Consider the following 65000-nt stretch of genomic DNA (forward strand, 5'->3'; position numbering starts at 1 on the left):
TCTCCTCTCCTCTTTCTCTCCTCCTCCTCTTCTTTCTCTCTCCTCCCCTTCTCTTTCTCCCTCTCCTCCTCCTCCCTTTTGCAACTGTTGATAGAGGAAAGGGGAAAGTTCCTTTCCAGAGGTGTGCAAACACAACCTAGTTGGTGTTGCTTATTGACTTGGCGAATGAAGTCTTTGGGCTTAAACAACTCACTTTTTTGTGAATCCCTGGAGGTTGTGGGGTTTTCTTTGTTTCTTTTCCTTTTCCTTTTTCTTTTCCTTTTCCTTTTTTGGCGCTAACGCTAAATCCTAATAGATTAAAATGGGATTTGCAATGGATTCCCACTTCTAAATGCATAATAGAACAGCCTTTGCACCAGCAACAAAACTTGTAGATTTCTGTGAAAATGTTTTATCTTTACTTAAAAAAAACTTTTAAAAAAAAGAGACCTGCCCTTCTACATCCTCTCCCATTAGTTTTTGATAAATGATAAAAAATGAGCCAGTGTCTATCAAGGAAAAGTTTTCTCCTTTAAAAAAAAAAAAGAAATACTCTTAAAAAATTTACAATATGCAGAGTTGCTGGTTTCTGATATGAGAAAAAAATACTCATTTTAATAATTGTGCGATGGAAAACTGCTTAAGTACACATGCGATCAAAATACTTGGAGTTAAAAAGTTAGTCTATATAGATGGGTGATTGTAACTTTATTGCTATTAAGAGATTTAAAAACTGCATTTATGCTTCTGTGTACATGGGATTTTAAAACAAAAAAAAGGGCAAAATAATGAAGTTGATATTTTCTTTTCTGCTTTGTTTAATTTTGCTGTCTGCTCTCCTATATGTTGAGTTCCTAAGTGTACACAGTGTAGTGATATCTAGGTATAAAGTTGTCGCCCATCAATAAAAAAAAGTCACAAAGTTGGTTTAAAGCTTTTTAAAGTGTTCTTTGGGGAGGGATTCAGCTAAAGCAGAATGGTAGAATGGAGTGGAGGAAGCTGAAATGAAGCTGGCTATTTGTAAGCTAAATAGACCACAGAAATGCAGTTTAGTTGCCCTTCATTTAAGGCAAATATATTGCGAAAAGTAATTGGGACATACCATTTGGCTCAAAGGGTATGATAAAAATAAGAGAATGGAATTGAAGGAACACCCATTTTTTGTGGGTTTGTTGAGATGGCCTTCATAATTGAAGGGATGATCGCGAGCAAGCTAGATAGCCTGCTCGTAGATGTCGCAAACGCCGATTGTGGAAATAAGCCAGACCTTGGACCTCATTCGTTTGGGTGAAGATATCAGGATACGGGGTTCTTAAGATAAGTATAATGGGTCGACTACTTTGAGATTGCATGATTGGTGCAAGTGGTTATGGTAGGTATGCTGGGGGAGAATACCGTACTTAAGTAAGGATATTAAACTGGCATTTCCCTTTACAAAGTGACATGTTCTAAAAGTTTCCTTTCCTTCCCGTCTTCACTCCCTGCAAATGGTTTAAACCGCTTCTTAAATTCTAGACATCCCAATCAAGACTTGGGACAGTGAAGTGAACCCCAAGATAAAAATGAGAAGGAGCAACCTGCTGAATTGATTACAAATGCATTACAAGGGGAACCAAAGGCACGGTGGAGTAAGATTAGGAGGAAATGGAAGCAGGAAGGGCCGATGTATTTCCAAGGAAACGTCTTGTAGAGCAGGTTGCCATTTAAGGCCTGGGGATTTCAACTCCTAAATAATCCCGAGCCAACTATTCTGGCTGGGGAATTCTGGGAGTTGAAGTCTACAAGTCTTTTAAAGTGTCCAGGTTAGGCACCCCCTTTTCTAAGAACCTTAGGCTTTTGCCAAGGAGACTTGCTACCTAGTCTACACAGGGGTACATTTTTAACCATACCAAGTAGAACTCTAGCCACTAGGCTGAGTTTATCGTTTGGGGGAGAAGAATGGGAGAACAATTGTATCCGCAAATCCGGATGCTTTTTTCAAAAGCCAAGTGTCCTTCCATGTCTTACTGAGGATTATTTGAGTGACTGGAAGTCTACCCAGGCCCATGGATCTTTGGAGTTTCAGATTTCTTGCGCAATTGAATTGAGTTGGCTCTACTTTTTGGGAAATTTGAAACCCATCTGCCAGAACCTCTGTGAGTATGTAGCGTATCCTCCGGACCGGTTAGGAACTCCCTGCTGGGAGAAACTGTAAAATGGGAAGGGGAATAGAGAATTCAGAAATCAAGTCAGTGAGACGCTTCCTTTTCTCCACAGCCTGTGTTGAAAGAGATTGTACAGTTGCTGGACAGATAATGCAGCTGGAGAGCTGGCTGCAGGAACCCTTGGCAACGGGATCTGTTGCTTTAAGACTTTTAATGGCTTTTGAGCAGTTTAGAATAAAATAAGTGCCCTTTTAAAAGATTTGGTCATAACAGTTGCAAAAACAAGAATCACAGAGCCATAAACTGTAATATAAACCAGACTTTTCCCCTCTGAAAAAGCTTGGACAAATATACTTTTTGCCTGGTGCTATACAGCAGACGAAAGCATATGTGGGAAAAGAGAATTCCTCGTTCAAAAGCCCATCGGAGTTGGGTGGATCAAAGGAGATAACTAGTCTTAACTACTGGTCAATTCATTAGGGGAAGAGAAGTCTTTCCGTCTTGAACCTGTGACCAGAAAGAAGCTTGGGGCAGTAAACACTACTAAGTATTGTATGTTGTGTTATGTACTATGTTGGGGAGGAGTGTGAGCACCAGTCCTCTTCCGTTGGCATGGAGAACGCTCGGTTTGGCTTATCAAGGTGGCATCTCGCCACCTCAAGTGGCCCTTCCCATGAGTTGTCCTGGGAACATCAGAAGATACTTCCACACACCAATAAATCTTGTAGAGAAAGCCTCTTTTTACTATTAAAAGTGTTTGAGTGGGTTGTAGACCTGGAGTAACTAAAGAGACCTGTCTTTAGGTTGGGGGGCATCTTGCAAAGGCACCACATTATTCTGGCAATTAGCTTCCTACAATCCTTTGGCAAGACATAGCATCCCTTCAGAATGTTCCATATCCTGAGCGTGTATGCCGAATTGAAGAATGTCCAAGGAGAGATTCCCAGCTTTAACCCAGAATTTGGTGGGACACATACCCTGTTCTTGGAATCCATGCTTAAAAGCATCAGGAGGGGAAGATATGCAAAAGAACAAGTGCCAGACTCTTGAAGATGATCTGATCTTGCTAGATGAATGCAGATTTGTGCCAAAACAGAACATCTTGTTTGGACTCCTGGCACTGGACGTTCTGTGTCTTAAAACTCGGTTCCCAAACTGATGTGGCAATGCTGGAGCCCTTCCTTGTGCCAGAAGGAACCCTAGTGCCATGCCACATTCACCAACTCTACCAAAGTTTGGAATCCTGTGTGATAACCATAAATCCAATTTCAAGCGTGGCTTAGTGTGTGCTCTAAATCCAGCCAATTATCCAGCCTATCCCAGAAACAATTCCCTGGTTGACATGATAAATGTCCCCTCTTCCCTTGAATTTCTGGGAGTTGCCTAGAAAGTCTTGGGACAGGGAAAAGAGAGAAGTGGTCTTTCCAACCACTTTGGAAAGACTTCCAGGAAAAAAAAAATCCCTCCCTAACCATATCTGGAATGATATGTTCCAAAGAAGGAGAAGGAAGAAGAAAAACACCAAACTTAAGCCAGAAGACCACTGGCTGCATGTCTCCAGTTGCAAGTCACTCTTAACCACCTTGGCAGACAATCCCACAACATGATTTTAAACTGGTTTTATTGTTCTAAAACAAACCTCAGGGTATTCATTCATCTTCGTGTGGACATCATGGTAAGACGAGAACTGTATTAAGCTGCAGCCATAGTTTCATTTTGTAAAAGGGAATCCCACGCTTATTCTAAGACTTCAAATGAATCTTGGCAATTAGTTTTTCCCATTTTTTCCCACCTGAGGCAGTCCCTTTTATGGTGTGTCCGCCATAGCTCCTTCACCTTAGCTCAGATCCCATCAAAGCAAACTTCTAGCAGTTTTTTTCTGTTCGTCTTGCTAAAATTGTTTATTAAAAAAATTGAGATACCGGCAAAGCCCAGGTTAAATCATTGTCCTGAAGTTTTTTATGTTTCCTTTTTTTTTTATTCTCCAGAGAAACATGCACATTGAGAAACAGTAAGTCCGACGTGTTTCGTTTTGCAATAGCTGCTAATAGAAAAGTATGTTCTCAATTACCTCGTTGCAAGTTTATTTGCTATTTGTTTTTAATAAGCATCCCTGAAGCAGGCTGAAAAAAAGCCTTTATTCAAAGGAGATTCTTTTATGATGTGTTAGACTGGAAGGAAATTGCGAAAGAGGACAGATGTACACATTTACAACTGAAACATCCTGCCTGAAGTGAAAGCTGGACAATATATATATTTGCATGCTTGCCAATTAAAGGACCCTTAGTACTTTTCAACTACCACTAAGGGGCTACTCTCATTTAATCCTGATTTGTTGAAACTATCAGAACTGGGGGGATTTGGGGGGGGGAGCAGGATGGGGAGGAGAGACTTGTTTTAAAAAATTTACCTCAAGAATCATGCAATGATGCCAACAATACCAACTAAAAAAAATCAGAATTGGCTAATGCTGTTGAGCAATTCACTACACTGTTATCACCTAACCACAACATTGGTTTTTGCGCATAAGGGCTTCGTGGTTCTGCATTCTTTCTCATGGAACAAACAGTGTTGTCCAAAAAGTACATTTCGGTAACTCTCTGTGGATAACTTGATATTACAAATATTCTCGAACCAAGTTTCACTTGAAAATCTTTAGCTTAATTGATCCTTACATTCAAGCATTTGAATATAGGAACAGGCTTCCTTCCCTCCTCACTCAACTTCAATTTTAATTTAATTTTGAACACTATTCTCATCTTTATTTTTTAAATATCGGGTAAAATGTTCCTTTCAGGGATAGCCCTCTTCAGATGTAGCATCTACTAACTTCAGACTTTTAAACTTTATGAAGAATCATTGTAGTTAAAACTCCATGGGATCTGGCTTGAGGTTTATTCCAAAATGGTTATATCTCTGGCTACTTAGAAACATGAGAGATTTATGGAACCTTCAAAGCAAGTGCAATGTCCAAATGTCATTAAAAAACCCATTTGGCATAGGAAAATGACGTCAACGCTCTGCTTGTATAATCTCCTAAAACCCGATTCCTTAGTGAGAAGATGCTGGATTAAATGGAATATTGGTCAGTCCCTACAACACAGTCTTCTGCTCCTCATCCTTCAGAGCTCTCTCTCTTTTTCTTCTCCCCCCTGTAATCCATCCACACGCTAGCAATTAGCCCTACTTTGGACAGCACAAGCAGTTTGAAGGTCAGGAAGCTTTCCAAGCTAATTTTGAAATGCTAAGAACTGAACCCAGAACCTTCAGATGCCAAGAAGCATAGAAAGAGATCCAACTGTTGACCTATTCAATTTTGTACAATCAGCATTGACCACCAGCAATAGATGTAAATCTCAAGCAGTATGTTTTCTGGTCTCCTCCGCAGAGGCCAAAAGTAAAACTGACCGTATCAAGCAAAGATGCTCAGTCTTTAAGCGAAACAACTGCTATGAAGCAGCTGGATCCTTTCCTCCACATACTCAAATCAAGGCTGCCATCCAATTGAAGGAATCTTGATCACTCACATGTCTTTAGACATCTCTCTTAATTTGAATGGACTAATTCAAACCCATCACTTACAGGAAGCCCTTTGCTCCTATTTGAACTTGAACTAGAATGGCTGGGAAGCTCTTGTGGACAATAGTTTAACCGGAATGTTAAATTTTCCAATTTATTTCATGAACGGTTTGATGTGAGAACTTAACACATGGAACACTGGACGTAGAATGGGGAGGAACAGAGAGGTTTTTAAGGACAGTTGCATCTGCTTCCTCCTCTGACTTGGATGAGAACTCTCTCCATGAGAGTTTGGGTTTAGAGTTGAACTACTCTAAACCCAAACTCTCACGGAGAGAGTTCTCATCCAAGTCAGAGGAGGAAGCAGATGAGCCGGCCTTACTCCTACCGCTTCTGAGCCTTGCACCACAACTCTTAGAAGGCAATCCAGAGTCACCTTCCCAAATCAGGAAAACAAATATGGGAATTGTTTCATCATTGCCTCTTCCAGGTGATTGAAGAACTTCCCATCACGTCCTTCAGCTGCCTCTCTGGACCATTTAATGGACTTCAGTTGAATAGAGCTCTTTCCATTTTTCTCCACTATTCTTCTCCAGAGTGCACCTCACAGATAGAAGAAAAAAGGACTGCCTTGGGTGGAAGAAAGTTTTTCTCTCCCATCTTTAAATCTGGATTTGTGTGTTGGGGGACACACACACACACACAGAGAAACTTAGTGTAGTAGACTGAAAATAACCCCAAGGGACAGAGGAATAGCCACAACTTAGACAACGGCTGGCTAAGAGAAATCTTAGACTAAAGCAGGAATGCAATGTGAGAAAGCATCTCAGATATACCTCCATCATAAAAACAATATTCATGAATTTGGCGTTCAGGCCTGGTCTACCTCCAAGGGCTGATGCCCTGGAACTGTCTAGAACAGTGGTCTCCAACCTTGGCAACTTTAAGACTTGTGGACTTCAACTCGCCAGCTGGCTGAGGAACTCTGGGAGTTGAAGTCCACAAGTCTTAAAGTTGCCAAGGTTGGAGACCACTGGTCTAGAAAATCCATGGAAGACACTGAAGAAATCCATGAATGCAGGACAGCCCCACCCTCCAGAAAATCTCCCCCTCCCCACCTCCCATCTCTTTTCTTCTTCCTACTCGCCCAACAGCACCCTGTCAATTACCTGCCAGGCTTGTCAATTTCAAGACATTTGCTGTCTTGGCTTGCAACTTTTTTTGCGGGGAGGGGAGGGGAAAGAAAAGCTGATGGTGGCAGAAGTAAACAAATTAAGAAATAAAGATTGGATTTGTCTCATCTCCTGCTTGGTGTCTCCCCTTGTCTGTCTGTCTGTCTGTCTGTCTGTCTGTCTCTCTCTCTCTCTCTCTCATCCTCAGCAGACTTGGGAGGGAAGGGGAGCGCAAGGGTTAAAGAAACTTCTCTCGAGGCCATCTCGGCATCCTCGACCCCTTTGGCTCGCCTCGGGGGAAATCTGATGAAAAAAAAGGGGGGTGGGAAGAAGCAGAAAGAGGGTTATATAAAGGCGGAAGAGTCGGCGAACTCCTGCAGTCTTCGGCCGGGAGTTTGTCGCCCGTCGCCCCCTTCTTCTCCCCGGCTGAGCAGAGAGACGGACGCGCATTTCTTTCGAGCGGAATCCCGAGGATCCGATCCCCTTTCTTGGCAGAGGTGAGCGCCCCGTTTGATTCCTCTGGCCGGCTGTGGTTGAGTGGATCTCCAGCAAGATTTGCTTTTTCCTATCGTATAAACCATGCGAAAGATGAGCCTTGGGAGAATGCTGTTAGATTCTTTCTTTCTTTCTTTTTTCTTTCTTTCTTTCTTTCTTCTTCTTTCTTTCTTCTTCTTTTCTTTCTTTCTTTCTCTTCTTTCTTTCTTCTCTTTTCCTCTCCTCCTCTTTCCTTTTCCTTATTTCCTTATCTACTTCTTTTTCCCTCCCTCTCTCCTCATAGCCTCCTTTCTTTTCATTCCTTCCTTCACTTCTTCCCTCCCCATTTTCTCTCTCTCTCTCTCCCTCCTTTCCTTTTTTACTTACCTACTTCTTTTCCTTCCCTCCTCATATCCTTCTTTCTTTCCTCCCTTCCTTCCTTTACTCCCTCTCTTTTTTCTTTCATTCTTTCCTTCACTCCCTTACTTTTCCTTATTTCCTTACTTCTTTTCCTTCCCTCCCTCCCTCATATCCTTCTTTCTTTTTCTCCTTCCTTACTCCCTCCTTTCTTTTTTCTTTCGTTCTTTCCTTCACTCCTTTACTTTTCCTTATTTATTTACTTATTTTCCTTCCCTCCCTCCTCATCCTTCTTTTTCTTCCTTCTTCTCTCCCTCATTCTCTCTCTCCCTTTCTCTCTTTTCCTTTTCCTTATTTCCTTACTGATTTTCCTCCCTCCCTCATATCCTTCTTTCTTTTCCTTCCTTCCTTTACTCCCTTTCTTTTTTCTTTTCATTCTTTCCTTCACTCCTTTACTTTTCCTTATTTATTTACTTACTCTTTTCCTTCCCTCCCTCCTCATATCCTTCTTTCTTTCTTCCTTCTCCTTCACTCATTCTCTCTCTCCCTCTCTCTCTTTTCCTTTTCCTTATTTCCTTACTTATTTTCCTTCCCTCCCTCATATCCTTCTTTCTTTTTCCCTTCCTTCTCCTTCCCTCATTCTCTCTCCCTCTCTCTCTTTTCCTTATTTCCTTACTTACTTATTTTCCTTCCCTCCCTCATATCCTTATTTCTTTTTCCTTCCTCCCTCCCTCTCTTTTTTCTTTCTCGCAGGAGAGAAAGCAGACAAGGTAAGTTTGGGGTTAGAAACCACCTTACCAAATTCCACATTTTGGAATCATACCAAAGATTCAGGAGTGTGCAAGCCTTAAAGGAGGATGCACGACTTTCCTATCCCTGGGGCAGCTCTAAGAGCTGAACTGCAGCTTCCTTAATGAGGCCAAGTGAACTTTCAGTCCCTTTCAGCTTTGCTTCAAGTTTCTTTCATTTGGCTCGGCGGGTGCCAAGCCGAATGTGTTTGCTTGCTTTCAGATTAGCAGGGCACACACCCAGAAAATAGGGTGAAGTATCTTTTGTGGACCTACCTTGAGCCAGTGGAAAGAGTGTGGTGGTTTTATTCCCAAGTATCAAGTTATAACAGAACAAGGATCAGATCTTTGCCTGCTTTGAATGGATCCATTTTTACCCAGTGGGCTGTAGAGCATAATATAGAAATGCCACTTCATGATCATTTTAATTTCTCCCATCTCCTCCTTTAACTAGGGAAAACATTGCTTGCGTTGTCACTTCATTGCGTTGGCCTAATCCTAGACTAAGGTACTTATTATAGAAAGCCTATTCCATTCAATGGGATTCAAATATGCTCAGTAATTGCAATTTACATCAAATAGTGGTTGAAGTACTTGTGACGGGGTCCTTGGTGCTCTCTGAGCTTGGTGGTTTTCTTGCAGATGTTTCATTACCCAAAATATGGTAGGTAACATCATCCGTGAGCCACAAATATTATCCTTGATAAGTATTTTATGGTTATTTGAAGAAGGAAAATTTGAAGATTGCCCAAGAATGTAAATATTTTCATGGAAAACTGAAGCTACCAACCCCAAGTAGATTGCTCCGTGAGTTTGTATGGACAAGGACCTGATTTCCTTTGTGAAATCTTCTCTCTCCCTGATTCTCTAAGCGGTTCAATCAGTCAGTCATTAAAAGAATGTATATTTGGATGTATGCTGTTTACTTTTTCAAAACCTGAGAGCGATTTATCCAGCAATTTAGCCCAATGTTAGAAAAAAGGGTCAATGTTGTAAAGCCACTGAAGACAAATCAGGGCTAGTGTTTCATCTTTGTCAGCTGGTAGAGACTAACTCTCTCTTTACATAGAAGTTTAGAATCCCCCAAATTATATTCCTCTGTCTCTGTCACATGCACAACATTTTAAGGGCAGCGTAGACCCAAAATGCACATTGCTTTAATGATAATGGGTTGACCTGCTTAGATAAGATTAGAGAGAAAGAAAGTCTTGCAAATGAAACGCAGGTTCTTGCCCATCCAAATTCACTGCCTTCTACTGTGGGCAAATCTTCAGAAACAATTGCCAACTCAGTAGGAATTCTTTGGAAGGCCAACTTCAGGCCATGCCCTCGAGCACTTTCTCTTCCTCTGCTGGTGAGCCACAAGTAAGTAAGGAGCCCATCTTATGTTTCTTAGCATGTTCTCCTCTGCCTGTCCTAACCAAGAATGACGATCATGTCTGCTAATAAATCTCTCTGAAATATTTGTTACCCTCCATCCAACCCAACCTCCCCCCCAAAAATGTTGTTACCTACTTATTGCCATGGGGGAGGAGCGGGAGAAATAGAGAACGCCAAACCACGACATTTCCAAGCAAGATTTCCTTTGATTTCCGAATGGAAAAGAGCTTCAGCGCTGATTGGCCAACTCAAGGATTTCCCCTTTGTCCTGACCTCCTTGATTAGTTTTCCACTTCAGCTCCATGTCTGCCTTCGGGGGGCGTTTTTTTTTCCTGTGGACTTATGGATTGCTGATCAATCCCAGATGTTAAGGGAGCATCTGTAGCATGAGCTGGGTGGGTTTGTAAGGAGGCGAATATCTCTCCTTAAAGCAAATACAGCTGGACTCAATGGCAGCATGTTCCCTCAGAAGGAACTTACAGTCCATCTTTCTGAATTCCAAATCAAACAAACTTTTGTTGGAGTATTTGTTTCCCCCTAAGAGATCTTTAAATCTGCAAAACAATCTGTGCGATATCAAGAGATCTTTCTGGCCATAGTACTGTTGAACATGAGATTCTCACCTTGTTTTGGGTTAGGGTCGCTGTCCATTTGACATCTTTTTTTCTGGGTCTAATCCACATGGAGGAAAGAAAGGACCTTCTCTTCATTTCTGAACGTTCTTCCTTTCAGAAGAAAATGGGAAAAAAATCTGGAAGGGTGGCAGAATGATCAGCAAGGGCCCTCACCAAAACAAAACAGGGATTTTGGCAGAAGTCCCAACGGTTCCACCACAAAACCGCGTTCGACTAAAGCGCGCTCGACGAAACTGCGTAGCTGACGTCATCACAGCGCGACGAAAAAAAGCACGCTGTGAACGCTAAAGCTAAAATTAACCCCTAAACCTAACCCCCTAAACCTAACCCTAAACCTAACCCTAACCCTAAACCTAACCCTTAACCTAACCTAAACCTAAACTTAACCCTTAACCTAACGCTAACCCTAAACCTAACCCTTAACCTAACCCTAAACCTAACCCTAACCCTTAACCTAACCCTAAACCTAACCCTTAACCTAACCCTAACCCTAACCCTTACCTTAACTTGAATCGGCTTGCTTTCAAAGCGCTTTTTAAAGCGCCCTTTTATCTCGCGGTCGCTGTTGTCGCGCTGCTGATGACATCAGCGATGCGGTTTAATCGGGCGCACTTTAGTGGAGCGCGGTTTTGTCATGCCAGGGTCCCAACGATTCCATTCACCAATATTGGCCTTGTGTGGGACTCAGATTTGGGCACACTGAACCATCTAAATTTGCAACTTTAATAAGATTTGTATGCCGCCCACTCCCTAGGGACTCTGGGCAGCTCACAACAAAAGTAAAAACATAAATATATTATAAAAAAACAATTATTTAAAATAAGATATCATCCATTCAATCAAGTGGGGGGATATTAATCAACAGCCCCAGGCCTGCCGGATCAGCCAGGTCTTGGTTGCTTTACGGAAGGCCGGGAGAGTGGTAAGGGTCCGGATATCTGCGGGTAGCTCGTTCCACAAGGCTGGTGCAGCTACAGAGAAGGCCCTCCCTCAGGGAGCCACCAGCCGGCATTGTCCGGTCGACAGCACCCAGAGGAGGCCCAACTTGTGCGATCTTATTGGTCGTTGGGAGGTGAATGGCAGGAGCGGTCTCTCAGGTAGCCAGGTCCAATACCATGTAGGGCTTTAAAAGTAATGACTAGCACCTTGAAGCGGGTCCGGCGACCAAAATTGTCCCACACGGGAGTGGAATGACACCTAAGGGGATAAAACCGACAGTCTCGTGCACCCGAAGGGCTGCCAACAGACTGGAGTAGATTGAGTTGAGATTGACGGGTCAATAGCCTGATTTGGTACAGTCAAATCTCCTGAATTTTCTGGACAGTCATGAACTGTCTTGGCAAGAAAGAAAGAAGTGCAGCCAAGCTGGGGACGTCATTCTCCCGATGACTGGATTTTGAGACCGTCCTTCTCACTATGCCTGTAATGCTAGAGCCAACCCTGTCTATGATTCAGGGCATTTGACATGATGCAGCAAATAGGGACACATTGACTGTATGACTCCTGAACTGTGCTACGTATTTGGCAAAACAGAAACCCAGCTGGGGCTCGGCGACCCAGAAGCTTAAGAGCATCTCTGGAATCTCCAGCTTCTCTACAACAGACATTCCTGAAAATCTGAGAGCCAAGAGCACTCAGTGCCTGCTCTCTTTTATCATGAGATGCAAGGCGGTGCTCCAAATCCCAGCTTGAAGCTAGTTAGTGGTGTTATCTTGAGCTGCCGAGAGAGAGCAAGTGGTTCCTTCCATGCCAGGTTGAAATAACCTGGCAGGCAGATGTGTCTGCGTGCTTCTGAAAGCCCCACTCATGAAGTTCAGCAGCAGGAGATTTAGCTTCAATAAATCAAAAGTCCTTCCTGACAGAGAGAACTGTCCAACCATAGAATTCCCTAACGCAAGTCTAACTGTGGTCCAGGAGCAATCTTGCTAGATGAGACCTTTTGAGTTCTTCAAACCCTACGGCAGTCGCCTTCCTCTTTGGAGGTGCCGTGGTTTATAAAACTATTCCATCCCTCATTACCAATTCAGCAATGGACACCAGGATGAATATAAGTGTTGACCAGTCTTCAGGTTAAGACGTAGTGTAGCGTATCCCAATTTCAGCAACCTGTAGATGTGAGATTCAACTCTGGATGGCTGGAGAATTCTGGGAGTTAAAGTCCACACATCTTCAGGTTTTCAAGGTTCTTCAACTTCGACTTTGGTGGTTGGAGAATCTGAGAGTTGAAGTCCACATCTTCAGGTTTTCAAGGTTCTTCAACTTCGACTTTGGTGGTTGGAGAATTCTGAGAGTTGAAGTCCACACATCTTCAGGTTTTCAAGGTTCTTCAACTTCGACTTTGGTGGTTGGAGAGTTCTGAGAGTGAAGTCCACACATCTTCAGGTTTTCAAGGTTCTTCAACTTCGACTTTGGTGGTTGGAGAATTCTGGGAGTTGAAGTCCACACATCTTCAGGTTTTCAAGGTTCTTCAACTTCGACTTTGGTGGTTGGAGAATTCTGGGAGTTGAAGTCCACACATCTTCAGGTTTTCAAGGTTCTTCAACTTCGACTTTGGTGGTTGGAGAATTCTTGGAGTTGAAGTCCACACATCTTCAGGTTTTCAAGGTTCTTCAACTTCGACTTTGGTGGTTGGAGAATTCTGGGAGTTGAAGTCCACACATCTTCAGGTTTTCAAGGTTCTTCAGCTTCGACTTTGGTGGTTGGAGAATTCGGGAGTTGAAGTCCACACATCTTCGGGTTTTCAAGGTTCTTCAACTTCGACTTTGGTGGTTGGAGAGTTCTGGGAGTTGAAGTCCACACATCTTCAGGTTTTCAAGGTTCTTCAACTTCGACTTTGGTGGTTGGAGAATTCTGGGAGTTGAAGTCCACACATCGTCAGGTTTTCAAGGTTCTTCAGCTTCGACTTTGGTGGTTGCAGAATTCTGGGAGTTGAAGTCCACACATCTTCAGGTTTTCAAGGTTCTTCAACTTCGACTTGGTGGTTGGAGAGTTCTGGGAGTTGAAGTCCACACATCTTCAGGTTTCAAGGTTCTTCAACTTCGACTTGGTGGTTGGAGAATTCTGGGAGTTGAAGTCCAACATCTCAGGTTTTCAAGGTTCTTCAACTTCGACTTTGGTGGTTGGAGAGTTCTGGGAGTTGAAGTCCACACATCTTCAGGTTTTCAAGGTTCTTCAACTTCGACTTTGGTGGTTGGAGAATTCTGGGAGTTGAAGTCCACACATCTTCAGGTTTTCAAGGTTCTTCAACTTCGACTTGGTGGTTGGAGAATTCTGAGAGTTGAAGTCCACACATCTTCATGTTTTCAAGGTTCTTCGACATTGGTGGTTGGAGAATTCTGGGAGTTGAAGTCCACACATCTTCATGTTTTCAAGGTTCTTCGACTTTGGTGGTTGGAGAATTCTGGGAGTTGAAGTCCACACATCTTCAGGTTTTCAAGGTTCTTCAACTTCGACTTTGGTGGTTGGAGAATTCTGGGAGTTGAAGTCCACACATCTTCAGGTTTTCAAGGTTCTTCGACTTTGGTGGTTGGAGAATTCTGGGAGTTGAAGTCCACACATCTTCAGGTTTTCAAGGTTCTTCAACTTCGATTTTGGTGGTTGGAGAATTCTGGGAGTTGAAGTCCACATCTTCAGGTTTTCAAGGTTCTTCAACTTCGACTTTGGTGGTTGGAGAATTCTGGGAGTTGAAGTCCACACATCTTCAAGTTGCCAAGGTTGAGAAACACTGATCTAGGGGGATTGAGCATATCATAAGAAAGGAGTCAACGGGGGAGGAATTTGCCTGGATCGAAGGCAAAACGAATCCCATTCTTCTAACAATGAAAAAAGTCCACAGAGTGACCTCAGCTTGATCCCCTGATCCTTTGGACTTTTGGCAATGCCAAGGAATGTGGGCCTGGCGACGAAGCACCTTTGCTTGGCAAGGAATCCCCCCTTTCATTTAAATCATCTTGTGGCCAAAACATCTGGTTTTGACCACTTCAGTGACAGGTCGTGGATGAGAAGGAAGCTTGCAGTCGTCCTGGCTGAGCCTAGTGTTTACAAACTCCTCTTCCACTGATTTTATTAGTTGAGGAGCCCAAATGGCTTCCTTGCTCAACACGGCATTTGGTGCATTGTGTAAATTATGCACTTGGGAAACGGCTACTCACGGAGTCCTCACTCTTGGAGGGCGCATTGTCTCCTGGAGTGTTCCTGCTTTGACACGGAATGGTTTCCATTTCAAGGTTCCTTGAAATTGGTCCACCTGGCATCCCCAGGTGGAAGGAAGCACATTTCAACTCAATCAGAGACATTTCCTTCTCCTGAGAGGTTTAACCGAGTTTGATGCCAAAGAGGAGCTGATCCTGCCTTCTGGAAGGGAAAAGAATTAAAATTTGCCTTCCAATTTCCCAAAGGTTTTCTTCTCCAAAGAGTTTCAACTGTTTCTTCTTAGCAGATCCCCCACAGGCTTATCCGGCAGCAATTTCAGTGGCTGCCTTGTCAGGGTGCCAGGATTCCACTATTGTCACACTGACGCATTGGGGGAAATTAAGGCAATCTCCTCTATCCTTGCATTCATTCGCCAGGGGGGGACAGGATGATTGATGGGAAATAGCTCTCAACTGGGCAAGAGAGAGAGAGAGAAATAATTCTCTGCTGGGGTTTTGCTCCATCAGATACACAGCTGACCTGCACCAATGAATGGGGGGCTCTGGACCCTTTGGGCTTCTAAGAAGTCATTAAGGAGTTGCTTTCCAAAGGCACACGTACCTTACACACAGAGAGAGAGAAACAGAGAGAGGAGGAAAATAAAGAGAAGAGGGAGAGAGGGAGAGAGAAAGGAGAGACAGAAAGAGAGAGAATATATGTTTTGTGCCTGTATGCATATAGTGTTTGTGTGTGTATGTATAGTGTATGTGTATGATATGTATGATTTATACACTGCATATATAATGTGTGTGTATATGTGTGTTGTGTCTATGTGTCTATGTATTTGTATATGTATATGATATGTGTGTGTGTGTTTGTGTGTAGAGAGTCTATGTATAGAGTGTCTGTGTGCATACATATACATATACATACATATACATAATACATACATACATACATACATACTACATACATATATTTGTGTTTTTTATTTTTTTTTATTTGTGCTGATAAATAAAGGGAGACTAGTATAGATCTATTTCAAGCTATTTAGCTCTCATCAGCTAGCCATGCCCTTACTGGGATTTGAACCTGGGCTATATTACATTCTAGGCAGAAATCTTAGCCATTAGGCCACAGGCTCTTATCCGTTATCAGCGAAGCCAGGGTGAAAGGTATCTATTAGATTTTTACAACCTTGTGACGAGCCGATTGACAGATGATGGAAGCAGTTAGCTTCCTCCCATAATTGGGGCTTACCAGGGGTTGTAAAAAATCATATATATTTCCCTGGCTCAGCTGATAAAGGAGGAGAACCTTGTGGCTTAGTGGTTAACACATCTGCCTAATATGTAATACAGCCCAGGTTCTAATCCCAGTAAGGGTATGGCTAGCTGATGAGAGCTAAATAGCTTGAAATAGATCTATACTAGTCTCCCTTTATTTATTTATCAGCACAAATACAACATATAATATATTGTTTGTGTGTGTGTGTGTAGACCTATATATATGTGTGCGCAAATGCTCTAAAAGCAGGAGACCTCTGAGCAGATTAGGCCACAAGGCAGCCTTGTGGGTACCTGGCAGAAGAGCGTCTATTTATGAGCCCCCTAACTCTGAAAGTCAGGTTTGTTCCCCAAAGTGGGTCAGCCTGTCTACCAGCGGCTTGAGGTTAGCCTCAGCAAATTTGCCTCTTGCTGGGCGGGAGCTGAGTGGGTGGGAAAAGGTTGAAGAGATCAAGAGGAGGAGATTTTACAAGAACAAAAAAGAGAAAGAGAGAGATGGGGGGTTGGAAATAGAACTATTTCTTTTTAAAGATGAGGTTAAGGCCGCAGTTGCCCCCAGGATTCATCATTTGAGAAACCAGGCTGGATAGTTTGGGGGAAGATCAAATGTCAGCAGCCTAGATTTATCTGTGCTTTGTGTATTTTGGGAGACAATCAGGGGGAATCATGCTGAAAGTCGCCACACAGCGTGTGTAGAAGCCAGGAGGCCCCTGGGAGGGAACCAGTTTTAAGGAGGTTGACTCAGTGGGGCTTGAGGTGGTGGTGGTGGGGGGAGGAATATTCCACTTTCTTTTTTTTTTCTTTTTTAAAAACTCCTGCTGTTTTAAATACGCTGCTTAGGACGAAATGTTTCTTGCTAATGTTTGCTTTGAATGTACAAAAAAAATGCCAGCCTTGATCCTAGCCAGCCAGCTGGGAAAGGCTCACATTTAAAACAAAACTATCTTCATATTCAAAATATTCTCAGCCAGCAGAAAGGGTGGGTGGGTGGGTGGGAACACCATTTCATAGCTGCACAGTAGAAGTACGTTGAATTCTCTGCTCGGAAGACCAGGAAAGAAGAAGAGTCAACAACATTTGGGGTGTCTATCACAACATGATTTATTTAGCCAAACTTTAAGTGAAGTTTCTTATGAACAGGGGATGGGAAATGCCATCTTTCTCTACAGCAGGGGTCTCTAACCTTGGTCATGGTTGGCTGGGGAATTCTGCCATCTTGAAGTCCACAAGTCTTAAAGTGGCCAAGGTTGGACGCCCCTGCTGTAAAAGCATGATGGGCTGGAGAATTATGGGACTTGAGGTCCACACATTTAAAGTTGCCAAGGTTGAGATTCATGGCTCTAAAGGAAGTCCCTTCCACAAGATCATTCCTTGGTTGACCTTCTCTGTTGGTTTCTATCATCCTTGGTAGACCTTTCTCCGAGCTTGGAACACAAGACAGAGACTAACACCCTGTTGCAAAGTGTTCACAGCTGTTTTCTACTCACCTCACTCAACTTGATGGAAAATACAATCTATTTTCCCCCTCTTCCCAAGAATGCCATGAACTGCACATAAGTGCTAGGTGGGAGTTAGTCTGTGATGTTAATTGGAAAGTGGCCACTGAGATATGAGCGTCTGGTTCCAGGCCACATTTCCTGGCGTTTCCTGCATCTCTTGACTGATCATTGTCTTGATGTAGAAAATATTCCTCTACACCCACACTCCAAGTGACTAATTCTGCTTCCATTAAAAGAGGATGGAATTATTCCCAAGACCTCTTTCTCAGTAAGTCATAGCTAGCTGAGGAATTCTGGGAGTTGAAGTCCACAAGTCTTTAAATTAGACCCCCAGTTCTAAGCCTTTTGTTTGAATGAGTAGAGAAAAGGAAACAACTTGAAGGAACACCTTCATAGGTTGAAAAACTCATTGTGGGACTCAAAATAATCACATTTCCCCCCCATTTTGTATTTGTAGGTCTATAGATACTGCAGAAGTGTTCCCTTGGAAGAGGATTGTTTGCACGCCTCTTATTTCCACCACGCAGAAATGGCTAAGAATCCTATCATGCCTTGGCTCATACCATCCCTCCTCCTCTTCCTGACTCATGGCATCCACTGTTTTTCTTGCCCAATGCCACCCACTTGGAAAACATCCTTAGTCAATACCAAGATGGGCAACCGCACTCAAGGGCCAAGAGATCAATTTCCCAAACTGACCAAGATGAAATCCTGATGCTTCACAATAAATTGAGAGGGGAAGTCTACCCTTCAGCATCCAACATGGAATACATGGTGAGTTCAAAAGGCTGACTGTGCATAATCCATATAGCCAATCAGGGATATACGATTCTGTGCAGCATTTTGGTAAAATGATAGATGATAGTAGATAGATAGATAGATAGATAGATAGATAGATAGATAGATGATAGATAGATAGATAGATAGAGAGATAGAGAGATTGATAGATTGATAGATTGATAGATAGATAGATGATCGATGATAGATAGATCATAGATGATAGATGATAGATGAGATAGATCAATCATCTCTCTGATAGATGATAGATACTGTAGATGGATGGATGGATGGATGGATGGATGGCAGACAGACATGATAGATAGACAGGCATACAGATAAATGCAATTCTACATGATTAGAAACTTTCTCTGAGTAACTCTTTTGGCACTCCCACCCCAATTCAGCATCTGGGCCCTTCCATCTGTGAGAAGAAGAGAATTCTCAAGAAAAGAGCTTGTGAATCATGCCATGCCATTCCATCTGTCCACGTAGCCCTCTAGCCTTGTTCTCCTCTCTTTGAGGACACTTACTCATCCCAAATTCCAGAGCAAGAAATCTTCCTCTAAGCCTTTCTTAAAGCCAACCAGACTGTGGTTTCTTGAGTCGTTTCAGTGAGAAAGGAACCATCTGTTGGCCGGGTCAGTCCGAAAACAGCCCTTTCTACGCATGAATGCTCAATATGCTCCCAGGAACCCTAATAGCTACATTTTGCTCCTCATTGCATTCTGGGAGTTGAAGACTACCCATCTTAAAAGTTGCTGAAGTGAGAAACCTGGCTTCTGCAGTATACGTTTATAGTTTTCGTTTCTTTGTCCCTCGCTCAGTTAACCAGGGGACCAACTCGGTGGGATGATGTTGAGCCCTCTTTCTCATGCTCTCTTGTGAGATTGGGAATGGAAAAATGGCAAGCGTACGGAGAACATTTTACTATAAAAAGAGCTCCTTCCTTTACAAATAGCAACTTAAAAATCTAGAGACTGGAAGAGAGAGAGAGAGAGAGAGAGGAGAGATGGAGATAAAGAGAGAGGAGGAGGGGAGGAAAGAGAGGAAAGAGGGAAAGAAGGAGAAAGAAAGAACGAGAGAGGGAGAAAGAAGAGAGGGAAAGAGGAAGATGAAAGCAAGAGAAGAGAAAGAATGGAGAGGAGAGAGGGAGAATGGACATAGAGGAGAGAGAGGGGAGAGAGAAGAGAGGGGTAGAGAGAGATGAAAGCAAGAGGAGAGAGGGAGAGAGAGAGGAGAGAGAGAGAGAGGAGAGAGAGAGAGAGAGAGAGAGAGAGAGAGAATAAATAACTTCTAGCTTCAAAATATTCCCAGTCGTTTGCTATTTATCATTCTAGGTTTGTCAGCAAGAGCAGAATGCAGGAACCTTTTCTCAGAAATTTGTGTGTGTGTGTGTTGTTCCTGGCGACTTTTTTTTACTTAAGAAAAACAAAGATTTTCACATGTTTATGTGACCATGCGAAGGCTTTTGACAGAACATTCTTCTGACGTAGGCCCACTTCTCCAGGCGCCAATAAATATGAATTAAAGATGATTTCATGCAAAGCGAAATGTCCATTAAATGTGAGATTGCAACCAAACACTGCGGGTGTGTATGTCTATAAGGAAAGAACAGAAGTTTTCTCCGCCTGTACAAGATACCAGATCCATTCTAAATATAAGGAGGGATCCCACAGAGCTAAGATTGATTATACCCGCCTGCATTGATATATGGCTTGCTCTATGAGTCAAACTATTGGATCCAATTATTCTAGTAATTCAAAGTCTTACACAAGGAACTTTGGAGCTATCTGAGGATTGAACCAAAGAAGTGAAGTTGATATTCGATCTTTGGGATATAGGACCTTAAATGAACTTAGGTCAGTATTTTCAACCTTGGTAACTTGAAGTTGCATGGACTTCAACTCCCAGAATTCTTCACCTAGGCATATGTAGACTCTAAGTCCCAGAATTCCTTATGCAGCATACTTGGACTTCAATTTCCAGAATTGTCCATTCAGCAGCTAGCTGGGGAATTCTGGGAGTTGAAGTCCATGTATGCTGGATGAGGAATTCTGCTCCATGCATCTTCAAGTTGCAAGGGTGAGAATAGTCGCCTAAATTCATTCAAAGTCCTACAAGGTTGCCACTCCAGTCCACTCTAGAGATAGCCTTCCAGGGCCCAGTCCCGTAGACTTCAGTTTCTCCTCTAGGAATCCCTTTTATGATGATCCCTTTAATAAATAGCAATAGCAGTTAGACTTACATACCACTTCATAGGGCTTTCAGCCATCTCTAAGCAGTTTACAGAGTCAGCATATTGCCCCCAACAACAATCCGAGTCCTCATTTTACCCATCTCAGAAGGATGGAAGGCTGAGGTCAACCCTGAGCCAGTGAGATTTGAACAGCCGAACTGCAGAACTGCAGTCCGGAAGTAGCCTGCAGTGCTGCATTTAACCACTGCGCCACCTCGGCTCTAAGTGTGAAGGCCAAATAAATGTGTTTTTCTTGGCACTTGTGACTCTTCCAGCTCTGCTCTACAACCAAAAACTCTTCAGGTTAGTGTCTATTTACTTGACCCGCCGAGCTAGTCGGGTTAGTGTTTTGGCTGTGCTCGGTATCCTGACCTCATGGGTGCGGTTTTTCTTTTCCTTCTGCTGGTGATCCTACAGAACATAAAAAGAACCCCTAAAGGATTTAGCTGAAAAACCAGCTGTACGTGGGATCTCCTGTGGCTGGTTCACAATCTCCCACTTCATAAAAGTTGTCAGCACTTGGAGCAGCATATGAGCCTAATCCACAAACGGATAAATAAATAAGTGCGTTCATATCTATCATAGCAGAACTTAGAAATCCAGCCTTACAGCTTCAGAATGCAGAAACTTCTAAGTCTTTTCTGTTTCAAAGTGTTGTGTGTGTTTGTGTGTGTGTGTGGGGAGAGATTCTCCATTCCTTTGAAGGCTGTAAGCCCAAGGCTGCTCTTTGCAGACAAATTAGTTAGTTATAGCCCCATATTTCCCGTCTGAATTTCAGCTAATTTAAAGAATGTGCGAGAACATCTTTCGATGTCATGCTCTGGATAAGAAAAGCCATGTTCAGTTCAAAGCCTGCCAAAACCCCCCCCCCAAAAATCAAAGTTAACAACTTTAATCCAACAAGGCCTGTTTTAAATTTAACACCCCGCTAAACACAGAGTTGCACGTTTCATTACTAAATTTTATGTACATGTTGGAGCAATGTTTCTCAACCTTGGCAACTTTAAAAGGTGGAGACTTCAACTCCCAGAATTCTCCAGGGAACTCTTAAGGTGTGGAAACTTCAACTCCCCAAATCCCTCAGCCTGCATCGGCTGGCTGGAGAACGGGGAGTTGAAGTCCACACACCTGAGATGTTGGCTTTAGATATGCTAGAGCTGCTGATACATTTCTACAGAGGAATGATTGCGTCTGTCATCTGCACCTCTATACTCTCTGGAATGGTTCTGCAACCCAACAAGACACAGACTTCAAAGGATAATTAGAACTGCAGAAAAACCAATTATTACCAACCTGCCTTCCATTGAGGTCCATTTACACTGCACGAGTCAAAAAGAGGGCCGTGAAAATATTTACAAACCCCTCGCATCTGGGACATAAATTGTTTCAACTCCTACCCTCAAAACGATGCTATAGGGCACTGCCAAGACAACTAGACACAGAACAGTTTTCTTCCTGAATGCCATCCCTCTGCTAACAATAATTCCCTCAACACTGTCAAACTATTCACTAAGGCTGCATTACTATACTATTAGTCTTCTCATCATTCTTATCCCCCATTTCCTCACACTTATGACTGCAGGAGTTTGTTGCTTGTATCCTTATGATTTATATTGATATTGATTGTTTCCTGATTGCTTATTTGTACCCTGTGACTATCACTAAAGTGTTGTACCTTATGATTCTTGAGAGCATCTGAGCCAAGGACAAATTCTCTTGTGTGTCCAATCCACTTGGCCAACAAAGAATTCTCCTCTTCTATGTTGACCTACTAGTGTTTTTCCTCCTGTTGTCTTCTTTAGAAATGGGATGAAGAGCTGGAGAGATCTGCTGAATCTTGGGCTCACCAATGCATCTGGGACCATGGGCCGGTCAGTCTTCTCCCATCCATCGGCCAGAACTTGGCTGTTCACTGGGGAAGGTAAGAATGCAGACTCAAACCTTGAGATGGTATGTGTCTGTTTGACCAGTGGAATGTGTTTGACAGAATCCTGGTTGAACATTGCAGCCTACCGCTGTAATCATAAGAATTTATGCGTTCTTTGTGTCATGTGTTATAGTTCCTAATGGGAAGAATTGGCCGGCAACAGGTCTTAGTCAAATGTTTGGCTTGGTTTCAAGCCCTGTTTTCAGTCCATTTTTATGACTTCGACATTCACCTTGACCTTGAAACACAAACAGTGCATCTGGGTATGCACACTCACACATACACAAATGTATACGGAAACATATGTGTTTGTAGCTGGCTAGGCACCCTGGGCAAAGAGCTGGTTGATGGTTGTTCTGATCGAGGCTTCCCAAGGAAGCATAAATCACACGCTTAGTGCCAAAAACCCTCTTCTATTTAAACGGCTGTGAGTTATGGTCAAGAGCCGAGGTGGCGCAGTGGTTAGGGTGCAGTACTGCAGGCCACTTCAGCTGACTGTTATCTGCAGTTCAGCGGTTCTAATCTCACCAGCTCAAGGTTGACTCAGCCTTCCATCCTTCCGAGGTGAGTAAAATGAGGACCCAGACTGTTGTTGGGGGCGATATGCTGACTCTGTAAACCGCTTAGAGAGGGCTGAAAGCCCTATGAAGCGGTAGATAAGTCTAACTGCTATTCACAGCCCACAATGATTCACAGTCTGTGAAGAGTCTGACAGATGTCTGCTCGAGTTGCCAGCAGTCTTTCAGGGGAATGTTGATAAACACCCACCTTTATCTCCCTTGAAACGCTGCCAGAGACCTCATTGCCGATTAGTTTTGCAAGGCCAAATGTAGCACAGAGTCAAACAAGACTTCTCAGAGCTTGAACTGAATAGATGAAATAATTGCCTCCTGCAAAGGCTCACGTCCGCTCGCTTTTAATTATGTATTGTTGTGTGTTGTTGTCAAACTGTCTGTATCCCTCTTCCCTTGTTTGAGTTGTGAGCCGCCCTGAGTCCCCTTAGGGAAAAGGGCGGCATACAAATGAAATAAAACTCTAAATAAACTCTAAACTCCTCTTTTATGTTTTATGGGAGAAGCCAATTATCTCCAGGCCTTACTCCTGAGCCACCCCCTTTTTTCTTAACTGTTGCCTTCTGGCCGCTCGCGCATGCACACACAGGGAACAGGCTCATACTGTTCTTCTGCTCGCTGATGTCAGATTCCGGAGGCTCCGGAGGTAGCACGTAACTACCAGATGGTCTGATGCAGAGCCCTCGTCGGAGCCTTCCCCACACACTCCAGGACTGGCCCATGTTCCTCCCCAACCTCCCCATTGTCCGACTCTGCTGCCAGCTCTGCAGGCCGCCAGCGTGCCCCCAACAATGGTCTTCTTTGTTACACAAGAACACTCTTCCCATTTTGTTCCTTAGGTATCGTTCCCCAAGTTTTCACGTCCAGTCTTGGTACGACGAAGTAAAATATTACACCTACCCATATCCCCAGGAATGCAACCCTTGGTGTCCCGACCGATGTTCAGGACCCATGTGCACACATTACACACAGGTAAGGCCAACAGCAGCGGCTGGAATGGAGCCTTAGAACCTGATGGCTTGCCCTCCCACCAGCTTGCCACCCAGGTGGGCAGAGCTATGAAAATAGGCTGAAGCGCAAGACGAATCGAACCCGGGTGATTTCTTTCCACCAATTTGCTTCTCGTGTTTCTTTCCAGGTGGTCTGGGCAACCACCAACAAAATCGGCTGTGCCATTAACGTCTGCAAGAGGATGGACGTGTGGGGAGAAGTGTGGGAGAATGCGGTGTACCTGGTCTGCAACTATTCTCCCAAGTAAGGCTACAGGGAGGCGGGGTGGGCAGAAGAACAATCTCTGTGGCTTTGTGTTATTTGTGTTTAGCCAAATAATGAGGTAGATAAGATCACCTTTATTGTCACTTTTTTTTAACTGGGAGCACACTGGCACACATTGCAAGTGGAATTCTGTTGCCTGCTCTCAAAAAAAGTATATATCTACCCACAAACATACTTACTACACATTTACACGTGCTGTTGTGGCCTGCCAGCAGCCAGCAGAGCTGGCAGCAGATTCGGACAGTCAGGAGGTTGGGGAGGAACCTGGGCCAGATTAAAGTTTAGATCATGGGATGTGCCCAAAATGTTAGAACATCAGAACTAGTTGGATAAATTCGAACACGACAACACACAGCTCTAGGTTCTCTCTAGGTTCTAGAGCCGAGGTGGCGCAGTGGTTAGGGTGCAGTACTGCAGGCCACTTCAGCTGACTGCTATCTGCAGTTCGGCAGTTCAAATCTCACCGGCTCAAGGTTGACTCCTATTTTTTGACTCCTTGTGGGCATCTGGTTGATCCAAAACAGCATCTTTGATTGTCTAGATGCACTCTTGGGTGTGACCCTATAAACCTCTGGTGAACTTCTATGAGCCGAGGTGGCGCAGTGGTTAGGGTGCAGTACTGCAGGCCACTTCAGCTGACTGTTATCTGCAGTTCAGCGGTTCTAATCTCACCGGCTCAAGGTTGACTCAGCCTCCCATCCTTCCGAGGTGGGTGAAATGAGGACCCAGACTGTGGGGGCAATATGCTGACTCTGTAAACAGCTTAGAGAGGGCTGAAAGCCCTATGAAGCGGTCTATAAGTCTAACTGCTATTGCGATTGCTATTGGACTTAAAATTTTAGCCAGCTGATTTTAAGTTTTGTTTCACCGCTGGTATTTTGAAGGTTTGTATCAAAATAGTTGCCTTTCCTGGTTGAGAAGTTTGGACAACAGATGGGTCCCTGATTGGTCTGGGACAAAGTTCCTTTCCATCTTGAAAAGACAGATGATGTGTCGAGGGACTCCTGCCCGTTAACGATGAGAGTTTAGCGTGTGGCAAGCACTACCTGAAGCTAATGTTCCCAGATGCTGCCAAGGCTTCCCAGTCACACACAAGAGCTAGCAATAGCAATAGCAGTTAGACTTATCTACCGCTTCATAGGGCTTTCAGCCCTCTCTAAGCGGTTTACAGAGTCAGCATATCGCCCCCACAGTCTGGGTCCTCATTTCACCCACCTCGGAAGGATGGAAGGCTGAGTCAACCTTGAGCCGGTGAGATTAGAACCGCTGAACTGCAGATAACAGTCAGCTGAAGTGGCCTGCAGTACTGCACCCTAACCACTGCAACACCTCGGCTCTGTTATTTATTTATTCATCCCTCGGAAGATACCTGGGAGTCACTTTCAGCTGACTGTTCAGACATTGTTGACCGGGAAAGACCTTGGAGCATTCAGATGGGTTTCCTACCCATCCAAAGGGATTTGTGGGAAAGAAATCGGGGAGGCCTTGAATAATGGTTTTGTGGAACCTGGTTGGTGTTCTGACCGAGGCTTCCCAAGAGCAGGAAGCAAGCTCCTTGCCTTAAAAAAACCCTTTTATTAATTGACTGTGAATTCTGCTCCTTCACATCCAGCAAAGTCTTTCATGGGAGGATTTATGGTCACAGACCTTATCCGGCTTGGAGAGCTGCCAGGCCGATATCTGCAAAACCTGGCCAGGAGTCTCGGAAAGTCACGAACCAATTAAGTGAACTAATGGTCTCCTGCAAACTCCACTCCCCTTTCGCTCCTCTTTTATTTCCTCTGGGAGGGGCCATTCATCGTCACCTGTGGCCTTACTCCCAAGTTAACCTGTTCTTTAGCTGTTCCCTTTGTCTGGCAGCTCTGCGCATGCGCACATTGGGAACAGGCTCCAGCTGTTCCTCTGCCTCACTGACACTGAAGGCAGCTGGTAACTGTCAGAAGCTCTGGTCCCCTCTCTGCCTCCGACACGGAGCCCTCATCGGAGCCTCCTCCAGACTCCAGGACTGGCCCAGTTCTTCCCCAACCTCCTCACTCTCCGAATCTGTTGGGACACAACAGTTGATTCTGAGGCATAATGTTGGTGCTTTCATCTGCCGAAGTTCTCATCAGAATGCCCCTGACCTATACATTTAGGGAAGAATGTTCCCATATGAACTGTAATCTATCAAACCAAAGTCACAGTGTGAACATTATTTTTCCCCCATGGATCAGAGGTCTTGAGAACATGACAAGTCAGGCACCAGGTCTAAAACAGTCCCCAGGGATGATTTTACATGCTGTGAGCCTAACACAAGATGAAAGAAAGATAACGAGGAATGTTCTGTGTGAATTTTTCAGAGGCAACTGGATTGGAGAAGCCCCGTATAAAAATGGCAGATCCTGTTCTGAATGCCCACCTAGCTATGGAGGAGGGTGTAAGGCTAACCTCTGTTATAAAGGTATGTGATGTAATAGTGGCCAATGTTGACCTTGGCTTTGTTCAAAGTTGGCCTCTTCACCGATGGGATGGAGTATCCCATCCCTGGTAGACAAGCTCTGCTTTCTTTGAGTTGGGTTGCAACCTGGCATGGGGGCATCTTGTGTCGTGATGAGGCAACGCTCGTTGAGTCATTCTGAGCAAATGGTTGGGTTTTGTGGACATCCCTCGCTGTAGAGATGGACCACCTGAAGAAGGTTGCCAAGGAGAAAAGTGTTCCCGATCTTCATGGTCTGGTCTTTTGTCGAAGAGTTTGCATCTCCTCTGGCTTCTGTGGGACAGAAGAGGAAGCTCCTTCTCTGGAACTTTCCAGACTAGGATGTGGGCATCTAAATTGATTGCAGATTAATAGAAATATAGATCTCATAATAGGAATGTATATCTCATAGCAAACACCAGGAGAAGCATTTTCTGCTTCTTCCAGCAATCAAGGAAGCCCAATCTCAGTTCCTGAAATTCCCAAGAAATAATACAGCACACTGAAAGTAGGATAGAAAATAGGGTCTGGGTCCTCTTTTGCAGGGAAGAAAGTTGTTGAGATAGGAAAGGAACAATTTGCTCCAGTAAAAATTTGGGTGGCAAATTTGGGTGGCAGAAAGCCATTTCATCTCTTCATAGCTTCCCCATGTTAGCTTAATGTAAATCTCCTGCTCAAATGCTGGACTGGATAGGCCCACTATGCTAATTCTCCACAATTACTGTAGAGATTCTCCATCCTCTAGTTTGTGGTTGTCCCAAAGGTGCTTTTTCAGGAAGCAACTGGACTTCCTTGTTTTTTTTTTCCCTTTTGAAGACATTTTGCTTCTCATCCAAGAAGCTTCTCCAACTCCGACAGGATAGTGGGGGAATGGAAGGATTTATATTCCCTGCAGACTTCCATTCCATATAATTCCATTCCAAATAAATCCTTCCATCCCTTCTACTATCCTGTCAGAGCTGAAGAAGCTTCTTGGATGAGAAGTGAAACATCTTCAAAGAAAAACAAGAAAGTCCAGTTGCCTCCTGAAAAAGCACCTTTGGGATCTCCAAAATTACGTGCAATTTTTAGAGTCCTTCTTCCTGAAAACCCACACAGCACACCGCCCAATTCGTCTGAGGCATCCCTAAGTGTCTAAAAACCTCAAGATAGCAGTTGCAACCTTATGAGTATGGTGCCATCTTCACTTTTCTTTTTTTGACACACCTTCCTCCCTTTCCTGCCCCCATCGATGCCTCGGTTCCACACTTATTTATTTGGGGTGAGCAGGTTTCAACTATCAATGAAATTAGGGGGCAAAGTCACTGAATCTCCTTACATGAAAAATCAAGAGTGATTCTCAACTCCTACTCCCTAGCATAAATACCATCAACATAGAATGGAGTTTGCTCAGAAGCTGAAATACACCAAGTGAGTGGTGAGGAAGAGAGGAAGAGTGGGAAATAGAGGAGAGAAGAAAGCTAGGAAGAGAGGGATAGGAGAGACGGTAAGGGGGGAAGATGAGGAGGAGAAGGAGGAGTGGAATGAAGAGAGAGGAGAAGGAGAAAGGAAGGGGAAGTAGAGTAGGAAAGGATGATGGAGGGAAGAAAGGAGGTAGGAGAGAGGCAGAAGAAAGAGGTGTATGGAGAGCAGAAGAGCTAATAATGGGTTGTTATCTTTCTGGGCGGTGATGACAAGAGGAACTGATGTAATTACTACTTAATACAATAGGATATTGGCTATGTAATAGTATACACGTGATTATATGTTATGAAAATGGAAAATAAAAAAAATATATTTTAAAAGAAAAGAAAAAAGAAAAATCAAGAGTGATTCTCAACTCCTAGTCCCTGTGTTCTTTGCTAATGGTCTTTTTTTAATTAAAAGTTTTAATAAGTTTTACAATTCCCCTTCCCTCCCTCCCCCCCAATCCCACATCCCCTCCCCCCCAACCTCCCACAGCAAATACAGTGTATAAGCATTTAACAATCATACACTAAAATAAACTAACTAACTTTAGCATCGTACCTTCGCTTATACTTTAACTCCCCTTTTGTAAAGCTAACTTTAGATAACTTTTAACATTCCTTGTTCATTCATTCATAAGCTAACTGAAATTTCTTAGTCCCATATTTATTTTGAATATAATCAGTCCATCTTCTCCATTCCAGCTTGTATTTCTCATCTGAATGGTCCTTGAGATATGCTGATATTTTAGCCATCTCTGCTAAGTTTGTTACTTGTTCTTGAATAGTAGGCAATTCTTCCTTCTTCCAGTACTGCGCCACCAACAATCTTTTTGCTAATAGTCTTGAATAGTAGTAACACAAGACTCTTTTTCCCCTCTCCAACCAAAGAGAAAGTATCCGGAAAGTCTGAGGCCGATCGGGCTAACGAAGTGGAGTTACAAAAGGTTCCGAATCGAATACAGCCCAAAACTGTAAAACCTACCAAGGAAAAGAAACCCACTGAGTTGACCTACATGAGTAAGAAAGCATTTCTGTTTTCCAGTATTTGGGAGTTTACAGATGATTATTTGGAAATACTTGCTGATTGACTAAATAGGAGAAAAGGCAGCAAGCTTTGGATTATTTGGTTAAAAAAATTGGGCCGGGGATTTCTGTGGTTAAATGCATGTCTTAGATCAGTGGTGAAATTCAATTTTTTTTTTACTACTGGTTCTGTGGGCATGGCTTGGTGGAAGTGGCAGGGGAAGGATACTGCAAAATCCCCATTCCCACCCCACTCTGGGCCAATCAGAGGTGGTATTTGCCGGTTCTCCAAACTACTCTAAATTTCCGCTACCGGTTCTATAGAACCTGTCAAAACCTGCTAAATTTCACCTCTGCCTTAGATCAAGTATGTCTTAAATTTGACATGTTTAAGACTGGTGGACTTCAACTCCCAGAATTCCCCAGCCAATTCTGGGAGTTGAAGTCCACCCATCTTAAAGTTGCCGAGGGGATATACATGGGCTGGATAAATCATTAGGATAACTAGTGTAAACACACATGATGTAGAAGATGCCAGAAATTCATCTGGATAGATTTGATGGCAACAACTTCTACGGAAGGAAGGAAGACCTCATCCTATCTCCCAAGATCTGAATTTCTCTGTACAATGTTCTCATTACTATCATCTACATAAGCATCTCAAAAATTGGGGAATATCATTGGATAAATCATCCGTAACTTTATGTTCTCTGCGATTATTAATTATTTGTTGTGCCACGCTTTCTCCTTGGGTGATATGACAGGCTTGTACAGAATGTTACTTAAGAGCTGATCCTGTTGGTCTCATAGTTGTGTATCTTCTCATTATTCTAGCTCAAGTGATCAAGTGTGACACCAAAATGAGGGACACGTGTCGAGGAACCACGTGTAACAGGTGCTCCATATTTATTTTCTCTTTGTACCTTCTGACTTGTGGCGATGTTCAAACACATCATTCCCTCTGATGGCCTACAAACCCCCAAATCATGTAGGAACCAGTCCCATTCGAGTCTTTTCATGTGAGCTCCAACTCTTGAAGAAAAGGGGGAGCAATAGCAATAGCAGTAGACTTATATACCGCTTCATAGGGCTTTCAGCCCTCTCTAAGCGGTTTACAGAGAGTCAGCATATTGCCCCCAACAATCTGGGTCCTCATTTTACCCACCTCGGAAGGATGGAAGGCTGAGTCAACCCTGAGCCGGTGGGATTTGAACCGCTGAACTGCTGATCTAGCAGTAGCCTGCAGTGCTGCATTTAACCACTGAGCTTCAGTCCGTCTCCACCAAGGACTTAGAAATGATTCATTGTCCATTCTAGCTACCCATCCTTATGTCTACGGAGATTCGCAGTCATCCTGGTCATGGTTGTCCCAAAAGGCAACTGGACTTCCATTGTTTTGAAGACATTTTGCTTCTCATTGAACAGGGGTGTCAAACTCGATTTCATTGAGGGGCACATCAGGGTTGTGTTTGGCCTGGGGAAGGCGGGGGATATGTGGCCAGGGTGGGCACAACCAGCTTGATGTGTTGGGGGGAGGGACTGTGATGGCCCAAACCCTCTGCACAGTGAAAATGGGCTCCTGAGCTTTGTTTTCTGCTGCAACAGCCTCCTGCAGCCCTCTGCTAGCTCCATTTTGCTGGGAAAACCACCATGGTCACTGTTTCCAGGCCCGCGGGCCAGATCTAAGCACTCCGCAGGCAGGATCTGGCCCCCGAGCCTTGAGTTTGACACCCCTGCCCTAGAAGAAGCTTCTTCATTTCTGACTGAATGACGGAGAATGGAAGGAAGGTGACTACAAGGTGTATAAGTCCTTCCATTCTCCACCATTCCGTCAGAACTGAAGAAGCTTCGTGGGTGAGAAGCAGTGGTGGGTTTCAAAACTTGTTCGAACCTACTCTGTGGGTGGGGCCTCCTTTGTGGGAGTGGCTTGCTGCCCATGTGACCAGATATGAAGATGCCGATGACACTTGTCAGAACCACCTTAAATCACCTCCCACACAGCACTGGCATGCATAAGAATAGGATGTCAACTTGTTTTTTAAAAGGCACCTTTGGTTTGCGTTAAAACAACTTCAACACACGCAATGTTCTGATTGCACCACAAACGCAGTAGTCATCCTTACCTTTCACAGAGGCACTGAGTTTTATAAATATGAGCATGATAGTGTAGAATAATCATATCCAAGGACCAGTGGTGGGTTTCAAAAAAGTTTGGAACCTCTTCTGTAGGTGTGGCCTGCTTTCCGGGTCCACTGGTGGGACCTCTCCTAACCGGTTCGGTAGATTTGATGAACCGGTTCTACCGAATAGGTGTGAACTGGTAGGAACCCACCTCTGGTGAGAAGCGAAATGTCTTGGAAACAAAGGAAGTCCGGTTACCTTTGGAAAAAAAAGGCACATGTGGGATACCCATCCTTTCATTGGCATCAGTCTTTCAACATTCTCCTCTGACAAATGTTTGCCTCTCTCGTACGGATCGTCCATCCTTCCTCTGCGTAATGTTTTAAATTACAGCACAGTTTAATGAACTGAATCCAATTCAAATACCAGCTGAGAATGTTTATGGTAAAATCTACACCAGGAATATATCCTTCTCAGTCTGGCCTTTAAATGTGATGCTGAGGTCCATAAGAGCCGAGGTGGCGCAGTGGGTAGAGTGCAGTACTGCAGGCCACTTCAGCTGACTGCTACCTGCAGTTCGGCGGTTCAAATCTCACCGGCTCAAGATTGACTCAGCCTTCCATCCTTCCGAGGTGGGTGAAATGAGGACCCAGACTGTGGGGGCGATATGCTGACTCTGTAAACCGCTTAGAGAGGGCTGGAAGCCCTATGAAGCGGTATATAAGTCTAACTGCTATTGCTATTGCTATAACATTTGGTGAGCACGTGGTGGGAAATGTTTGCCCTTGATTAACTGTATGGCAGTTCCGAAGGCAAATTCCAAAATTCCTTAATGATTCCTTTTTTATTTTTATTTTTTTTGCTAGGTATTTGTGCCCAGCTGGTTGCTTGAACAGTAAGGCAAAAGTATTTGGATTCCCCAAATATGAAAGTGTAAGTTTTTTAAAAAGAACAACCCTCCCCCCCCCCCCCCCGCATACACACATATTTCAGGGTTATGGTTTTCAAAGTCAAAATCTTTGCTTTGGTGAGTCACCAATGACAAATAAACAAACATTTAGAGCTGTAACCTTTACAGCACTTCCAGTCCAACCTGCAAGCTATGGAAATTATAATTATCATCACAAAGCTATACCGTCAGTACATTACTATGATCTGTGTGGGTATCTCAAAAATTGGGAAATATCATTTGGATAAATCATCCATAGCTTCATGTCCTCTACATTTCATTATTTGTTGTGCCACGCTTTCTCCTTGAGTGGCATTGCAGGCTTTTGACACACTGGCTAAAAAACATAATGCACCTAAAATGTCCAAAAATGGGTACAGTTTCACTATCTTTACTTTAAAAAAAAACAACCAGCCTTGTACAATTTCATCAATGGTTTCTTCCTTTCTTTCAGGCATCCAGCATATGTCGAGCAGCTATTCATTCTGGAGCATTAGATAACAGAGGAGGCCTAGTAGATATTACTAGAAAAGGAAGATCAGATTTCTTCATCATGTCTATAAGAAATGGAGTTCAAACACTCAGGTAATCCCATTTTTTTGTGTGGAAAAATAATCTAGTTATGTCATGTTTCTAGCCGTGATTTGCTGCGTCTTTGGTTCTGCTCGCCAATGAATAAGAGTTGAAGTCTTGCTTAAGTGGCCGACACTGTTACTCCAAAAACAAGTCCCAAACCCTTCTGTTGCAAAGTCCGTGTAGTCAAATAGGAGTGAACAAAGGATACATTGTTATAACAGCAAAAGAAAAAAAGCTTCAGACTTAGGCTTCCAAGTGGCAGTTTCAACTATTTTTAAAAACTTTTTCCTTAAGTATCTTTAATATGATATAACAAGTAGAAGGAGAAGTTTATTAAAGTAAAAAAAAGTTTTAATTTAAGCCAAAAAAAGTTAAAGTAGTAAAAAGAAATAAAGGAAAAAAGATCAGTCCCTTCGCCTCAAGTGGAGAAACAGGAAACGTTGCAATCACTTCAATCCACAAAACATTGTTACAGGCAAGAGCAAAAAACTTTCTAAGGCAGTCTAATAGGGAATAAATACGCTGCTTTGTTCTTACTTAAGGGACTAATTTAGCTTTAAAAAAAGTTTCTTAGGGCAATCTTCTAAAAGAAAAGAAAAAAAAATCGCACCAGATGGAACACTTTCACTTCTCTTTCTGGAGCCATCTCCAACTATGTCAGCCTGGGGGCTGCCTGTTTGCCGCCGGTTGGAAGCACTTCCCTTGGGTCGATCAGGGACTTTGCGATGTCCCTGCGACCAGCAAGGTCTTGTCTTCCCAGTCACCGTCTCTTCGGGATGGTTTAGGTCATTCCGGACTGTCCAGGGGCAAAAGTCTCATCGGCAGATTCGGACTATCGAGTCCGCACGATGTAACGTTGCGACGTTGGCTCCTCCTCCTTCTCTGTTACGCCATCTCTTGTAGTGTTATCTAGAAACTTAATTTTGTAACGACCTCTTAAACATTGAATTCATACCAGTTTTTTTCCCCCCCTCTTTGCCAGCAAATACAAGCCTTCCAACGGTTTTGCTGTGTCAAAAGTCACAGGTAAGTTTTTTTTCTTCTTCATTGGGAAGTAAGAATGGGTGTCAATTCCTCCAGAATTCCCCTGGATTAAATCCTGTTCTAGTAGTTAGTTGATCATATGAGGAGACAAAAGTAAGAAGATAAATGGGGAGATACCGTAATGGAAGAAAGAGAGAAAAGGAGAGGAAAAGAAAACAGGGAGAAAATAGAAGGGTTAAGGTAATGAGGATTTACGGTCACAGACCTTATCCGGCTTGGAGAGCTGCCAGGCCGATATCTGCAAAACTTGGCCAGGAGTCTCAGAGAGTCACGAACCAATTAAGCAAACTAATGGCCTCCTGCAAACTCCACTCCCCTTTCTCTCCTCTTTTATTTCCTCTGGGGGGAAGCATTCATTGTCCACCTGTGGCTTTACTCCGAAGTCAACCCCTGTTCTTTAGCTGTTCCCTTTGTCTGGCAACTCTGTGCATGCGCACATTGGGAATAGGCTCCAGCTGTTCTTCTGCCTCACTGACGTCTGACTCTGAAGGCAGCTGATAACTGTCAGACGGCCCTGGCCCCCTCTCTGCCTCCGACACAGAGCCCTCGTCCGAGCCTTCCCCAGACTCCAGGACTGGCCCAGGTTCCTCCCCAACCTCCTCACTCTCTGAATCTGCTGCCATCTCTGCTGGCAGGCCACAACAGATAGTAGTCATAAAAGCAACACACCAGGCAGCCTAATGAACAATTTACTCTGAAGTCAAGCTGTTTCTTTGCGTTTGTCGTCTTTCTCTTCCACCGTTGAGATGTTTGTTTGGACAAGCGCAGCGAAATCCTCAAAGACAGCAAGAAACACCAAGAAAGAAATCTTCCAGAAAATATATATATATATGAATTGATCTTATTCCCCAAATGCAACAATTTCCCGCCCACTTATGGTGAGGATCCAGGCAAAACACAGCACAGCTTCGATCTCTTTTGGGGCCAGGCTTCTGTTTGTCCGAACAAAGGCATTAGAACAAAAAAAAAAAAACCGAGACATTTCAGAAGCCGCGCCATCAAGCTTGGCGTTGACTTAAATCCAGCCAAGAGGAACCCTGCAGCTTTCTACATGACAAATGAGGCTACTTCAAACAGCTGTTGACTTAAACACACACAGACACACACGCAGACAGACACACACACACTTTCCTGCAATTTTGGCAGGTCTCCAGGATGGAAGAAAAAGCAAAAGAAATCTCTTGAAATGTCTCTGCACTCAATATTTTTAGAGGATCCGCTGGTTAATGCCTTCCCTGAAAACTCCTTAACTCTTTCCCTGCCTTCTAAGCGCTAACCCGATTTCATTGAGGGTCACATCAGGGGTTGTGTTTGACCTCTGGTGTGTGGCCAGGGTGTGTGTAGCCAGCTCAACACCACTATGCCAAGCGCTAAGGAAGGACTTTCCTCAGACCCTCCCTCTCTCTCATTATAATCTCCTTCCTTCCTTTTTCTTTCTTTCTTTTTTCTCTGTTTCTCTCTCTCTCTCTTCTTTTTTTCTCTTTTTGTTTCTCTATGTTTTTCTCTGTCTTCTTTTTTCTTTCTTTATTTTTCTTCTTTCTCTTTCTGTTCCTCTGTCCTTTCTCTTTCTTTCTTTCTTTCTTTCCTTCTTTCTTTCTTTCTTTCTTTCCCTCTCTCTCTCTCTCTCTTTTTTTTCCTCCCCTCTTCATTCTCCTTTCTTCTTCCTTCCCATCTTTTTCTTTGTCTTTCCTCTTTAAGAGCCGAGGTGGCGCAGTGGTTAGGGTGCAGTACTGCAGGCCACTTCAGCTGACTGCTAGTTCTGCAGTTCGGCTGTTCAAATCTTACCGGCTCAAGGTTCCATCCTGAAAGCCCTATGAAGCGGTATATAAGTCTAACTGCTATTGCTATTGCTATTGCTATTTCCCTTTCTCCTTTCCTGTCCCTTCTTGCATGCTCAAATGGAGAAACAATTTCTCTATTTGTTTTGCTTTTAGTTTGTTTTGCTAGCTCTCTGCCAGCAAAAAAAAACAGAGCCTGGTGAGGCCATGCACGGTCCTCCCGATCTCAGTTTTCGCTGACAGAGGCACCGTGGGCCTGCCCTTTGCTGTTTCCAGGGTGGCCCCAGGGGCTAGATCTAAGCACCCAGCACGCTGCATCCGGCCCGTGGGTCTTGAGTTTGACACCCCTGGCCTAGTGTTACAGATGAATTGACTTAGTCCTCAAGTTATTTCTTGAATGCTTTGCCAAGGCAACACAAGTGTAAGCTCAGACATTAGCACACTTTAATGCATTTACCAACAAGGCACTAGTCAGTGGTGGGTTTCAAAACTTGTTCGAACCTACTCTGTGGGTGTGGCCGCCTTTGTGGGAGTGGCTTGCCGCCCATGTGACCGGATGGGAGTGGCTTGCCGCCCATGTGACCGGATATGAAGATGCCGACGACACTTGTCAGAACCACCTTAAATTACCTCCCACACAGCACTGGCATGCATAAGAATAGGATGTCAACTTGTTTTTTAAAAGGCATCTTTGGTTTGCGTTAAAACAACTTCAACACACGCAATGTTCTGATTGCACCACAAATGCAGTAGTCATCCTTACCTTTCACAGAGGCCCTGAGTTTTATAAATAGGAGCATGATAGCGTAGAATAATCATATCCAAGGACCAGTGGTGGGTTTCAAAAAATTCTGGAACCTCTTCTGTAGGTGTGGCCTGCTTTCCGGGTCCACTGGTGGAACCTCTTCTAACCGGTTCGGTAGATTTGACGAACCGGTTCTACCGAATAGGTGCGAACTGGTAGGAACCCACCTCTGGTACTAGTAAAGCAGATGTAAGAAAAGGCTGAGTAAAGATTAGCATTGTGCAAATGACAGCTCACTTTTATAAAGATCTCCCAACATGATTCCCATATTTGGATGAAGCCTGTTGAATATATTGAAGGAATCTATGTGAAATACTAGCCTACCAAATTCGTATTGAGATGATTGATTGATATAATGTATATTTATTTATTTATTTATTTATTTATTTATTTATTTATTTATTTATTTATTCTTTATTGTACTAATTTGGGACTTGTATATTCTTGCCCTTGGACCACCATTGCAAAGGAAACCCATACATCACCTCGTATGTATTCTTAATTCCACAGTGCAAACTTTGGATTGTTACACCACAGTGGAAGAACTGTGTCCATTCAAGAAGCCAACTACTCACTGCCCGAGGTAAGTGATGGACTCCAGTCATGGATAGATTTGAAGGGAATGGCTTGCTCAGAATTTCTGTTGGAAGAATTGCACTGACGCTACTACCGGTAGTAATAATTTCTGCTGGGAAACCAACCCATCTAACAGTTGCTGCTAGGGGCAACTGAGAAAAGGAAGGGATGGGGCATTTCAGATCCATGTGGGAGCACATCGTGCCTGCTGGGTAGAGCTTCCCACAGCTTGACTTCAGTAGATGCTGTTGGCCAACCAGAATCCCAACATAGGGAAATATTTGTAGCTCAGGGTTGAAATGAGACCTGACCCTTGGTTTTCTCTGAACTTGGGTAGTTTCTTGAAAGACATTTCATTACCCAAACTTGTTAATGTCATTAGCAATAGCAATAGCAATAGCAGTTAGACTTATATATTGCTTCATAAGGCTTCCAGCCCTCTCTAAGCGGTTTACAGAGTCAGCATATTGCCCCCACAGTCTGGGTCCTCATTTCACCCACCTCGGAAGGATGGAAGGCTGAGTCAACCCTGAGCCGGTGAGATTTGAACAGCCGAACTGCAATAGCAATAGCAATAGCAATAGCAGTTAGACTTATATACCGCTTCATAGGGCTTTCAGCCCTCTCTAAGTGGTTTACAGAGTCAGCATATCGCCCCCAACAACAATCCGGGTCCTCATTTCACCCACCTCGGAAGGATGGAAGGTTGAGTCAACCTTGAGCCGGTGAGATTAGAACCGCCGAACTGCAGATAACAGTCAGCTGAAGTGGCCTGCAGTACTGCACCCTAACCACTGCGCCACCTCGGCTCATTAGACTAGCACTGAGGAAGTATCTGGGCCCGTGGAGTGATGGGATGAAAAGCAGCTACCAGCTTGTAAATAAGTACTTTAAAATTCTTTAAAAACAGCCTTTCGGGTGTTTTTCACAGCCACGTGATCCATTCAAGGTCTTTAAAAGCTGCTTCCAATGTCTCTCAATGCCCATCATGGGTTTTTTTTAGTTGCAGTCTTAATTGGTGCAGTTCTCAGTCTGGTTTATTGTGTGGTCATCTGAAACATATGATCAGGAGTTGTTTGGAAGGAAATCCTGTTTGTTTTATTCTTTTTTTTAATGGCCTATTTTGAGCAGCCTGAAGCTGGGATTGTAATGAAGTTAGGCAAGAGGCAAGAAACTTTGCGCTGTTTTTCCCTTTGGGGGAGGGGAGTCTTAAATAAATAGATTCCTTGGGTTGAGCAAGGACAGCAAGGGCAAAAATGGACTGCTAAGTTGGCCACAACCACCCAGTCACATGACCATCTAGCCACGCCCAGCCAGCCGGTCTGGCCCCCCAAGAGTGTGAAGGACTGTGAATCGGCCCCCTGTTCAAAATGTTTGAGGACCCCTGATGTAGACTGAAGATGGCATGTAATTTCATTGTTCGAGGTGCAATGACAATAAAGTAAACTAACTAATTAGGGTCCTTTTTCCATTTGTTACTGGATCGTTTTGCACCAAACCAGCGATTCAAATCATTCTTCATCTCCTTATTTCATCTTTCAGGTCTTACTGCCCAGCTTACTGCAAAAACGAGCCAAACCACTGGGCTACTGTATACGGCACAAACATTTACGCAGATGTGAGTAATTCCTTCCTCCTTCCTCCTTAACAAAAACCAGGATGCTGCTTCATTCTTTTGACGAGTGAGGATTTGAATCGATGAGTGTGTCTCAACCTAATTAACATGGGTGGCCTTCAGCTCCCAGAACTGCCCAGCCATTCTAAGGAATAACTGGAGTTGAAGTCCATCCATCCTAAAGTTGCTAAAGTTGAAAAATATTTACATAAAGGATCGAGGACCGAATTGAAATTTTTCCAGCTGAGTGCAGCTTCAGATAGATGCCATGGCTTCTTCCCTTATGGCCCACTCATTGTGATAGACATTTTCTATTTTGAATAGTTGGAAAGTTTATTTGGAATTGGAAAGTTTATTTATAGGCCGCCCTTTTCCCTGGGGGGACTCAGGGCGGCTTACAATTCTGCTTGCTTACTCTGAAAGTGCATATAGGGGAGGAGGGGATAGTGATAGGTTCAAGGGTTCAAGGTTCATTTTATTTATATGCCGCCTTATTCCCGGCGGGACTCAGGGCGGCACACAAACCCAAGGAGGGGAAGGGAAACACAAGAACAACAACAAAAAGTACAGGGAATTTAAAACAACTAACAGCCACACGATTCGAGAGGGGAAGGGAATCACACGGGGTATATTGTAAAACAATGCCAAAAAAAAGAGGAACAAGAGAAGGAGAAATATAGCCAGGAGACAAGAAGGTGTGGGAGAGGAAGAGGAGAGCCAAACCACACCTTCTCGAGAACTTCTTCAGGTTGGACAAGGTCATCAGTGAAAACAAGTGGAAGGCTTCCCTGTCCAAAAGATCTTCTCCAACGTCTTCCCGGCAGGAGGTTAAAGAGTTCCTCTCGAAAGGCTAAGCATGAAAGTTCACAATCCATCCATGCCTGCAATGGAACAAATATGCAAAGTAGCCAGAACACACTGCTGGGTGTCCCTGCTTCCCATTAATGTCTCGGAAGGAGCCAACAAATCGTTGTGTGTTCTAATTTCAGTAGGCGCCCAAAATAGCTCTTAGCAATTCAGCACAGGGTTTCTGGCAGGCGAGGAAGCAAACCCCCCCCCCCCAAAAAAACACCCAATCCAAATCTAAAAAGGAAAGACAGTCCTTGGCATTCCAGCCTGGTATTTCTCATGGAATACAGGGATATCATCTAAAATACTCTCTGAGACACTTTCTCAAAGTTCTTTATACGCAGGATAAAATAATCCCTTTGGTTTTATTTATTTCCTGAATTACTTCGGACGGTATTTGCCAAAAAGCTCATTTTGCTCACTTAGAATCTTCCCTGCTTCTTGTCAACCGCTTCTCACTACCACATGCTGAGTGACGACAGATAGGAGCTGGTCTTTCTGTCCTGCCATCCTGGCTTGATTCGTAGAAGAGGCAAAACTGTAAGACGGGCTCCCTGTGGTTTGAACTTGGAAGAAAGAATGATTCTGGAGGTGTGATGCACAAAATGTAGTGGCTGGCTTATTATAAAGAACCCTACCAATTTTGGAATGAGGGAGTTCTCCTCTTCGGGAAATGACCTTTTTCTCAAAACTTTGCAAACTGCTCACCATGATAAGAGATTTCTGCAGAGGAGAAGACAGGCCAGAAACCAGGCCAGAAACCAGGAACCCAATGCAAGCAAAAAAGAAAGACAGAAAGAGAGAAAGAAAAGAAGGAAGGAGAGAGAGTGAGAGAGGAAGAATTAGAGTAGAGTAGAATAAAACAGAACAGAACAGAACAGAATAGAATAGAATAGAATAGAATAGAATAGAATAGAATTCTTTATTGGCCAAGTGTGATTGAACACACAAGGAATTTGTCTTTGGTGCAGATGTTCTCAGTGTACGTAAAAGAAAAGATACATTCATCAAGAATCGTAAGGTACAACACTTAATGATAGGCATAAGGTACAAATAAGCAATCAGGAAACAATCGATATCAATAAAATATCATGAGGATACAAGCAGCAGAGTTACAGTCCTACAGTCATAAGTGGGAGGAGATGGGAGATAGGAACGATGAGAAGTCTAATAGTAATAATAATGCAGCCTTAGTGAATAGTTTGACAGCGTTGAGGGAATTAGTTGCTTAGCAGAGTGATGGCATTTGGGGAAAAAAACTGTCCTTGTGTCTAATTGTCTTGGGGCGCAACGCTCTATAGTGTCAGTTTTGAGGGTTGGAGTTGAAACAATTTGTGAGGTATCTGTAAATATCTTCACAACCTTCCTTTTTCACAGTGAAAAGGAAGGAATAGCAATAGCAGTTCGACTTATATACTGCTTCATAGGGCTTTCAGCCCTCTCTAAGCGGTTTACAGAGTCAGCATATCGCCCCCAAGAATCCGGGTCCTCATTTTACCCACCTCGGAAGGATGGAAGGCTGAGTCAACCTTGAGCCGGTGAGATTAGAACCGCTGAACTGCAGATAACAGTCAGCTGAAGTGGCCTGCAGTGCTGCACCCTAACCACTGCGCCACCTCGGCTCTATAGCCGAGAAGGAAGGGAGGGAGGGAGGGAGGGAAGGGGAAAGAGGGGGAGAGAGGGATAAAGGAAGGAAGGAAAGAAAGAGAGAGAGAAATCAAGAAAGAAAGAAATAGAATGGAATGCAATGCATTGCAATGGAATGGATGTGTTCGCCACAGGAATGATGAATTTGAATGAGCTGAGCATCCCAAAAACCAACTGTTTAGAACAGAATTTGGAGAATGAGGTGTTATGGAAATTCTGCCTGAGTTCCTTAAGGACAGGAAGTTGCTCTCCAGCCAGTTTCTGATGCCATGGAACGAAGGGTTAGTAACACCATTGGAAGTGCAGCGCCTGTGAAAAAAAGAAACTCCCTCCGTTCTCCATCACCATATATAGAAGAGGCTCAAATCAAACCAGCATGAGAAATCCTAAGAGAGCCGCCAGCACAGAGGCAGCGGCAGAGATGAAAAATGGGACCCAGGGAATTGGCCTTTTATGGCTCAGGAGTGGGTGGATGTGCGGGAGAACTTCAACCACGATGTATGTGGAGGCCTGGAGAAATGCACCTCTGAGCTATTTTCATGTTCTCTCCACAAATTCCATGACATCTCTGTCACAGGGGGAGTTTTGAGGCATTGCACCCAAGTGAACGTGATTTCCCCCCCCCTCCTTTGGAATCGTCGTAAATCTAACCTTTCAAAATTCCATGTGTCTCCGTAGTCGTATTGTTCTGTTTTATTACACTACAGGCAGTCCTCGGCTCACAACGGCGCTTGTTCTGTTTTAGTACATGCCTCGACTTGTAACAATTCATTTTGGGACTGTTCAAAGTTACAACGGCACTGAAAACATCCACTTGCAACTGTTTTTCGACTCTTAGGACTGTTGCAGCATTCTTGCAGTGACGTGACCAAAATTCAGACGCTTGGCAACTGACTCATATTTATGACGGTTGAAGCATCCCGGGGTCGTGCGATCCCCTTTTTGTAACCAAGGAAAGTCAATGGAAAAGCCAGTCTCACTTAACAACTATGTTATTAACTTAACAACTGTGATTTATTCGGTGAACAACTGTGGCAAGAAAGGTCATAAAATGTGACAAAACTCACTTAACAACTCTGTGGTCATAATTCAAGGACTACCTGTACCTCCTGAAGAATTGGGTGACACGAATTTATCTCAGGAAGGGTTGCGTTCTCTTATCATGATAATGGTGATGAAATTCAATATGGACTGTTCTGACCTAGGCTTCCTGAGACAGTAAAAATCATATACTTAGTCCCCAAAACTCTCTTTTTGTTTAAACAGTTTGTTGAAATAGTTTGTAAAGAGTCCAACAGAAGTCTGCCAAAGTCTTTCGGGATAAGGCTGACAAGCACCCACCTTGATCTCCCTTGAAATGCTGCCTAATTGCCAATTAGCTTTGCAAAGCCAAACGGAGCACAGAGTCAAAACGGAGCTTTAGAGTTTAAACCGACCAGAATGAACTAAGTTGCTTCTTGCAAAGGATCATGTGACTTTGCTCCTCCTTTATTTCAATCATCTCCAAGCCTTACTCCCGAGTCGCCCCTTTTGTCCTAACTGTTCTTGCCTTCTGGCAGTGCTGCTCATGTGCGCACTGGGAACAGGCTCCCCCTGTTCCTCTGCCTCACTGATGTCAGACGCTGGAGGCTTCGGAGGCAGCCCATAACCCCCAGATGCCCCTGGCTCCTTCTCTGCCTCCGACGCAGAGCCCTCGTCCGAGCCTTCCCCAGACTCCAGGACTGGCCCACGTTCCTCCCCAACCTCCTCACTGTCCAAGTCTGCTGCCAGCTCCACAGGCTGCTGGCAGACCACAACATGGACCACACATAGACATGCACACACAAACCGCCATAAATATGACACACACAGACACACACACACACACACACACACACACACACACACAATCAAATCTCTCTGGTTTTGGAGGTTTCTCAAGTGTGTTCCAGTTTTTTTTTTTTTTTTTTATTAATGAGGACTCATCACCCCCAGACAGTTTAGAAATATGCTTGGGAACAAGCTGCTTTTTGGTCTCATGGAAAGCTGGACCACTGCTGATGCTGGCTGATTTATAGATCTAAGTCTGGCTTTGGCCTGAGCCTCTTAATCTGCTCTGCTACAACATGGAAAGGGACAGCAGAGTCATAACTGGAGATTTATGGAGGGGTGACAGGAGCCTGGGTGTGACAGGGCTTGTTCTTGTGATGTTTCAGAATTCCAGCATCTGCAAAGCTGCGGTTCACGCAGGAGTCATCGGAGACAGTGCTGGCGGTTACGTCGACGTGATGCCGGTCGATAAGAAGAAAGTCTACAATGGATCCTTGAGGAACGGGATCCGGTCTGAAAGGTAAGGCAAAAACATTTCCAGCTGGGAGAAGGAAACAAAAAAAACAACAACAACCTAAACACAAGAGATGGTTTATCTCTAACGAATGTCTGGGGAGCTGAAGATCTGGAAATGCAGATTTGGAGTCCAGAAATAGAAGTAGAGATAGGAATCAACTGCCTATATAAGGTGCTCATTATCTACTGGGTTTCCCTGAAAATTAGACCCCTTTGCCACCAAAAAAGAGACCAGGTCTTATTTTCAAGGGGGGATGTCATCCACTAACTCACCTTACTTTTGTGCATTGACCCCCCGGCCTCCTTTTCACTGTCAGAGGCCTTCAGGAACCCCTTTGTCTTCAGAGAGTTGCAGCCAGGCCTTGCCCACCTCGGCCCATTTCTTCTGCAGCCAGCAAAGCTTCCCTGAAGGCCTCTGTAGCCGATAACGGCTTCGGATCGATCGAGAAATGGGCCAAGGTGTACAAGGCTTGGCTGCAACTATCTGAAAGTAGGTAATAGGGCACCTCTACCCAGGGGTGAAATTCAGCAGGTTCTGACAAGTTCTGGAGAACTGGTAGCGGAAATTTTGAGTAGTTCGGAGAACCGGTAGCGGAAATTTTGAGTAGTTCGGAGAACCGGTAGCGGAAATTTTGAGTAGTTCAGAGAACCGGTAGCGGAAATTTTGAGTAGTTCGGAGAACCGGTAGCAGAAATTTTGAGTAGCTTGGAGAACCAGTAGTGGAAATTTTGAGTAGTTCGGAGAACCAGTAGCGGAAATTTTGAGTAGTTGAGAACCGGCAAATACCACCTCTGCCTGGCCCCAGAGATGGGTGAGAATGGGGATTTTGCAGTATCCTTCCCCTGCCATGCCCACCAAGCCATGTCCAGAGAACCGGTAGTAAATTTTTTTGAATTTCACCACTGCGCTACCTCCGCACCCTAGCTTAATTTTTACCTGTGTACCCTGGAGTGGGCGTGGTCTTAATTAGGGCTTATTTTTGGGGTGGAGCTTATATTAGGTGCATGTAAAAAATCAAGCTAGGGTTTACTTTCTGAGTAGGTCGTATTTTGGGGGAAACACTGTATCATCTTCACCTCTCCCTACAGCCGCTCAGAAAAAGGTTCTCCAAAGCAGACAAGAGGTCAACCAGGAAGGCCCAGTGGTCAAAATATTTCTCTTGTGCTTCTTATGTCTCATTCACCATTGTTTCCACCGGAGCTGATGTTTTATCCTTCCTTGCCAGCTTAAAGACTCCCAGGGAAGGAAAAGCTTTCCGGATCTTTGCTGTAAGGCAATAATTCCCCCAAGACGATGAGACTCTTTGTGGAGAGAGAGAGAGAGACTGCGGCCTTGTGTGTTTCTCCTTGGGTGAGAGATGTCTGCCCCACCTTGACCATGACAAAGCCCTCAAAACTCATCTTCTTTTGGAGGAAAACAAAAAAGATGGCAGCAGGAATCAGAACTTTCCACATCTCAACCACCTCTGCCCACTGTTTTTATTTTCAGGCTATTGTTATTCTACTTCCAAATGTTTCAAACTTTCAAGAAGAAGGAAGATGGCTCAAGTTGAGGAGAAAAGATGGTTGAAAAACTGGCTTGCCCCACCCTTGCTATGGACAAATATAGAACCCATTGGGGCTCTCGTAAGATGCTACTTCCAGGAGGTGAATGTTTATCTGATCAGTAGGCTTTGGATGAGAACATAGAAAACATTCAGGTCACCCCCAAAGGCTAAATTTTTTAAAAAGTTGGATCAAAGTCAAGAATATACTTGGAATCCAAGTCACCTAGTGATACCTTGAACGGTGTGGTGATTTAGGAAAGGTTTAGACCACGCTCAACAACTAACGTAGATTTCTTTTGAGGGAGACTGGGAGGGAGGCATTGCATTTCCAGAAAAGAATCTGCTTTTGCGAAAACATTTTTGGAAAGGTTACTATTCCTCTCAAAAGAAAACTTAAATGGAACACATAGGTTTGCTGGCCAAACAATTGCAGAAAGTTAGGAAAACGGGGTTCAATTATCAGCAAATAAAGTCCTTGGGACCCTCCCTGCTGTCTTGGCACATTCTGATTCACTGCATGTTAGTTAGCATTAATTTTATTTACAGATGAATCCAACTTAGTTTATTCAGCAGAGCTGTTCTCGCTTAACTAAGCAATGGCTGCCTAAAGTTGATCTTTATTTGGCTGGAAAAATGATTTTTGCTTTACTTGTTTATTTGTATAGATTGGAAGCTTGATACATTAAGTTGGTCGCAGCGTGTACATTATGAAGCCCGGCTAGAACGATTCTGTTTTCTGATACTTAGTACGATTCCTGTAGATCAAACCCAAATCTCCAATGTTGTCCTAATAAAATAGTTGCTTTGAGCCCCAGTGGCGCAGTGGTTAGAATGCAGTACTGCAGGCTACTTCTGCTGACTGGCGGCTGCCTGCAATTCGGCAGTTCAAATCCCACCAGGCTCAAGGTTGTCTCAGCCTTCCGTCCTTCCGAGGTGGGTAAAATGAGGACCCAGATTGTTGGGGGAAAGAGGCTGACTCTGTAATCTGCTTAGAGAGGGCTGTGAAAGCACCGTGAAGCGGGATATAAGTCTAAGTGCCATTGCTATTTCAATCCAAAGATTTGAAGGTTTAGATTTGTTAAGGACTCATCCTTCCTTGTGCGATTTCTATTTATTTAAAGTTCTTGGTTTTAGTGGCCCGTGGCTCAGTTAAAACACACACACACAACACCCTTCAAATAAAACATGTGATTCAACAGTTCTTGTAAGCGAGCTGGATTTTGGCCTTTTAAACCCAAAGGGTTCTTGCCAACTATGGTGCTAAGATGGTGCTAAATAAGACTAGGAAGATGTTTTTGATTCTACACCTGCTCACCGAGTCACCCAGGAGGAACTACCTTATTTGCTTTCATTTTTATTTTTTTTAACTGTTATGCCTGGAGGGGGGGAAAAATCAGCCATGGTCACAAGTAGGACTCTAACCTAGGTGGTTGGGTGGGATGCTCCATTCTCTATTTCATATTAATCATCAGGGTTGCGAGAGGAGAGTTAGCATGTGCATGTTGTTCTACCAAGAGCCATGGTGGCCCAGTGGTTTGAATGCAGCATTGCAAGCTAATTCTGCCAGCTGCCAGCAGTTCAATTCTCGCCAGCTCCAGGTTGACTCAGCCTTCCCTCCTTCCGAGGTCAGTAAAACGAGGACCCACATTGTTGAGGACAATAGGCTGAGTCTTCAAATCACTTAGAGGGGACAGTAAAGCAGCGTGAAGCAGCATGTAAGTCTAAGGGCCAAGGGTGTCATTAAAATCTTCTCTTTATGGTACTGAGAATTTTGGCAAAGTGTCAGGAAATGAAATCACGGTTTGGAGGTATCCCGTGTTTCTTGAAACATCGGACAGAGTAGAGTTCTAAAAATGTGCAAGGAAATAATGGGTGGGGGGAGAAGAAGGCAGCCCCCTCTCATGCGATACCATCCCAAATGCAAGGCGAACTCCGGTTACTAAAGGATACCCCATCTTTGAGATACGTTGGTTATCAAAGATGCTTAAGAGCATAGCCGGGTGCCGTTTCTAAACCAGATTCCTCTATTTCTGGAGAACAATCTTGACATGGATGCAACGAGATCAGATTGCTTAGATTTGTCGTCAACCCAGATTGGTCGCCAATGTGTGAATTCACACAGGCCAACAGAGGTGTGTGTCTTGATTCTGTTCCCAGATTTCATGGGTTTAGAAGCATCTAATTAAATCTGACGATTCAGGCCACTTCTCTGGAATTTTTCCAAAATGTGTGTGTAGGTGTGCTTCATGGAATGGTTCAACAAATCAGAGAGGGATGATTGACACAGACCCAACAAGCAACATCCACGAGCGATGAAGTAACAGGAGGTGAATAAAACATAGATAGTTTCATGCTTAGCAAAAATATATTGGTGGGTGCCACCAGATACACAGCAACTCGATAGAAGGGAAAATTTTCCCCGCCTGTGTTAAAATTTATTTGTTTTAAGGCATATATAATGCTGCGTAGGTCATATCTGCAGGCAGCACAACACAAGCCTGCAATTTTTGTACATTTGCTTTTTTTTTTTCTATGAAAAATGATGTATTTTTTACTGTATCCTCTGTTTAAAAAAAAATGTTCTGTCAAGAGCTTGTAGGAGCATTTTAATGGGCGGAATGATTGTTTTTCCTTTTGATAGATATATTTTTCTCCAGATTCTTTCTATCTGGGGAAAGAAACCGGTGTTTCCTTCTTATTTTGTGTTATTACGGCATTTGTGGAAATAAAAACTTTAGTACCACCTGTGGTTTGGGGCTTTATTCGCTCTGTCCTGGCAAACTTTGATATATAAGTAGTTCTTTCAACTCCCAAGCGTCCAATCAGTGACTATTCAAAGCTGCAAGGGTGATGAAAGAAGTGACTTATTAGCAGTCCTCGCACTTATGATGATCAAAGCAATTCCCAGGGTGACATGATCAAAATTTGCGTGCTTGCAACTGGCGTGTACTTACGACAGTTGCAGTGTCCCCTGGGATCACCTGATTGCTATTTGCATCTTCCAGCCAGCTTCCGACAAGCCAAGTCGATGGGGGGGGGGGGGAACTTGATTCACTAAGCAACGGCACGGTTCGCTTAACGACCAAAGGGAAAAAAAAGTTTCATAAAATGAGGGCGCCACTCACCCACTGCCTTATCTAACGACAGAAGGTCTGGTTCCAATTTGAGGACTATCTGTACACATTTACTTCCCGCTGAGTGTGGAGATGGAAGAGAGAACATCTGGGATTTGAGAAGACACGGCTGTTGGTGACAGCTGACCTTGCATAACTTTTGCATTCCGTCTTGAGTCTGGAAACTGATGCTTGCTCTGAATTCAAATTGCAAGGAGGTTAACTTGACAGCTAATAAACACAAGGAGCTTTTGGAAGTTATACAGATTTTTGGTCCCTCTCTCTCTCTCTCTCTCTCTCTCTCTCTCTTTCTCTCTCTTTCTCTCTCTCCCTCCCTCCCTTCCTCCCCCTCTCTCTCTGTCTGTCTGTCTCTCTGTCTCTCTGTCTATCTCTCTTTGCCTCTCTGTCTCTGTCTTTCTCTCTGTCTCTGTCTCTCTCTGTGTCTGTCTGTCTCTCTCTCAGCCTCGGCCACCCTCTATCTATCTATCTATCTATCTATCTATCTATCTATCTATCTATCTATCTATCTATCATCTATCTATCTATCATCTATCTATCATCTATCTATCTATCTATCTATCTATCTATCTATCTATCTATCTATCTATCTATCTATCTATCTATCTATCTATCATCTATCTATCATCTATCTATCATCTATCTATCTATCTATCTATCTATCTATCTATCTATCTATCTATCTATCTATCTATCTATCTATCTATCTATCTATCTATCTTCATTACTGGCTTCATTCATTCATTATTTATATTCATTACTGGAATGCAGAATAGTCTACCCCTGGCCTTCAGGAATGCAGCGTTCAAAGGCAATTCAGACAAATAGTTAGTGACAATCTATTTGAGGGAGGAATAAAGATATTTAGCTCAATTGACTTTGTCATCGCTGAGCCATTGTAAAACATCTTAACTTAAAAAATAAAATGTTTCGAGCCAACTCCCCCCCCCCCCACCTCTTCATGCAATGGGAATGGAACTCTTTTTCAGTGCCCAAGAGGAGAGGCCTGCCTCATCTTAAAATGTCATAATTTGATCTTGGATGCAGAAAAACCAGGCTGTTCGGCTCTCTCATTTCTCCAGGTTTGGTCTCTGGTGTAAATTTCACACAAGCCAACAGAGAGGTGGGTTTTGATTCTGGTTCCAGATTCAAGGGCTTAAGGAGCGTCAGATGGAATCCAATCCTTTAAATCTTTTCGAACCACTTGTTTTGCATATTTCCAAAACCCCTCTGCGCCTATGGGTGTGTATTTCGTGAAGCGATTCAATCAATCATAAAGAGGTGATTTGCAAAGGCTTAACAAGCCATTGTTGATTGTTCATTACCCAGAGTCACTTGTTGGAGCCGGATAGCTATAGAAATAAAAGAATATAAATAAAGTAAATAAGAATGAAAGTTAGCAGGTAAACTGTTTTTTAAAGGAAAAAAGCACAATTTTCCTCTTTTATAACATTTAACAGATTTGAACCTTCCAGTGTTATTTCAATGCTTCCTCCATTTTCACCAATCCCATCCCATAAGAAAACTGGACTAGAATCATACAAGGCATTTTGAATCATTTGTGTTGGCCTGGATTTTAAGACACATCCCTGAGCTCTTAATGTTGCATTTCCCATTTCAAGACATCTTTGGGATAAAAGGAGGAAAAAAAACATTCGGAATGGCAAAATAACAGAGTTGGAAGGGACCTTAGCAATAGCAGTTAGACTTATATACCGCTTCATAGGGCTTTCAGCCCTCTCTAAGCGGTTTACAGAGTCAGCATATCGCCCCCAACAGTCTGGGTGCTCATTTCACCCACCTCGGAAGGATGGAAGGCTGAGTCAACCTTGAGCCTGGTGAGATTTGAACCGCCGAACTGCAGATAACAGTCAGCTGAAGTAGCCTGCAGTACTGCACTCTACCCACTGTGCCACCTCGGCTCTTAAGACCTTGGAGGTCTTGTAGTTGAGCCCAATGATGAGAGCAACCAATGGACAGCTTATACCGAGAAGGTGTTGATGTTCCATCATTGGAGGCTTTCAAGAAGGGACTGGACAACCATATAACTAAAATGATATAAGGTCTCCTGCTTGAGCAGGGGATTGGATTAGAAGCCCTCCAAGGTCCCTTCCTTGCAATGTATGGCTGTAAAAGTTGGACCATAAGGAAGGCTGAGTGACAAAGAATGGAGGCCTTTGAACTCTGGTGCTGGAGAAGACTCCTGCGAGTCCCTTGGACTGCAAGGCCATCCAACCGGTCAGTCCTAGAGGAGATCAACCCTGACTGCTCTTTAGAAGGCCAGATCCTGAAGAGGAAATTCAAATACTTTGGCCACCTAATGAGAAGGAAGGACTCCCTGGAGAAGAGCCTCATGTTGGGAACGATGGAAGGCAAAAGAAGAAGGGGACAACAGAGAATGAGGTGGCTGGTAGAGTCACCGAAGCAGTTGGTGTGAGCTTGAATGGACTCCAGAGGATGGTAGAGGACAGGAAGGCTTGGAGGAATATTATCCATGGGGTCGCGATGGGTTGGACAAGACTTTGCAACTAACGACAACAAATCACCCTTCCAACTCTGTTATTCTATGTTCTACGTTCAAACTCGCTGCTCAAGGAGGAGACCCTCTACCATTCCAGACAAATTGCTATCAAGTCTCTTCTAGTAATAAAGTAATTTTAAAAAATAAGGTCATATCTGCCCCACTTGGTGTAAGTTTTCTCTGATATGCAACTGTGATGAATCCATGGAGAATCACTCTATTCCGTGAAGAATCACTAAATCCATGCTGGCTGTAGGATTCTGGGAGCTGAAGTCCTAAAGTTGCCATATTTGGAGACCCCATAAATAATATAATCTACATGTTTAAAGTTAGTTCAGTAAGAGGAAGCTAAGGTCAATGTAGAATGTCATTAATTTCTTTATTTATTTTTTCTCAATAGATTTTAGACGGTGTTAGTTAAAAATCCATACCGTGTACGGGTTCTGGGAAGTCGGGGGGGGGGAAGGAGGAGGGGGGTTGGGGGGGTGGAGGGAGGGAGGGGCATACAAAAAAAATTGTGCTTCAATGTTTTAATGATTGACGAATGATGAAATATTTGTGTTTTTTAAAAGAAATAAAACCTTTTTAAACAGGAAAACTAAAATAATAATAATAATAATAATAATAATAATAATAATATAATCTACAAATACTGTAGAGCCAATCTTAAATTTTTAACCAGGAGACCTTCCGACCCATAGTTGATTTGATTTGATTTGATTTGATTGCATTTATATGCTGCCCTATTCCCGGAGGGACTCAGGGCGGCTCACAAATCAAAGGGAGGGAAATACAGACAAGGGAAAAAAAACCACAACACAACAAACAACTACAGGAAGAATTTAAAAACAATCAACAGCCACACAGTTCGAGCGGGGATGGGAACTCGTCAGCCCCAGGCCTGTCGGAACAGCCAGGTTTTAAGGGCTTTGCGGAAGGCCTGAAGGGTGGTGAGGGTCCGAATCTCCACAGGGAGCTCGTTCCAGAGCTGGCAGGCAGGTTGAGATAGGAAAGAGAAATGGGGCGTGTGGGGGAAACAGCTGGTTGGAGAAAAACTTTTGGTAGGCTCAGCCCATCGAGAGCCAAACTCAGCTTGGCCTCGGCTCCCTGTGTTAATTTCCAGAGCACTTCCAGGTCTGAATTTTGATGCCATCGCTAGTAACGGGAATTATGTTCCTTTCTTTAAAAATATTGTTAAGAGTAATCCACAACGGGATTAGTTTAAGGTTGCTTATATAAGGGTGAGCTGGATGGGATGGTCAAGCGGCAAGACAGCAACCCAATTCAATGAAGTTCATCACTGGCAGAAGAAGAGGACATCTGCTGTTTCTCATGTCTTGAGGGCCTCCTTGATCTGCCCTCCATCTGCAGAGAATGGAGTTTAGAATTTCGCGAAGCATGAAGAGCACGGTGTTGGGACTTCACGAAACACGTATAAACGGGAACATATGCCAGTACAGTTATGATTTCTTTCTTTTCTTCTTTGGGGAAAGTGAGACTAGAAATTCATCACTGAATTTCTTTTCCTTCATCATCTTTTTTTAACGAAAAAAAAGAAAGTTTCTCCTGACTTGATTGATGTTTTCTTTAGCCAGCATAATCATCTTCAAGAAGCTGAAGAAGCTTCTTGGGTGAGAAGCGAAACCTCTTCAAAGAAAAGCCAGAAAGTCCAGTTGCCTCTTGAAAAAAGCACCTTTGGGACAATCATGGCCTGGAGAATGAACCAGCTTCCAGTCTTCCATCCTTTGATATCTTCTTCTGGTGTTCATGAAGATTACAAAGGACCAAATTAAGTTGACAAGTGCCTTTTGAATCCTAGGCCACAATAAAAAATGGCAGCCGTGGTCAGTCTTCCCTTTTAAAGACATGTTGTTTTGGACTTATGCCAGTGGTGGGATTCAGACGGTTCGCACCTATTCATGAGAACCGGTTGGTAACTTTCTAAGCAGTTCAGAGAACCGATTGTTGGAAGAAATCTCCTTTTGTTTTTTTCCACTTCACAGGGCTAATCCTGTAAGAAAGGCAGGAAGGAAACATTCTGGTGTTGTTTCTAACCTCATCTTTATTGCCCTGCTTACAGAAATTGCCTCTCCGGTTAACCCTTATTCCCTTGGAACAGCTAAGGCGAAGCGCCCATCGACTTGAGTGACCTTGAGTTAGCCAAGCCCACCCAGTCACATGACCACTGAGCCCCACCTACCCAGATGGTCATTAGGGCAGAGAACCAGTTGTTAAATTATTTGAATCCCACCACTGACATAAAGTTCAGAAATAATCTACACACGACTGATTCAAGCAAGGAAGAGAAACAGCTGCGTGGCAGATATTTCCTGATAGAACTCCATATGTCTTCGGACTATGACTTTCCGTCTATGTATTTTCAAAAGGGATTGTGCATCTGTACCTTTTCTCCCTTAGGTCAAGAAAGTGTGAACTTTGTGGCGTGATCTTCTCCCCCACATTTAGTGTGTAGTTTACAGACATCCATCTTTGTTTATTTGTCTCAGAAGCATCGCAATTAAAATAAGGCATAATACTGTAGGGTATAAAATTTAAAATATAAAATACAAGATTAAAATATAGACAAATGAAACAGATCTTGGCCAGAAGATTTTCATGGGGGATATGAAAGGAGCCTCCCCGAAGAATGTATGCTGTTCATACATTCGGGCATCCCCTGGGCAACAGCTTATAGCTGGCTAATCCTTTCAAATGGGACACAGTGGCTCAGGGGCTAAGACGCTGTGCTTGTCAGTCAGAAAGTCGGCAGTCCAGCGGTTCGAATCCCTAGCGCGGTGTAACGGAGTGAGCTTCTTTGACTTGTCCCAGCTTCTGCCAACCTAATAGTGTGAAACCATGTAAAAAATGCAAGTAGAAAAAATAGGAGCTACCTTTGGTGGGAAGGTAACAATGTTCCATGCGCCTTCAGCATTGAGTCATGCCGGCCACATGACCACAGAGACGTCTTCAGACAGCGCTGGCTCTTCGGCTTTGAAACAGAGATGATCACCGCTCCCTAGAATCAGGAACGACTAGCACATATGTGCAAGGGGAATCTTTACCTTTAATCCTTTCAATCCAAAAGATACAAAGCATAGACTTTCATGAAGTAGCACCATGTTCTCTTCTCTTTGAACCTAGGGATGGAAGGTCCTTCCTCAGAGGTCTTCTAGTTCAACCCTCTGCTCAAGGCGGAAGTCTCTTACCATCCCAGTCGTATCACTTCGTGAAAGTCTAACAACCTACTAAAAATAGTGGCTGAAGATCATGCCACTTCCTTCATAGTTCACAACCTGTATTTTTTTTTAATTTCCTCATTTCAAAACGGGGTAGACATATCGCCTGCTCTATTTAAAATGACTTCTTAATCAATCTATGAAGAAAAGTTGGATTTTCCCCCACAGTCCTACTAGGAGGGCCTCACTGGTCTAGTTGAAAACTGCTGCAGAAGAGCTGCCGAAGGTACATCTTAATCAGTGGTGGGTTTCAAAAATTGTTCGAACCTACTCTGTGGGTGTGGCCTCCTTTGTGGGAGTGGCTTGCCGGCCATGTGACCGGATGGGAGTGGCTTGCCACCCATGTGACCAGATGGGAGTGGCTTTCCGCCCATGTGACCGGATATGAAGATGCCGACGACACTTGTCAGAACCACCTTAAATGACCTCCCACACAGCACTGGCATGCATAAGAATAGGATGTAAACTTGTTTTTTAAAAGGCATCTTTGGTTTGCGTTAAAACAACTTCAACACATGCAATGTTCTGATTGCACCACAAACGCAGTAGTCATCCTCACCTTTCACAGAGGCACTGAGTTTTATAAATATGAGCATGATAGTGTAGAATAATCATATCCAAGGACCAGTGGTGGGTTTCAAAAAAAATTGGAAGCTCTTCTGTAGGTGTGTCCTGCTTTCCGGGTCCACTGGTGGAACCTCTTCTAACCTGTTCGGTAGATTTGACGAACCGCTTCTACTGAATAAGTGCGAACTGGTAGGAACCCACCTCTGATCTTAATGTACCCCAAACCAGAACATAGAATAATAAGTTTGGAAGGGACCTTGGAGGTCTTCTACTCCAACCCACTATCCAAGCAGGAGACCCTAGACCATTTCAGACAGATGACTGTCTGCACCAGAGGTGGGTTCCTACCGGTTCGCACCAGTTCGGTAGAACCGGTTCGTCAAATCTACCGAACCGGTTAGGAGAGGTTCCACCAGTGGACCCGGAAAGCAGGCCACACCTACAGAAGAGCTTCCAAAATTTTTTGAAACCCACCACCGGTCCAGTCTCTTCTTGAAAACCTCCAATGATGGAGCACCCACAATTTCTGGAGGCAACCCGTTCCCCTAGTTGATTGTTCTCACTGTCAGGAAATTTCTGCCTTTATTTCTTTGTCGGTAATACATATACATTTAACACAAAGCATCAAATAGTTGCAATATCTTTTGGGCTTGTGCTATCTCCAAAACATTAGTTGATCATCGCCCATAACTTATCATCACTGTCCACTCTGATTCTAGCCTTCGTTTTTGATGGTTGGAGAAAATGAGTTCCCGGCAACATGACACTTGATGTGACTTGCTCAGAATCATTTGGCAACATCTGGCGAGTCCTTTTTTTTTTTTTTTTTGCAGCTTTTCGTGTCACATGTAATTCTCCTGAAAAGGTCCAGCCACATGTTTCAATTGATGCAATTAAGTTTTGGCTGGATTATTTTTTTCTCCGAAAAAATAAAAAAACTTACTAAAGAATTGTAGACTTCTCGAGAGCGTGCTTTCACAAGTCACCTGTTGGCCAACAGCGAAGACCTCGAGTCACTTCGGATGAGGAGGATGGTTCGCATTCCTGTTTGTTTATATGGAATCTTCTTCCAGTGCTAATTGGCCGTCCTTCTTAAATATGTGTTTTCAATTTTTCCTCTGAAATAGGAATTAGGACCTACTGCCAGCTCAGATCTGCTCTCACCCCTTCTCTTGTTCTAGCAGTTCAAAATTACTTGGACAAGAACTCTATTTGCTCACTTGCAAAAAAAAAAAAAAAAAGTCAATTAATTATCGAGAATGCCTGTCTCACAATTTCTTTATCTTTTTTCTTTCTTTCGCAAGAGCCAACTCCAGCAAATTGCAAGCGCCGTCCAATCTTTTAAGAATTATCTCAAGTCTTTTCTTCAGAATTGCACAAGGTCAGTTCAGGCCGCCGTGAAGATCTCTTCCATGTTTGAGAATCATGGAGAGCATTCCTTGCTTGATAGTAAAATAACGTTGACATGATTCTGTAACGATTGCAAAAAAAATTGTTTACAGAAGGGATGACTTAGGCAAAGGGTCAAAGGAGCCGAGGTTACATTTTGATTCATCAACAATTCCTATGATTGCTCTACAGACTAAGACTGGGCTGGTCACCTTAGATTTAATGGTGAAAAACCATTTTTTTTCCCCAGCGTAAACTTTTTCCTAAAAGACAAATGCTTTGAAATCGTCTACCCAATTACTAAATTCCATGTCCAAGTCCTAAGTCTTTACTATCATTGGAGCCAAGAAAAGTAATTTACTTAATAAAGGAGATTGATTCTCAAGCTGCATTCTTTTGTTTTAATTTTGACAATTTTTTACAGCTTTGGACTGTAATAAATTGTTGGTCTATTCATTTAATCATAAAAGTCAACCTTGAATTAGTGTAGATACGGTTGAAAAATCTATCATGCACACCCTAAGGAGCCAAACTTATGTAACATCGCAGACTTATTAACTTGAGAATGAATTATTGGCTTCATTAACTTATTAACTTATTAATAATTATCTACAACATATGTAGTATTTAATTACATGATCCAGTTGGCCGAATGTTCCTAACATGATGTTTCAAATATTATGAATTTAAAATCCATCAAGAACGCAGCTTATTAATACTTTATAAACATTGTGTTGGAAGGCAACAGACGTGCTTCTAAGGAACCAGCAGAAGAAATTCCTTAGCAAAAAAAAGATATTATAAAAGTATCTACTAATTTGTCATGAGATAAGGATTCCTCCACAACTGGCTCACATTTCATAATGGAGTTTGAAATAGCCTTTGCAGGGTGTTCAACCAAAGGGATAGCAAAGAAACAACTAATTTCCTATATTCTTAATCTTTGCCTCTTGCAATAAGGCATCATCATTTGTCAAGAGTAAAGAGACAAACTTTCCTTATACTAAATCACGTTGCTTAATATAGCTCATGGACCAGATGGCAAAACTCTAGGAACTAGAAGTACTGCCAGCATACTGTAAATTATTGGTCTTTGATTTTCAAGCACTTTCAAGTCTGATGCATTTAGACTGATGAAGTTGTCAGTCCTTCAGTAATTAGTTAGAAAGCTCAGCAGTTGAACAGCTTCATAACAGCCATAGAGATAAGGACAGGAGTGGTAATTTCGGGAGGCTGGGCGGCTAGATAGATATACAGTAAATTCTTTTGCTGAAAATAGTTCCCAAAAGAAATTCATTTTTAAACGGGTTTTCTCCTTTCAGAGACAAGGAGATGCAGAGGGCTGAAACTAATAATAGCACGATAAACTTGTGGATAGAATATTTGGGTTGATCTGTAGGGTTCTCGGTGCTCTCTGAGCTTGGTGGTTTTCTTGCAGACGTTTCATGACCCAACTAGGGAATATCATCAGGGCTAGAAGGGAATGGAGTTTGCAAGGAGGAAGGGAGGGGGGGGAGAAGAAGAAGTGGAAGAGGAGGAAGGAGGGGGTGATCCTTGGTGCTCTTGGTGGTTTTCCTGAAGATGTTTCATGACTGAATCTGGAAAAATCATCAGGGCTAGAAGGAAGCGGAGTTTGCAGAGTGGAGAAGAAGGAGAAAGGAAGGAGGAGGAAGAAATGATGGAGATGGAGGAGGAGGAGGAGGAGGAGGAGGATGGCTCTGAACTCTTTGGTGCTCTGTGAATTTGGTGGCTTTCTCGAAGGCCTTTCATTACCCGACTGAGTAACATTATCAATATTAGAAGACAGTGTGGTTTGCTGAGCGGAGGAAGAAGAAAGACTGACCCAAGGTTCAAAAATTTTTGAAGCATCTAATAGTTATTATTAGGAGGCTCAAAATTCATCTAGTGTTGCTTTGAAAGGGAGATGTAAACATTCTTTCATTGGCTTCTAAATTATATTGTTAGGTAGGGTCAAATCTTTCATTCTTGAGACAGATTCTGAAGGAAGATTTTCTATTTTTTTTTAAAAAAGATATCATGGTTGCACAAATAATATTTGTAACAAGTGAATTTTAAAGGTTTCACCCACTTTGGAGGTACCTTCTGGACAGTCAAAAAAATGCAGACACTTGACAAAAAAAAGATAGCCACATGAGTAATAAGAATTAACTCTATACCTTCTTGGCGATCCAACCAAACTTAAAGATAATATGTGCCGTACACAGATTTTGAGGTACCACGTGGCTTTTTGATGTCAGCCTCTGTATACAATCTTGCGGATCGCTGAACTCGCAAATGGGAGTCACACAATCTGTTTTGAATATCTGTACATTTATGTTTAATTTTTTGAACACTTCAAGACATAAATGAGTCTTTACGCTTTTCTGGAATTCCAGGAGAGGTTTCAGGAGAGGAAAGGAAAGAAGCAAATATATTCTTTAAAAAGGGATTAATTGTTTGAAAGACAATTGATCAGTTTACTTAGATTCCCCAGATTAGGCTTCAAAAGGTTTCCAAGGATAAACAAATATAAAGGTAGAACAAAGTTTATTTACTGTGTAAAGGAAAAAAAGACCAGAGCTGGCCTGTTACTGACTGTTTAAACCCCTTTAGCAGGCTTATAAAACAATATACTGTAATTAAACTTCTCCCCCAAGGAGTATTTTTCATAAGAACAATTACACTCATACATACAAGCTCATATTTTGTTAATGAATGTATTCATCTGCTCATCTGAGTCCCTTAAGCGTTTGTCTGTCTGGGGAGATTGGATGCTGTAATCTAACACATCTGGAGGGCGTGAGAGAGGAAGAGGCATCCAAAGCCTATCAGAATAACAGAATAACAGAGTTGGAAGGGACCCTGGAGGTCTTCTAATCCAGCCCCCTGCTCAAACAGGAATAAAGGTAACACAGTTCCAAGGGATGAGAAGATATCTACAATCAAAGTAGGATTAAATTAATTTCAGGACCAGACACTTTGATCAGTGGTGGGATTCAAATTTTTTTTACTACCGGTTCTGTGGGTGTGGCTTGGTGGGCATGGCAGGGGAAGGATACTGTAAAATCTCCATTCCCTCCCAACTCCAGGGGAAGGTGACTGCAAAATCCCCATTTCCTCCCGATCACCTGGGACTCGAGAGGCAGAGAGTAGATGGGGGCAGGGCCAGTCAGAGACAGTATTTACTGGTTCTCCAAACTACTCTCTCTACTTAAGAGTAGAGAGAAAACTACCTCTCTACTTAAGAGCCGAGGTGGCACAGTGGTTTGGGTGCAGTACTGCAGGCCACTTCAGCTGACTTCTATCTGCAGTTCAGCAGTTCAAATCTCACCGGCTCAAGGTTGACTCAGTCTTCCATCCTTCCGAGGTGGGTGAAATGAGGACCCGGATTGTTGGGGGCAATATGCTGACTCTGTAAACCGCTTAGAGAGGGCTGAAAGCCCTATGAAGCGGTATATAAGTCTAACTGCTGTTGCTATTGCTATTGCTATACTCAAAATTTCTGCTATCGATTCCCTAGAACTGGTCAGAAACCTGCTGAATACCACCTCTGATTTGATACCCAAAGGGCGAAATATCTATTTCAAGATGGGGATTTCTTTTTTTAAACTCTTTTGTGTTGGAAACTCAAGGAGCATACTACTTCAGAGGCGTACAAAGAATGAACAATTTAAGGCAAATTTCAGAATCCAATTATCTTTGCTCAAGCAGGATTCTGTGTGCTTTTAGAGTAACCTCTGACTATCCTTTCATTCAATCCCATTGCTTGCTGGATGCAGTCAAAGCTTACGTGAGATCAGTCTAAAACCACAGAGATCTGAGTGACCCTGAGACTTGTGTTGAAAAAAACCAAACCAGAATAATATTTGGGACAAAAGGATTAAGAAAACGACCACTTAAAAAGCCTTTTCAAGAACAGAACAAAATATCTGCTTACTGTTGCTCAGATTTGGATATGAACAACTCAAGTGACTTATAAACAGAGAAGGTTGTCTTAAAAGCCCATAAAAAACAAGAGGATGGAAATAGAGAAACACACATGTTGTTTCATTTCTGTTCAATTCAATGTTTTTAATTTGATGTTCAAGACAAGATTTGTTGACCAAGCAAAGTTTACATGCCACAGAAATGAAGTGCATTTGTAAACTTCCCTAATAAAACCCAATTGTGCAATGTCACTCTGGAAAGATTTATTAGTGAAACCACCAAGTGACAATAGAAGGAAGGGACACATGACTACGGTAATCAACTTAATGGATATGAAGAACAGATTCCAGAGCCTGGAGTTCATTGAGGCATGGCATCTACAACTACAACAAATTTCTACGTGTTGATGATCAAGGTTGAAACTTCCTTTCTTTTTACCAGTGGAGATGTCCCTTTTCCATGCCGATCGGGGGAAAATCCAACAAACTTAGTGATTCACAAACACTCTTCCAGGAACCGTATTACGAACCAAATCTAATAAGAAGAAGAACATCAAACAACATTTCCGTATACCAGGTCCTTGGGAAGGACTCGATAGGTGGATCAAAATGCCAAATCCAGTCTAAACATCTGGCTGAATGCGCGGCAAACCATAATAATGGATTATAAGGAGGAGTGGTAAGGGGAGAGAGGAGAAGGAGAAAGGAAGGGGAAGTAGAGTAGAAAAGGATGGAGGGAAGACAGGATGTAGAAGAGTCGGAAGTAGAGGAGAGCAGAAGATAGGAAGAGAGGGATAGGAGAGAGGGTGAAGGGGGAAGATGAGGTGTATAAGGAGGAGTGGTAAGGGGAGAGAGTAGAAAGAGAAAGGAAGAGGAAATAGAGTAGTATGCAAGCGGAAATACACTAATGAGAGGAAGACTGGGAAGCAGAAGGGAGAAGAAAGGTGGGAAGAGAGGGGTAGGAGAGAGGGTAAGGGGGGAAGATGAGGAGGATAAGGAGGAGTGGAATGTAGAGAGAGGAGAAGGAGAAAGGAAGGGGAAATAGAGTAGGAAAGGAAGATGGAGGGAAGATAGGAAGTAAGAGAGAGGTAGAAGAAAGAGGTGTATGGAGAGTAGAAGAGCTAATAAGGGGTGTTAATCTTTTGGGGGCGTTGAGGACAAGAGGAACTGATGTAATCATTATTTAATACTATATGATACTAGCTATGTATAGTATACATGTGATTGCATGTTATGAAAATGGAAATAAAAATATGCGAACACCATAATAATGGATTATTAGCTAACTCTTCTGGGAAGGACCAGAGTCCCAATCAGGAGAAACACCGACTTTAGTCAGAGTCTTGTCTAGACTTCAAACAAGCCAAGTCTTGTTCAATCCAGAAGACTGGGAAAAGGGAAGAAGAATGAGTGAATGGATCCAGAGTACATAAAGTCCAAAGCCAAATTAGAACAAGTATTGCTTCCATCAGGAGACATTTCCGATAGATCTATCAAGTCTTCACTTGAGTTCAGCAGGGATGGATTACCTCAGTCGGAGTACAGAGCTACTTGGGACCAGCAGGAGCTACCAAATAGACCTCCAGTTCCATAAAGTCATCCCTGCAACCTGGCACTCCAGTATCCTTTAGCTTCTTGAGGTTCATCTTGATGTTATGAAGTTCCTTTGGGCCAGGAAGTCTAGACTGAAGTCTGAAGACTCTTGGCTTAGAAAGGAGCATTCCTCATTTTGACCTGTGCTGGGAGCTGGTTCCATAGATTCAATTCTGCAATTACTTTTTAATCTTCCTCTTCCTCTGAGGTAGCCAAGGGAGACATGACTGATAGGAATTAAAGAACCGAAATAATTGTTCACTGTTACATCTTTGCTGAAAATGCTAAAGGGCAAGTTCACCTTTGCTTGATTCACAGGGAATTCTTAAAAAGTAATCAAGAAGGAGTTATGGTGTGTGTGTGTGTGTGTGTGTATGTGTGTATGTGTGTATGATATATATATATATATATATATATATATATATATATATATATATATATATATATATATATATATATATATATATATATATATATATTCGCTGATAACGGATAAGAGCCTGTGGCCTAATGGTTAAGATCTCTGCCTAGTATGTAATATAGCCCAGGTTCAAATCCCAGTAAGGGTATGGCTAGCTGATGAGAGCTAAATAGCTTGAAATAGATCTATACTAGTCTCCCTTTATTTATTTATCAGCACAAATAAACACACACACACACACACACACACACATACACACACACACACACACACACAGACAGATTCTGCAACCTTCTGCAAAATGTGTGTGCATTCAAATAAACTAGCACGGACCTTTGTTATGAAAGCTTTATGAAAGTTTGTTATGAAATATCATTAATGCCACTAGTAGTTTTTTTAAGCAAAATATTAGTTGGAAAGATTAAACTGTGGTCAAATGGGCATCTAAGCTGTATTATTCCTTTGCTTTGGCAAAGCTGAATAGTTATGCAACTGTAACAGTAGGTAGGCAGATTTTCTGGCATGAGTACATTCTCCAGAAATAGGATATTAAAAATACTACAACATCATCACTATTAATTATTGTCATGCTTCTTTTAACTGGAAAATATGTTAATTTTCTTGCATCGAGTGGAAGTCATTGTTTTACAAAGTCGAATGAAAAAGTTGTGAGGTTTGTTATGGAAGTAATTAAATTTGGTTTGTTTATTTTTGAATTCCAGGAAAATGAAACAAAACTTGTTAAAGAAAGAATTAATATGAAAATAATTAGTATTAGTTTATTTTATTTTAAAGGAGGAGGGAGGGAGGGAGGGGGGGGGAGGGAGGGAGGGAAGAAAGAAGGGGAAGGGAAGGCCTTTGAACTAGGGTGCTGGAGAAGACTCTGGAGAGTCCCTTGGACTGCAAGGCCATCCAACTGGTCAGTCCTAGAGGAGATCAACCCTGACTGCTCTTCAGAAGGCCGGATCCTGAAGAGGAAACTCAAAGACTTTAGCCACCTAATGAGAAGGAAGAAGGACTCCCTGGAGAAGAGCCTCATGCTGGGAAAGATTGAGGTCAAGAGAAGAAGGGGATGGCAGAGAATGAGGTAGCTGGCTGGAGTCTTCATTTCCTTGAAGTATGAAAGTTAACCTTGAACGGAAGCCACTTCCAGACCTAGCAATAGCAATAGCAGTTAGACTTATATACCGCTTCATAGGGCTTTCAGCCCTCTCTTAACGGTTTACAGAGTCAGCATATCGCCCCAACAATCCGGGTCCTCATTTTACCCACCTCGGAAGGATGGAAGGCTGAGTCAACCTTGAGCCGGTGAGATTTGAACAGCCGAACTGCAGAACTGCAGTCAGCTGAAGTAGCCTGCAGTGCTGCATTTAACCACTGCGCCACCTCGGCTCTAAGACCTTACCTTCCAGTTGTTTCAGAGAATCTGAAACTATTGTGACCAGGTGTGACATAGTTCCATTAAAGTCTAGACAGTTTCTACTCTTATACACCCCAAGGATGCTTCCAGCTGTTTCATGCCTTGCAAGTCTTTCTTTGGCTATGCTTTAGCCAATGCAGCTGTTGGGCCTTCATTAGACATAATAAAGTTTCTAGATGTTCCTGAAACACAGTTCCCAAATAGCAATAGCAATAGCAGTTCGACTTATATACCGCTTCATAGGGCTTTCAGCCCTCTCTAAGCAGTTTACAGAGTCAGCATATCGCCCCCACAGTCTGGGTCCTCATTTCACCCACCTGGGAAGGATGGAAGGCTGAGTCAACCTTGAGCCGGTGAGATTAGAACCGCTGAACTGCAGATAACAGTCAGCTGAAGTGGCCTGCAGTACTGCACCCTAACCACTGCGCCACCTCGGCTCTATACTGTTGTAATGCTGAGTCCTCTTCTCATAGAAATGCTAGATTGATTTTTCTCTCTCTCTACTACAGATGAGGGCCTCTGGAGACTGGGGACGCCATTTTCGCCTTCTCGGAGGCTCAATGAAAGCCTCTGGAGTCTGGGGAGGGCAAAAATACCCCCCCCCCAATGGTGCAGGAGGCCGACTAGGCCACACCCACCATGACCACGCCCACCCAGCAACTGGGCAGAAAACTCCTTTCCAAAATTTTTGAAGGCCACCCCTGGTTACAACTAGGACAATCCTTCCTGGTGGAAATAAACCCAATAACCAGTTTGGCTGGGCACCGTCAGCCTGGAGACCAGACAGCCTAAGAAATACCCCCTTGCCACGTTAGCTAAGAATGATATGGGACCTTGGGTGTAAAATTCCTTCAATAAATGGTTCTGGCTATTTCCTTCATGGAGAAATGATCAAGGTGAATCCCTGCTGTTCAATGGTCGCTTCCCTGTAATCTAGAGGTATGAATTTCATCCAGCACAGCATTGATTCTGGGCAACCTACAAATATTAACGAAAGGAAATAGGCCACAATACTTAAAACCAGAAAACAAAGTGTGTGTGTGTGTGTTTGTGTGTGGGTGTTGGGGAAAAGACAAACGTATCACACAACCAAAGGAGACAATCATTAGTGTTCAATCCCACCAAGTGAAAAGTGTACAGACAGCATCTTTGCACACTATTAAAAAGGTAAAGTTTCCCCTCGCACATATGTGCTAGCCATTCCCGACTCTAGGGGTGGTGCTGATTGGTGCTGGCTGTGTGTCCATTGTTGTTTTGTGTTGTAACGGCCTGGGTGGTGGTTGGGGCTCGTTTGTTGACTAGGGCTGGTTTCCAAATGTCTGGTAGGTGGGAGGTATCGTCACATGTATTCATGTTGTGGGGGTGTTTCTCTCTATATATATATTCCCCTCACACATATCTGCTAGTCATTCCTGGCTCTATGGAGCGGTGCTCATCTACGTTTCAAAGCCGAAGAGCCAGCGCTGTCCGAAGACGTCTCTGTGGTCATGTGGCTGACATGACTAAATGCTGAAGGTGCACGGAATGCTGTTCCCTTCCCACCAAAAGTGGCCCCTATTTTTTTCTACTAGCATTTTTTACGTGCTTTCGAACTGCTAGGTTGGCAGAAGCTGGGACAAGCAACAGGAGCTCACTCCATCACATGGTGCTAGGGACTCGAACTGCCGAACTGCCAACCTTTCTGATTGACAAGCTCAGCGTCTTAGAGCCGAGGTGGTGCAGTGGTTAGGGTGCAGTACTGCAGGCCACTTCAGCTGACTGTTATCTGCAATTCAGCGGTTCAAATCTCACCGGCTCAAGGTTGACTCAGCCTTCCATCCTTCCGAGGTGGGTGAAATGAGGACCCAGACTGTGGGGGGCGATATGCTGACTCTGTAAACCGCTT

General features: G+C 43.3%; 1 protein-coding gene across 1 annotated transcript; it reads left to right on the forward strand.

The window, feature by feature from the left end:
• The first annotated feature begins 17893 nt into the window (after positions 1-17893).
• Positions 17894-45797, forward strand: LOC116518168 (cysteine-rich secretory protein LCCL domain-containing 2-like). Its single transcript, XM_032231451.1, is given in 15 exon segments — positions 17894-17960; positions 17963-18138; positions 22183-22301; positions 23719-23851; positions 24018-24133; positions 26494-26594; positions 28946-29074; positions 29915-29975; positions 32068-32134; positions 32605-32735; positions 33709-33752; positions 36864-36936; positions 38472-38547; positions 43236-43369; positions 44591-45797. Coding segments are annotated over 15 exon segments (1482 nt in total). The 3' UTR covers positions 44646-45797.
• The last annotated feature ends 19203 nt before the right edge of the window (positions 45798-65000 follow it).

Source organism: Thamnophis elegans, chromosome 14 (assembly GCF_009769535.1).
Source record: "Thamnophis elegans isolate rThaEle1 chromosome 14, rThaEle1.pri, whole genome shotgun sequence".
Lineage (NCBI taxonomy): Eukaryota > Metazoa > Chordata > Lepidosauria > Squamata > Colubridae > Thamnophis > Thamnophis elegans.